A 72,089-nucleotide genomic window follows, 5' to 3' on the forward strand; every position below is an offset into this window, starting at 1 on the left:
TTATTAAAGATTTTATATTGCAAAGTAGACTAATAAACATAAGAATGCATAACATAACAGGTTATGCACAACATGTATAAAGTTGTAAACAATGTATACATAACATAACAATGTATAAACAATTCAATACGAAAGTTCTATGTACTGCAGAATATAAACTACAGTCTGTTCTTATGTTACAAAAATAAACGTTTTTACAGTATAAACAATATTATATCCCTCATTTTTGGTCTTTGTCTTTTCGCACACATATATTAACAATATAAATACGAAACAGACCCAACCAAAAAGAAAAAGAAAAGAAATTAACGAAATTGTATTCCATAGTCATATATAAACTACCACAATTTGGACTTCCTGTTAATTATTTTACCCATGAATGTACTCTAATTATTCTATACTTCTTTACCTAATTATCTAATACATTCCTACATCAGTTAGTATCCTTAATTCTATTATTCAAATCCTTCTCACTCCCAAGTCACTCAAACCCTAGCATAGAAGCGAACCTTCCTTTACTATATTTTTGAACGTATATCTTATACCTTTCCCATTCCTCCATGAATTACATTTAAAAACAATTTAAAGCAACCCCACTCCCCCAATAAAACAGCACCCACCCAAGTTTAAACCCCATCCCTATTGAAGCAATTTTAGCACAAGGGGGCTGTTCCATGCCCTCGTTCCACCCCCGAAGAGGCCACCCCGTGCCTCTGGGACCCACTATTGGTCTCGTCTTCCCAATCTGCCAGAGACTGTCTTCGCATGCAGGGGAAGTCCCTAACTCGCTGAGGGTTTGAGACCCATCGGCTACCTTCACTTCGTTTAGCTGGGGTGTGGCCCCTGTTGCATGCTAGAAGCCACAGGGGAGAGCTGAGTGGAGTGTGGGGACCAGCGGTGGACAAACTACCCCAGAAGGAGCACGGCGTGTCCCCCACCAGAGGAATAACCCCTCCCCTAACATCCCAGACACCTGGTCCACAATTATGCATCACAAGGCAGTACAGGACAGAAGACTGTTACTGATGCTCCTGCTTTATACAGATATGCCAATCTAGTTCCCATCGTTGCTAAAGGATATGTTTGCCAATAACACGAATCCATGGTGTAGTACTGGGGGCCTGAGCAGGAAGCAGCCATTGTCCTCTTTGAGCTCACCCATTCCCCGCTGCTGAGAGAGAAGGACATGGACCCGGTTGAAGGACATGAGAAGACATGAGAATAACCCATCTAAGTCCGGCATCCTTTTCTCACGGTGGCCAACCAGATGACCATGGGAAACCTGCAAGCAGCACATGAGCACATGAGCACAAGAGCCCTCTCCCCTCTCGTGGCAACTGGTACAGTGGTGCCTCGCTAGACGAATTTAATTCGTTCCACGGGTCTTTTCTTATAACGAAAAATTCGTCTAGCGAATCCCATAGGAATGCATTGAAAAAATTTTGATTTTTTTTTTTTTTTGCCCATAGGAACGCATTAATTGAATTTCAATGCATTCCTATGGGAAACCGCGATTCACTAGACGAATTTTTCATAAAACGAATTCGTCTAGCGAGGCAACCTCCGCTCGAAAAATCCTTTCGTTAAGCGGAAATTTCGTTAAGCAGGGCATTCGTTAAGCAAGGCACCACTGTACTCTGAAGCATGCTGCCTCTGATTGTGGAGGCAGAGCTTGGCCATGCGTAGCCTTGCCCTCCATTAATTTGTCCTGCAAAGCCATACAAGTCAATGAAGAAAAGTCCATAGTCTGACTATGCACTGGGCGAATCTTTCACCATTCATCTTCATTGGATGCCCACAAGTTCCAGCGTTACGAGGGAGAAATACTTTATCTGCTCTCTCCACGCTATGTGCAATTTTACAAAATTCCAATGTGTCGCCTCTTGCTCTCCTTTTCTCTGTACAGTTGTACCTTGGAAGTCAAACGGAATCCATTTCAGAAGTCCGTTTGACTTCCAAAACGTTTGAAAACCAAAGTGCGGCTTCCAATTGGCTGCAGGAAGCTCCTGCAGCCAATCGGAAGCCCCGTCGGAAGTTCAGCTTCCAAAAATAGTTTGCAAACAGTCACTTCTGGGTTTGCGGCATTCGGGAGCGGTTTTAGATAGGGTTTTTTTTCAACTTACGAATTTTTAGATGGTGTTGCTTCGGCTTACGAATTTTTCCGTTTCCAATGCATACCTATGGGAAATCGCGTTTCCAATGGCGCTTTTCAACTTACAATTTTTTTTACCTACAAAGGTGCCTTCGGAACGGATTAAATTCGTAAGTTGAGGCACCACTGTAATTATTAAATTAAAAATCCCCCCAGGCAGCCATGTTAGCCCCCGCCTCCTGGGCATAACCGGAATTCTCCAATTGGTGTGGTGACCCTAGGCTAGCTTCCTGTGTCATGGTTTGAAGACGGCTTTCGGAAATGACCAGGGAACAATCTCTGGTTCCTGCATAGCGGCAAGCCTGGTTTTATGGAAAGCGAAGCTAAACACTACTGAAGGCTTCCTCTCTGCTTCAGGGGAGCAGGAGAGTGTGTGAGCCCAAGGCTTGCACCTGCTGCTTTCTGCTGATGCCAGGAGAGAATCTCCTGCCTGCTCATCCACTTAGTGCTAAGCCACGGGATACATGAGGTGAAGCAGAGGGAGGATATGTTATCCAATTGAACAACTGGTAGCATTTCTAGTCATGCAGCAGCTGTAGAAGTGTTCAAACAAAAGGGTCAATTTCAAGTTATGTACATATATGTAAGTCAGATGTTTCCCTTTGTTGTGCACAGTGTTTCTAAGATCTGGTGCTTTCGTTTCATTTAGTTTTGATAATATCTCTGCTTTAGCTATGACTCTTCTTAAACTACAGTCATACCTCGGTTTAAGTACGCCTCAGTTTGAGTATTTTCAGTTTAAGTACTCCGCGGACCTGTCTGGAACGGATTAATCCACTTTCCATTACTTTCAATGGGAAAGTTCACTTCAGGTGAAGTACACTTCAGGTTAAGTACAGACTTCCGGAACCAATTGTGTACTTAAACCGAGGTACCACTGTATTGTTTACTGTCAGCAGCTCTCTGGGGTTTCCAAGTAGAATCTTTCCTACCCCTGATTGGAGAGGCCAAAGATTGCACCAAATGTTCATAATAAACCGAGGTACCACTGTACAGGCATTTTTGCAAGCAGCATCAAAACCCGGATTTGACGTTTTCCCATTCTTTGGACTCCCAGGGAAACTCAACAAACCTGCTCACCTAGAACAGGGTGTGGAGGTTGCAGATGAACAGGACACAGCTGTGGTCAGCCAGAGGAAGAGCCATCCATCTTGGGCCTGCCCATACAAAGCAGAGCGAGAAACTCAGGTGCCGGGTCCTAGAATTCTTCTCATTGTGAGACTTTCTTGGGTGACCTGAGAGTAAATCCAGGACTTGGAAAATAGGGACACTTTTCAGGGTCTGTCCTCAGGGCAGGGTTTGGGCCTACATGTCAATGAAAAGAGTAAGGCAGGCTGATCTCGGACTGCACACTTCCATCTTTTAACATGGCTCTTTCCTGCTTTCTGTATCCTGTTAACGTTCAGCAGGAAAACTATAAAAAGCACCCTCCACGTCGCTCGCTGAAAACGCCTTCAGAGCAGTGGAACGCTGGCAGGTGGTCTAAAAAGAGCAAGGGATCATTAGGAGGGCAGACCATGCGAGCTTCAGTTCCCAAGTTGTGCCTGCACCATCACCGGATAGAACTGAAGAAGTCAGCTTTAGAATATACTGCTACTAGGAGCGAAGCCACACAGCCTGATGCAGCTCAAGTACAAAAACACAGCGAATCGGCTGCTCAGTGTGACAGGCCGGCACGAACGTAACCCCTCAGAATTCTTCTCTTTTCCGCTCAGCTCAGAACACAAGAGCGCAAGCTCAAAGGTTCTGCCCTGATGTTCAAAGCTCTCCATGAGATCGGCTCTACCAATCAAAGCAACCACTTCTCACTCCCAGGAACACGGTCTCTCGTGTACCAACTGTGATTCACTGGAGGGGGAAAAATGCAATAGCCTCCAAGCAGGAACGCACTGCAAGGGCGAGGGGGCAACGCTGTCGAAAACGGCCAGACTTTAAGTCGAACGCAAGGCCTTTTCAGACAACAAATGAATGGCTTGAGCTGCCTTCCTCAGTCCGGCTGCCTTCTCTTGGAGGATTTTGACCATGTGTCCAGATAATAAAAGCATTGTCAATGTACTGCAGGTACAAGAGAGGTTTGAGTGGGTAGTTTAGGAAGCGTTGTTCCAAATCTGCCATGAAGATGTTGGCATACTGTGGGGCCATACGGGAGCCCATAGCTGTACCACTGATTTGGAGGAACAGGTCATCTCCAAATTTGAAGTGGTTGTGGGTGAGAACAAAATGGCAGTTTGGTAGCAAAGTCCACTGTGATTTTATCTGAAATGGTGTTCCTTATAGCTTGTTTTAATATTCGGTTGGAAGCCGCCCAGAGTGGCTGGGGAAACCCAGCCAGATGGGCGGGGTATAAATAAATTATTATTATTAATTATTATTATTGTTGTTGTTGTTGTTGCGTGGGTGTTGGTGTAAAGGGATTCCACATCCATAGTGGCTATACATAGTATAGTATTGTTGGGTAGATTGTTCAAAGATTGTTTTTTCCTCAGAATTCTCAATGGATGCCTTGCAGGCTCCAGGTAACATGAAACTTATTGTTTTATAATACGACACATATTTTGTGTACCTGGAGTCTGTTTGGCCTTTGTTATCAGACTACTACTCCAATGCTTTTGACTAGGAGAGGGCTATGCTTAAAATCTCAATATTTATAAATCCCCTCAAACAGATGTTATTATGACCCATAACCAAACCCATTTTCTTTTTCTTTTCTTTTCTTTTTTTAAAAAAGCTTAATTGTGTGTAGAACAGTAGCAGTGGCATTTCTACCATTCACTCAGTGTTGAATGCATTCATCAGAGAACGGAATGGATTCAATCACACTATTTATGTTATTCTTCATTCAATTTATATTTCAACTTCCCAGGGTGGCAAACATCATGGCTTGGACCACCCCAAACCTCATCGCCCAGACTAGCAGAATTGTGTCGCAAGGCAATTTATAAGACAAAATTGCAGAACAATTTTAAGTACATTAATGACAGGAACACGCCCCATGGAGCAAGAAAACGTATTTGCTCAGCTCAATATTTGCCCATCACACTGCTAAAGGCGCCGAGACAAACAGTTTCCTTTTCCATTTTGTTTTAATAGCAGAGATTTAAAATGCACACTGCACCCAAATACAAAGCAGACCATTTTCTGGCTAACAACTGTAAATATCTTAACAGTAATTTCAAATACATTTTCACATTTGTTTGTGTAAAAGAACTACAGTGAAATTACTACGGTGAGGTCGTTGTCGTCGTCAACAGCACCACAAGATCTAGTAGCAAAGAGAGACTTGCTCAGCCCAGTAATACAAAAACATTTCAGAGATTTTACTGGCACAAAAAGGTTGGAAGCACACTTGCCTGCTGGTGTTTGTCTCAAGTACTTTTCAGCTGCCCCCCCCCCCAATGAATTTCAGTATAATGGTAGATGGGTACTTGAAACAACAGTACCTTTTCTTTATATGCCAATGAATTACACTGTCCCAGAACAAAACCACTTTAAGAGAGAAGTTTAGCTCTACGTTTTTAAAGGGCAGGGGAATTAAACCTTTAAAAAAAGCCTTCCTGAATTTATTTTTCAATGTAAAGTTACTTGTAAAATCGTATGTTTATGTCATGAAATATTTCGCTACTGAAGTCCATTGATTTATGTAGGCCTACTCTATGACTTGAGGCAGATCCACATGATAACTTTATAGCACATCCAATACACATTTAAAGCACACAGCTTCCACCAAAGAATCCTGGGAACTGTAGTTTGTTAAGGATGCTGGAAACGGTAGCTCTATTGGGGGGGAACTACAGTTCCCATGAGCCTTTGGGGAAAGTTGTTTTAAATGTGCACTAAATATGCTTTAAAGGTATATTGTGGATTTGCCCCTAGTTGGCTATCATCCGGCAAAGGTTAAATTGTAAAACAGGGCAATACAGCTTCTGACCTATGAAGGCACGCACAGACCATAAACCATGTATTCTGGTCAAGCAAGTGATTTGGGGAAAAGGATGGAGACCTCGCAGAAATTGGCCCCTCTCTATTTGTATTTCCTGCCAGGTGATTGGCAACATCACACAGGTGTTTTGGTACCAGGCAAACATTTGAAACGTGGTTCAATGTGCAAGTTTGTGTCTACAGCTAGCTAGCATTAGATAGGCTGAGATACCAAATTATATAGGGAAAACCTGTCTAGTATGCAATATCTGTTTCAATAAATAAAAGTGTGTATGTATTGAAGAGGGGTCTGTTCTTACCACACTTAGTCTCTGGCTGATTAAGTGGAATTGTTTGTAAAATCCAAAAAGAAACCCAACACTTGGGCTTCTTTGTCTCATAAACCCAGCAAGGAAGAAGGAAGCTCATGCTTACAAATAATTTAATATCTAAGTGGTTCCAGTGAGTAAACGTACAAAGATTTGAAAACCCTGTATGAAAAATTTGTGAAAAAAGCTACAAGATTGCTTGTGACTCAAGCCAAGTGTGAAATCTTACAAACTTGGCCCTCAAGCACTGTTATATATATATAAAATTGTTAGAATATTAAACTGGTTTAAATTTGATCACTGAAATTACTGCTTCTTTCAGTCACTGAATATATTACATTTTTACAAATATGTTCACATTTCTCAACTAGATTAAAATCATGTATTAAAATATTGGGAGAGTAACCTCCGGTATTAAAGAATGAAAACACCAGGACACAATTCTGCCAAAAAATTAAGCTCTTTCAAGTCCTAAATGCTCATGCTTAAAGCTCACCCATCAGATTTCAAGGTGCTCAGGTCTGCTGGATCATCTCCCGAATAAGTTATAATCAACATAAATAGTCAGTTCTGACAATCACATTTCACTGGTGCCAGAAAATATTTCATCAAGCTTTTTAAAAGTTAGTATTTTGTTTTCTGAAGTAGAAAAACTATTTTAAGAGCACAATAAAAATTCTTCATACAAGTAAAATCACAATATAATCTCTTCTTTTATCAAGTCACATTAGATAGAAAGAAACCCAACATGATACATCTTGTCCAAGTATGAATTCTAGCTTACAAAAAAAAATACATTTTTAGAGGCTACATAGAGCCACGTGGCAGTTGCAATAGTAGTTGTCAGTAGTGCAGAAAGTTCGTGGGCAATATAGCCTGAGCGAGCTTCACTGAAATGGGGGTTTGCACAGGAAACTTTGCACTATGCTTCTGGAAGCCATTTGCTACGTGAATTTCCTTATACACAATTGTCCTTTCACATTATTAGGAAAAAGAAAAACATGGCTTGTTTTTATGGGCATGTACAAAGAAGCCACGTTTGGCCACCCCACATCACATTCTAAGCTTTTTATTCTGCTTTCTTGGCATGTCTTCTCTTAACACTGTCGCTCGTCTCTCCAGCTGTCGTGCGGTCGTAGTCTGAGGAGGCGCCATTGTAAGGGACTTTGGCCTCGCTGTTACAAGGGTCAGGGCAAGGCGGGTGCAGACCAAAGAGGAGGCCAACCAGCACCTTCTCAAACGGAGCCAAGGGAGTGAAAGCATTATCCGTCAGCATCATGATTACCTGAAACAAGAAGCAGAGCAAGGGACATCAGCTCTCCAACAAGATTTACAGGTGTGTGTACTTCTGCATACCTAGGGAATACCCAGGTAGAAACCACTCACTTAGTTTGGGTGGTCCTGTTTTGCTTCCAAACAGATAATCATGTAATCACCCAAGCTCACAATTAGAAGGAATGATTATGGGCTATCTGATGTGCTATTCCTTGCACTTATACACGTTATATCACAATGTCATAAGCAACAACCCATACATAAGAATTCATCTAATTCCACATTTTTCCCCCATTTTTAGGTACAAACCAGGACCCACGTTAAGGGAAGAATATAAAACACAATACATATTTCTCCTTAGATCATACAAGCAAACAAACACTACTTATTAAAATTGCAGTTATACTTTTTAAAACTGACATTAATAATTCAATTCATATCAATAGAGAAATCACTAGTGTGTGTGTGTGTACACACACACACACACACACCCCTAGCATGCAATTTTGACATGGCTGAAGCGAAGGCAAAGTTCCTACTGATTTCACAGACATAAGGTCACGGGTTGAATCCCCATATGGGCCACCTGCATATTCCTGAATTGCAGGGGGCTGGTCTAGATGCCCCTTGGGGTCACTTCCAACTCTACAATTCTATGATTCTATGGAACTAAAATTAGGTAGATATTTTCTATACACAGAACAATTAATGTGACCATTTGCACGTTTAAAATTGTTGCTTTACCTGGCAGGCTCAAGGTAGTTTGCATTAGTTAAAAACAAACAAACAAATGCAGAATATAAATAATGCAACCCCAGGGTGACATCTAGGGATGCCTACCTGCTTGTGTGGTACAACTTTCAGGTTCTCTTCTCCCTCTTCCAGCATCCTGCGTGCTTCCAAAATCTACCTGGGGGTCCTGTAACCCCCAAGAGCAGCTTTTGATAGGAAAAACTAGCGTATTTCTAAATATCGTGAGCTTAAGTGAATCCTCAGTAGACCATGCCACTGGAATCCTAAGATGGCTAGTAAATAGCACACCTAGACAGGATATGAACACTGCAGTGGTCCTCAGCATGAGAAATCACAGCCAGGGTTGGCAGAGGATAGCAGCAGTCATGCGAACTGGTCCATGAAATTAAGTATCTCATCGGTTTTTCAGAAGTGAAGTTCCCCCAAACATTCCTAGAGGGCTCCCTTCTGTTCGTTTAGCCTTTCTAGAGGACATATGCAAATTATAGTCGTACCTTGGTTCTCGAACAGAATGCATTCCGGGAGTCCGTTCAACTTCCGGAACTGTTCAAAAACCAAGTCGCAGCTTCCGATTCGCTGCAGGAGCAGCTTGCAGCCAATCAGAAGCCACGGAAGCTGAGCCGGATGCTTGGCTTCTGAAAATCATTCGAAAACTGGAACACTCACTTCCGGTTTTCGATTGTTTGGGAGCCAAAATGTACGAGCTCCAAGAGCATTCGACAACCAAAGTACGACTAAATTAGTTACCGCCACCATCCAAAATTTTCACCACTGATTTTTCCCCCAAATGCTTTAAACGGGAGGAGGCGGTTATCCTTCTACAGCCCAAGGGACACATTTTCTCTTGGTCAACCATGAAAGGGTGTGGCCAAGGCAAACATGGGCGTGGCTACCCCACACAGACCACAATGCAAGCACCGTCTGCAAGGACCTGACCACATTGCATGCCTCCCTGATTTACTGCCTCCCCACCCTCTCCCTCCTACTGCAAGGTGCCCTGCTGCAATCCTTCCACAGTGCCGCATTTTATGTTAATTAAAGCAATTAAATCTAATATATGAAGCATTAGATGCATTACTGGAACCATCAGTACAAAAGCATTCACAAGTTTATTTAGAGTGCCTGTAGTTACTCATGTCAGCACAACATCAAGCACCAAGAAGCCCCAAAATTCTTACCTTTGTGGTTACCAAGAAGGCGGTGTAATACAGCATGAGGTTGGGCTTTGCTACTGGAAGAAAAGAGATGTGCTGCATTGTGAAGAGTACGGCCCCTATCAAGCTTATTTTCACAGGGCTGGGGGGGAAAGACACAAAACACGTCAGGCATTATTTCTCAATTCCCCTCTCCACCCTCAAAGAAGAGTTCGTAAATCTCTCAACATTGCTGTTAGTTTTCGTTAATTTGTCAAGATTCCCACCATCACCATCCCAGAGGCATTTGGGTTCTATAATAGGGCTGCAAAACTTCTAATCAGTAAATGAAACAGAGGAAGCTTTAGCTATGTAGCTGGCAGGCAAAGAGCCACGTCAATTGACTGGCTGGAAGTTAGGGACACAGGTGTTCAACCTCCAAGGCTCTTTTGGCTTTGGTGAATGAGGAACAAAAGGGAAATGTTAAATATGACCACCCCTTCTCAGAACATGTGGTAGACTCCCTTTATTAAGTTGTTGTTTTAACTTTTTAACTCAGTAATTTTTTTTTATAATCACCTGTTTAGGTAATATATATACATTACTGGTGTGATTTCTATCCCTCTCATCAAGTAATGTATGTAAAATAAAACATAACATAACAATTAAAGAAAAACTGAAATAGCAAGCAGCAGAAAAATAAAGGCAAACTCCCCAAAAGACAACAAAACCTAGTTCTCTTAGTGGGATAGGAGAGCTGAAAATAATTTCACATCGGGCAACCAATGTGCCTTTTTGGTTTCAGATAGTACATGGGTAAAGGTAAAGGGACCCCTGACCATTAGGTCCAGTTGTGACCGACTCTAGGGTTGCGGCGCTCGTCTCGCATTATTGGCAGAGGGAGCCGGCGTATAGCTTCCAGGTCATGTGGCCAGCATGACAAAGCCACTTCTGGCGAACCAGAGCAGCGCACGAAAATGCCGTTTACCTTCCCGCTGTAGCGGTCCCTATTTATCTACTTGCATTTTGACGTGATTTCGAACTGCTAGGTTGGCAGGAGCTGGGACCAAGCAACGGGAGCTCACCCCGTCGCAGGGATTCGAACCGCCGACCTTCTGATCAGCAAGCCCTAGGCTCAGTGGTTTGACCCACAGCGCCACCTGGGTCCTTAGTACATGGGTAGAAGAGTCTAAAAAGCCCGGAACACAAATTATCATGGCCCTCTAATGGCTATGGTGGCTTATTTACCAGCAATCGTGTATTTATCATTAACTCTGGAAGTGTACATTAGATTCTGACCCAACTAAGCTTCCTGATTTCTAGAATAGACTGCAAGCAGGTGATCCAAACCTCTGGAGCGGTAACAGAAAGGCAGCTTCTGCTTCTTATGAAAGCCTGGCTTGAAAGCATGTGAGAATTTGAAAACAGGGCTTGAAAACAGCTCTTAAGCCTCATATGGGAGGAGGCACTTGATAAGAATCCCAAGACTCAGAATTCAAAGGTCTTTATAAGCAGATAGCACAATGTTGGATTCCACCCACAGGTTTATTCAACACGTAACACAGCTCAATGAAACTTGTTGAGCAGAAAAAGGGCAAATGATTAACCAGCCGAGAAATCTATAATCGGGTTGAAAGCACTGCAACAACACGTTGGGAACTGTTTGCTAGTCTTGGTAAGAAATAGGTCTGGGTTTTATACAACAGAAATGAGAATTCCCCCGTTTTCTACCGCGATGCACTGTCTTTCTCGAATCTTTACCACTACTTCCACTTGACATTTTATAACAGGGCTTTGCTCAAAACATTTCACAAACATTCGCCCCGCTAATCCTGACACCATCTCTGTAAAGTAGCATGGCAGTGTTGCAAACTTACGGAATAAAAGCTTGCCCAAGTCAACCAGTGAATTGATGGCTGGAGATTGTAAAAGACCTCTGCAGAACATAAAAGGGGCTAATTGTTTAACATGCATTTGTCTTCCCCTTGGTTCACCTGGGAGATCTCTGCCAGCACCCTATGAAGCAGGCCCCTTGTTAAAGACACTTCGAAAATCCCCAAAACTCTGGCTTAGAGCGGGGGACGGACGGACCTCATGCCGGGGGGGGGGCAGAATTCCCCCGACCCATCTTATCTAGCCCTTTCTAGTGTCTCCCTGGCCTCTTCTTCCCAGGACAAGCCCTGCACTGCCTGTCCTCCCTGCCCTCAAGTGCTTTGCCTAGCTGGAAGGTGTCTCTGAAGACCCCTGACAGTTTAGTCCAGTCGCAAATGACTCTGGGGTTGCGACGCTCATCTTGCTTTACTGGGAGGGAGCCGACATTTGTCCGCAGACAGTTTTTCCGGGTCATGTGGCCAGCATGACTAAGCTGCTTCTGACAAAACCAGAGCAGCACACGGAAACGCCATTTACCTTCCCGCCAGAGCGGTACCTATTTACCTACTTGCACTTTGACGTGCTTTCAAACTGCTAGGTTGGCAGGAGCTGGGAACGAGCAATGGGAGCTCACCCTGTCGTGGGGATTCAAACTGCCGACCTTCTGATCGGCAAGCCCTAGGCTCAGTAGTTTAGACCACAGCACCACCCGCGCCCCTTAGTTCCTAAATTCTCCTTAGGAGCGATGTATAACCCAAAACTAAACTGCATCGTGCAGTAATAGAAAACTATTAATCTATGTACAGTATAGCCCTTTTTAAAATCCTGAAGTTCTCAACTCAGTGATATTGTCGCAAAAGGAGCTCCTGTGAAACATTTCTCCTTTCATGAGCTTCAAGTTTCCTCTTCTGAAAACATGCAATGCTCTGCCTTGCATCGACCAGCATATAGCTTTAAGAAAGGAAAAAATACACCTGTGGCACGTTAAACTGACAAAAATTGTATTTCTCTTCACAGCTGAAGGATTTAGGTCACCTACACACGCCCAACAACAACAAAAGACAGCTCATACCACAAACACACACAACACAAAGCTAAGCGGGGGAGTCAAGAGGGAGAAAAGACAACGCCGACTTTTGGCAACAGCTCTGCTTGTGTTGCTGTGTTTCTCTCCTGTCATTCTTTATTACCTAGGATAGTGGCTGGAAGCAGGGTGCCTAAGTGCTTTGGTACTCCTGCTGGTTTTATCACACTAGCAGTGGCAGCCGTCTTTTCAAAATAATCACTTCCGCAAAGGAAACCCTGCCAGGAAGTCAGAGAGGAAGGGCAAGGGCACTTTAAAATGCCCACCATGAGCTCGTTTCCCCCTCCGGAGGAGCGGCTGGGGCCTGACAGCCTGCTCCAGCTCTTTTTGTACTTCCCATGGCAGAAGTTAAATTGGGAGTGATTTAACATTCCCAATTTAGCTTCTGCAAACCTGAGCTGAAAGCTGTAACTCAAGCAGTATCCCCCCCATGCGCCAGAGGCACGCTCTGAACAGCATACTAATGCGGCTCGCCTTCGGAGCAGGCTCTCGCATCCCCACAAAACCTGAACTTTTCGTTCCCGATTAATTTCAGTTACTGCTTTGAAGCTGACGTTTTGTCAGGCGCTGGTGAAGTGCCCGTCACTGTGACTGGCAGGGTTGCTTTGGGGATGCATTCTGCAAGAGGCGGGGCTGGTGGCACACATTTCAAGGACCCCTGGCAAGATTTCCCTCCTGCGCAAGGCTAGGGATAAGGAAGGCACAAATTCGGGCGGTGGACGGCTACGACTCCCATCGTCCCTGATCACTAGCCATGCTGCGTGACACTGGTGGGAGACTAAAGTCCAACAGGGGCCACAGGATCCCCACCTGTGATGTAGACAATTCAGTGTCAGGATTGGGGTGGTAAACAGGTTTAGCCCTCGGCAGAGTTTAGTCCTTAAGAGCAGAGTTTTAACTTTTATTTTTCAACCAGGTGAGTGACTGATACTACCCTGTTTCCCCTATTTTAAGATGTAGTCATAAAATAAGCCACAGCAGGATTTTTAAGCATTCAAGGAATATAAGCCATACCCCGAAAATAAGACATAGTGATAGGCGCAGCAGCAGTGCCAGCCACGGCAGGAGGAAAAAAATAAGACATCCCCTGAAAATAAGCCATAGTGGGTTTTGGGGGTTTTTTTTTTGGAAAAATAAATATAAGACAGTGTCTTATTTTCGGAGAAACACGGGTATTTCCCTTACCTAACAAATCACACAAGGTTATTCCTGCTATTGAGGTTAGTTTGCCTGCCCTACTCCCACACACCCGGTAATCCCTTGCATCTGTAGGTGGCATAGCTGTCAAGTTCTCCCTTTTTTTAAGGGAACTCAATAGGCTTCCTCGCGAGAAAAGGGAAAACTTGACAGCTGTGGTAGGTGGGACAGGAAAAGGATTTACAGTTGCAATCAAAATGATTCAACCCCCCCCCCCCCCCGTTGCAAATCAGGTTTATAATAAAAAATTACAGACTTTCAGCTGTTTGCAACGAGCAAATCAAACAAAAGCAATTGAAATAGCTGAACACAAACGGATGCTTAGAGTGGCTCCCCCAATTCAGCTGAAATTGCAACTCATGCTCACTTCTCCAGTCTCACTATTATTCAACCACCCCTCATTGCAAACAGCTGGATGTCTGTAAAGTTTGATAATAAACCTGATTTGCAATGGGAGTTGAATTATTTCGATTGCAACTGGAGCTATGCCCCAGGCTCCTATGGGAGTTGTAGTCCAAAAACAGCTAAGCTTGGGAAACCCTGTACTATACTCTTACAGTCTGTTACTGAAAGGACCAGTTCCCGATGCAGCTATATTTGCTTCATCTATCTTGGTTTTCAAAGCACAGAATGAGTGTTAGACCCATGCTGTTGCCCCCATCCTGCACTCAACATGGCAGCTTCAGTGTTTCAGTCTTGGTTTGTTTCTACCCTGGTTTTCCAGGTACATCTGAATTCAGAAATTATGGCTTAAGGCTGCAATTCTATACTTTCTCGCCTACGAATAAGTTATATTGACTTCATGCCCCGAGTAGGGATGTATAGGACTGAGCTGTCAATCTCAGTTTACTAAGCAAGATACGAAACCATAAACAGGGGGGACGGGGTGGGGGATAGGGGGAGCTTCTATTTATTAGCCTGCATGCGACCCATCACCTCTTCCAGGCAACCGTTCAAGGGTTTCATCACCTCGCTGGGAATGGAAGAAGGGGGAAGAAGTCTGGGATAGCCCAGTCGGTACAGCATGAGATTCTTAATCTTAGGGTCATGGGTGGGGCAAAAAAAATTCCTGCATTGCAGGGGACTGGACAAAATAACCCTCTTGGCCCCTTCCAGCTCTACAATTCTCTGATCATATGACCCAGCTGGGTGTCGTCAGTATACGTCCAACCTCTGAATGAGCGCTTTGGGCAGCTTCATTTTAAATGCTAAGAGGCATGGGGCATAAAACGCAGCAGATCACAGGACAAGTCAACAGCCACGGTGATCCCCAGGGGAAGTCGCTGCTAGCGTCTTTACTTGAGAGGCCCGAGAGGCCTCTTCAATGAAGCTCTCTGCTGCCTTGTTACTCAGCTCCCCTTCCCTGTGGGCAATAGTGCAGACAGGTAATTTAAGATCATATGAAGCTGGGGTGCGGGTGGTGCTGTGGTCTAAACCACAGAGCCTAGGGCTTGCCGATCAGAAGGTTGGCGGTTTGAATCCCCATGTCGGGTGAGCTCCCGTTGTTCAGTCCCTGTTCCTGCCAACCTAGCAGTTATGAAAGCACGTCAAAGTGCAAGTAGATCAATAGGTTCTGCTCTGACAGGAAGGTAAACGGCGTTTCTGTGCACTGCTCTGGTTTCGCCAGAAGCGGCTTAGTCATGCTGGCCACATGAACCGGAGGCTGTCTGCGGACAAACCCCGGCTCCCTCGGCCAGTAAAGCGAGATGAGCGCCGCAACCCCAGAGTGGTCCGCAACTGGACTTAACGGTCAGTGGTCCCTTTACCTTTACCTTATGAAGTCAATAGTACTGAGGAACTGTGGCTTGCAGCCATAGACTCTTCATCATCTTTATGTGGTTATATGTGCCCTGCTTTGCTCACTTTTCCATGTGATAAACCACAAGAATACAGAGCACTCTAGCACTCTGTATTTGACCAGTCCTACCCAATTTATAGGGACCCAGGTGGCGCTGTGGTTAAACCGCTGAGCCTAGGGCTTGCTGATCAGAAGGTCGGCGGTTCGAATCCCTGTGACCGGGTGAGCTCCCGTTGCTTGGTCCCAGCTCCTGCCAACCTAGCAGTTCGAAAGCACGTCAAAATGCAAGTAGATAAATAGGAACTGCTACAGCGGGAAGGTAAACGGCGTTTCCATGTGCTGCTCTGGTTTGCCAGAAGCGGCTTTGTCATGCTGGCCACATGACCTGGAAGCTATACGCCGGCTCCCTCGGCCAATAATGCGAGATGAGCGCGCAACCCCCGAGTCAGTCACGACTAGACCTAATGGTCAGGGGTCCCTTTACCTTTACCTTACCCAATTCATATAGAACAAAACTAATAGGTTTTGTAGAAAGCACTACAATGTATTACAGTTTCATAGCAGATATTTTGGGGTTCCTCAGCAGCAAACTGGAATGGACAGTTCTCCCCTCAGGCAGAAAGTTTGAAGCACACTAATTTATTATAGAAGAGTCATGTTACTGAAGAGCTACTCATACAGTGCTACTTTCAATACAAAGAAAGAACATTCCCAGGACTGTGCCAATTGTTATGTGCTTTTCATTGACTTACTAAGACATCTTCAGCAGTTCATTAGTTTCTGGCTTCCACACACCTCTCACTAGCTGCTCAAAGTTAGATATTAGGCCGCTCCCAGCTCCTACAATTCAATAAGAAATTATTACATGCATAAAATTGCTTCCGAAGATCAGACGACACTCAATTCTGCTTCCAGTCAGGACAATTGCAAAGCCGCTCACGTCCCTTTCTAAAAGGAGCAGGATATGGCCCTCAAGTTATGGGCATGAATGGAATGACCTACTTTGCAGTTTTTGAAATTGGATCCTCAATTTGAGACTCATTTGAAAGCATCCTATTGTTAAGAGCAAGCACCTAATATTTCAGTGGGGAAATTAATTCAATGAGGATCTTAAATTTTGTCAAAGCTTGATGATGATGATGATGATGATGATGATGATGATGATGGAGGCAGCAGCCAACATCGCCTGGTACATTGGAGCTTAGAATTTGTGACTGTCCATTTAGTAAAGAAAAGCTTCAAGAGAGAGAGGGGGGGATCCTATATCTTACTGAAGTTAAGCACAAAATCTCTTCTTGCTTACAAAGCAATAACAACACAGAGATTATGCACCCAGTAAGGGCTCATAGAGAGAATGACTTCCACTCTTCCCTGTGACTACTCCAGAAGAAAGACATCAAACTCATGGGAGTAGTAGTCCAGGCCTATAAAAGTCTCACAAAAGTTATTAGTCTAAAAAACAACAACATTTGACTAGCCTACTGGGACCTGGTAGAGGGACAAACCAGTGTTGTTTTTAAACACCATGATTGCAACTCTTATGCCCTTTTTGAAACACCCATCACTTGTCAGCTCTCACCAAAAGAGCCTTTGGCAGGACACATATGCAAGAGGGTATGAACGCTAGCAGTTTAGTTATATGTAACTAAACCAAACTGGAGCTACTGTAGTATATTCCCTTTCCACCATTTCCAATATTTACATTTTTTAAACAGGACAAAAAAGCATAAAAACACTCCCCTGCCCTCACATCCACCTGCTGACCCCCCCATCTCCTACCTAAGGATTGCTGCCTTATAATTTGAGCTTTAGACAAACCTCTGTCGGAGCTGACATAGAAACATAAATGCCCCTGCTAGTGTTATACCTGGCAGAGGTGGAATTCAGTAATAAAATGAGAGCACCTATAAGCGGCTCCCATCCAAGAACAGCATTTGCCAGTAAAACTGAAAGCTAAACTAGGGACATCTTATTCAGAGGCCACATAAACAGCAACATGTGACGAAGGCTGAAACCTTAGGCACAAGCTCTTTTCCTCAGGAGGATGGAACTAAACTTGAGCAGGACTGAGCTCCATGGCTCTAAGGAGCAGCCAAGAAGGGGGTGGCAGTGGTGGGTGGGTGGGTGAGAGGGAGGGAGGGGTAAGAACACATTAACAGAATGGATTTAAATTGGTTTTTCTTCTAAGAGTGGCCCCAGATGCAATACCATTTCATAAAACAGTGGTGCCTAATCCACACAAGCCATGTACAGTCTGCACACACCCATTTTTGTGCCCCCAAAATGTCACCCAAAATGCCCATGATTTTTGTGAGTGTCCTTTAAAAAAAATGGCCATACTGATATTTTTTTTACAGAGGGTTCACTATGTGTCAGTGCAGCCCATAGTCCCCCAAAAGATTAGCAACCACTGTCCTTGATATTCCCCCTTAAAATTTGAAAGGTTTATATATATATATTGTTTTTATACATTACCTCTGGCCCAGCCAACTACTATCATGATTAACCAGACATTTTTGTAGTGCTGGTGTGCATGTGCAATCCCGCCAGTTATTTTCCACGTTCTAGTCACTTCCTTCATCCCTGCAAGCAGCAGTCGTATAGGTAGAAAACAGAAACAGCGGTAGGCTAGATCACGCGGACAATAAAATACAAGATACCTAAAAAATTGGGAAAAAGTTCGAACCTTAGCTACTTCACAATGTTTGCAATGGAAGCATGCCAACAAAATGAAACAAACTGATAAAGCTTTTTTTTTTTGAAAGCTAGATGTTAAGAAGTCATCGCTGTAGTATTACGGCTATCGGTCACTTTAGACCATAGTTAAACTAAACTACAGTGGTACCTCGGTTTATGAACACAATTGGTTCCGGAAGTCTGTTCATAAACTGAATCGTTCATAAACTGAAGCAAACTTTCCCATTGAAAGTAATGGAAAGTGAATTAATCCGTTCCAGATGGGTCCGCGGCGTTCGTAAACCGAAAATTCATAAACCGAGGTGTTCATAAATCAAGGTTCCACTGTATGGTTTAAATGTGAACATGCAGCGTGCTATTGAAATTGTGGGCACGTGGCTCCTTCCCTGCTCTTTGGTTAAAAACACACACAATTGCTGTGGAAAAAACCCCAACACCTCATTCTTTGTGGAATATCACGATGATGATGATGATGATGGTAATAATAATAATAATAATAATAATAATAATAATAATAATAATAATAATTTATTTATACCCCGCCCATCTGGCTGAGTTTCCCCAGCCACTCTGGGCGGCTCCCAATTGAGTGTTAAAAACAATACAGCATTAAATATTAAAAACTTCCCTAAACAGGGCTTCCTTCAGATGTCTTTTAAAAATAGGATAGCTGCTTATTTCCTTGACATCTGATGGGAGGGCGTTCCACACCAAGAAGGCCCTCTTGTCTGGTTCCCTGTGACCTCACTTCTCGCAATGAGGGAACCGCCAGAAGGCCCTCAGAGCTGGATCTCATAGAATTTATATACCACACTATACCCGGAGGTCTCAGGGCAGTTCACAGAAAAGATAATATATAAAATCAAAATACAGTAAGAATAACCCAGTAACACCACCCTCCCCCCGCAAAAAAGAGTCACATTTTAAAAGGGTATTTTAAAGAAGTATATAGCATTAAAAAACGCCACATCCATTGTGTCTAGTCCACACGTATCCCCTTAATAATCCACTTCTAATGTACAAATACAGCATTTTCCTAAAGCCCCCAAATTTGGGGGAAATAGGCTAGGAGCCCCAAACATGCATTCACCAATACTCCACATACCTATAGGAGCAGAGGCAATTACATGAGCATTTTGTCTAGCTCTGAACAATCTTTCCCTCCCTTTCACTTATTGAAAGATATATATTTCCCCTCACTGTTCCATCCCAGCACAAAAGGTTGAACAATTACAAATAAAGGCTGCGTGGGCAGCTTTTTACTCACTTCCTCCTAATCATCTATTTCTCTCCCCTTTTGCCTTTGCCTCTACAGGCTCCTTTAACATAGAGACATCATTTTCATTACCATCTCCCTCGCACAGCCAAATTTGATTGAAAATCAAGTATGTTGGCTGAGTGAATAGAGATGCTGCTGGTTTACTGTCAGGATCAGAGGAGATCTCTTCATCAGGTTTCACCAGCCTTCACCCATCTCTCTCCATCGGCGTGCCAAAGGAATAAGCCTTCCTCAGATGTCTGCTCGTGTGCCAATGGAAGCTCAGAGGGCCAAGCATCTCTGCCTTCTTCAATCCGCACAGATATGCTTTATTATTGCAAGCCAACAGTTTTGACTTCACCTTGCTTTCCCCCTTCTCAGAATCTACATACGTTTCTTAACATCTATATTTGATGATGATGATGATGATGATGATAATACTACGCAGGGCTTCAATCTGGCATGTGAGTTGTCTTAACCCAATAGAATCTCCCTAATCTCCATCAGGTGCATTGGGTGTAAATCTTTTTTAAAAATAAACTTACATTTGGAAACATTGTACAATACAGTATGGGTATTTTTTCAGACAGGGCAAATTATCTTTGCTTATGAAGCAGATCTTTCCCTAGCACCCTAGTGCAAAAGCCTTCAACAGGAATTTGCAATGCCAAACCTGCCCTCCTAGGAAATACCAGTGGATCCAGCTGCCCACCTAGAAGCAATAGGAGCCAGTGTTTGAAATTCTGCACTTTGTACCTGACTATTGGCCATTTGCAACCAGGTGAAGGTGCCTGATGTTTCCACCACCTGGAGGTGCATGCCTGAGGACCCTTGGATCTTGCCTGTTTCTACACACTAGCAACACACCCTGCAGAATTTTATCCATTATATTTTATCTGCACAATCAGGACGAATTTCAGGAACCAAAAAGTTGCATTGAAAAATGGCAACTTGACATTTAAGAAGCCATTTGGCACAAAGGCTCACATATCTGAGTGTTTAACTCTGATAGGAGCAGGTGGAAGAAGTGGTTTCTCTGTGGGTCTGTTTGACAGCACAGTCTGGCAAACCATACAGGGTAGTCTGAACCGCCGCTCTTCATCCTCTCAAATTTGCCTGTAAAACTAGTCGCTGGCCAGTGATCTATACTAAATTAGGAGACTGCTCAATGGTGATTTTGATCTCATTAGAGAAATGGTATTACACAATATTTTCTCATTACCGTACACCTGTGAAATCCCATTTTTTTCAAGGGAGAGGGGACACAAGAAGAAAAATTGGAGGGGAACAGCTAGCTTTTGTTTTTCCAGTTTTCTTCTGGGCCTTCACATCTCTAGAGGCACATTCCTTTCATGCAGTCATAGCAATGCATGTACACAATTGCCTCTGCTGTATAGGAAGAACAGCAGATTCCTCATTATGTCCTAGTCAGAGGGGGAAATAGTATATTCAAATCAGGCACTTATACCGGTAATAAATAAGACTGGCGCTTGTAGAATGCAGAGAGATGTTTCCAATAGGAGCCAGTAGATGTCACTAGTTGACAGCCATAACAGAATCTCTATTCGCTTGGCTTGTTCAGTGAATGGAAAAAGGTTTTTTATTCTTTTTTTAAATTTTTATTTTTATTGCTTGTTACAATAACAAAAAAACATGAAACAAACAGGACAGACAACATCAAAGTAACATAAAAAGAGAAACAGCAAACAAAAAGATATCAACCTAAAATACAAAAATAATAATAATAAATAAATCTTGACTTCCCTCCACCTGTGTATGACTTCCTTCTTTCTCTTTTATTTTAATTGTTGTGTTATCAATAATATTTTGCCTTTATACCTCTTATACCCAATTTCTCCTTGTCTTTACCCTGTAAACTTTATGCATTGCATATCAATATGTTTATGCCAGAACAATGTTTTTTCATGTACTCCTTTACACAATCCCACTCTTCTATCAGTTTTTGATCTGATTGTCCTCTTATCGCTTCCGTAAGTCTTGCCAGAATTATATATATTCACTAATTTTAATTTGCCAATCTCTTATTGATTGAATTTTTTCTCCCAGTGAAGGGGAAAAGTATCATTTCAGATTTTATGCAATACGGAGGCATCATTCTACACAATTCTAAAGTCGGCTGTATTTTTATATGCAATAACATTCCTAAAGGGTCAGCTGCTGAAGTCGATAGGGCTCATACTTCAATGTGTAAATGTAAACAAGGCTTGAGTGAAAACGATGCATTTCAAACTTGTCACTTGGCTTCTTGGTTTGTTCTGTGATGCATCAGACAGCAATCTTCAGAACTTTCCTTCTATTTCGAAGGAGGCATCCACACACCACTTCACACATCAAGGGGCTGCACCTTCTCCAATCCAATTCTTTGTGCAGCATTTTCAGAGGATGAGAGGGGAAAGGTTTAAACACCTGCTTCTCAAAAACAGTGGTACCTCTACTTACGAATTTAATGCGTTCCGAACACACATTTGTAAGTCAAAAAAAATTGTAAGTCGAATCCTATAGGAATGCATTGGGAGAAAAAATTCGTAAGTAGAAGCAACCCTATCTAAAAATTCGTAAGTAGAAAAAATCCTCTCTAAACCGCATCCAAGATGGCGGACGGAGCTCCATTCGTAAGTAGAGTTATTCGTAAGTAGAGGTACCACTGTATATTAAAAGATTCAACTGCAGAAAACAGGACCCTGGTGGTGCATTTGCCATGCTTACTTTTAATAATAATACCAGTGTTATTAACCAAGGTCATATAGAATCCCTTGCACCAGAGGTAGCTAGCACTCAGCTTGGGTCCTGATGGGGCCCCAGAAACAACTGCTGGGGGGGCCCACAAAACCCCAGGTTTTTTTGCATGGGTACAATCTATATGTAAGAAAAAACAGTTCATCATGATGTATATAGCACAAAATCAGTACAGTCAAACCTCGGTTTACGCCTATCTCTGTTTGCAACCGCTTCGGCGAGCGACCGTCGCGGACCCGGAAGTGTTTACATCCAAGTTCCGCGGTGTCGGATGCGCAGACGCGACCTGCGCAGCTCGCGCATGCACAGAAGCGCTCTATCGGCACTTTGCGCACGCGCAGAAGCGTGCCCTAGGGCAGTGTTTCTCAACCTTTTTTGGGCCACGGCACACTTGTTCCGTGAAAAAAATCACGAGGCACACCACCATTAAAAAAGTTAAAAAATTTAACTCTGTGCCGCCCTATACTGTATTATAATTATGACTGTAAGAAACACTTGCCAAATATTGCTTTCCGGCGGGTTAGTGGTGTGTATTGGCGGCCGCCAGGCTCGTTTGCACTGAGCTTTGGGAAAGAGGAGGAGAAATATTGGTTTCTGGCGGGTTAGAGTTGAGCATTGGCGGCCGCCAGGCACGTGACAATGCAAATCGCCCTTCTCGTCGCCGCACGTCGCGGCACACCAGCCAGCGTCTCGCGGCACACTAGTGTGCCGCGGAACAGTGGTTGAGAAACGCTGCCCTAGGGGAGCGACCGCCTCCGCAGAACGGATTGTGGTCGCAAACCAAGGTACCACTGTAGGTTGTACATCCCAAATACATCAGCATGGCAGGCAGGGGGTTTTTTTTTTGCTGGGGGAGGGAGGGCACAGCTTCCCTAAACACTTTAGGAAAAGTGCTTCTTATACTAATAGATGCACCTTGAAGTAGAGATGATGATGCATGAATATACATTCAAGCTACCCTATTAAGGATGGTGGCATCCTTTAAGAGAGATAGCAAGAAACAAGGCAATGAAGTTATTTTTTCCTTGGCCATAATTTGCCTGAATAACTGGGGTGTTTATCAATCAGTTAATTTTAATAAGACACCGTTTAAGTCTCTGCATATTGAAAAGCAGCTTCGACTATACCTCACTATAGCTTCTTGGTATGTCAAGCAATGGAGACGGCTCAGAACGGCATCTCATAGAGATTTTTGGATTCTAGGGCAAGTATAGGATGATGGTAAACACATGGACTTGAATCCCGAGGAGGGGTTACATTGTCACCCAACTACCTTATTCATTAACAGGACCCCCAACTTACAGGGTAATGCGTTTGGGGGGGGGGTGCAGCAGGCTGCAGAGTGAAATGAAAGGCCATTCCATGAACACAAACTCTGTTCTGTTTATGGAAGAAAAGTTAGGGTCTGAGCCAGAAAATGCATGCTTTGTTTTTCAGGCCACGAGACCCAATTATTCTGATTAATGGCGACCAAAATCAAAGCACATTCTCATACCGATGAACTTCTAATAAGATGTTAGTACTGCTTAAACTGAGAAACTACTATAGTGAAGGAAAAACACTCCCCCCCCCAAAAAAAGACCCCACAAGCATTCACACCACCCCACCCAAATGTGGGTTAAGAGACAGTGGAAGAGAGTTGCATCCATTCCACAGCTCATGTCACAGCAGCTAAAGAAGGGCTGAGATTCATAAATTCAACCCCAACTCAAAATTGTTAATGAGCTTCACTAATTAGGAAAAAGTCCTAAAAGGAACAACATGTACTTTATGCACGCATAAAAAGATACTGTTCTGTGCCAGTTACGAAAACTGCTAAGTCCTACCGGTATTACTGGGCCTCTCAGCTAGTTGGGAATTCACATGGAGGGCAAATCTAGCTCATAGTAATTACTAGTTTGCATGCACCAATTTTCTGTCTTTCTCCTAACTCCAATGTTCTGAAAGACTAGAAGTGTAGTGTTCAGAGCGTTGGACTAGGAACTTGGAAGACCAGGGATCAATTCCCCCAACTGAACCTACTTCACAGGATTGTTGCGAGGATAAAATGGGTAGGGGGAGAATCATATATGTCACCTTGAGCTCCTTGGAGGAAAGGTGGCTCTAACAGTCACAAAAAAAGCAAATCTTAATGCGGTAAATTGAATGACTGGCTTCCATTTACGCCACAAGATACCAAAGTGAGCAGCCCAATCTGATGTATAATTACTAGAAGCCGAGGCCCACTGAGTTTCAGGTAAGTAACCCCGACTGCTGAGAAAGGTATCAATGACGGCATTCAAAATGAAGCTGAAAACAGTAACTGCTTGCTTTTACTCCGAGCAGGGCAAGCCCCATTTCCACTTGAAAGACAGATGTACCTGCCAGTGTTCTGAAGTAATAGGTCTTACCCCCAACTTTGAGACAGGATGGATTATTGCCTTTTAAAGTTTTTTTTTATAGTGCAACATTTTATTTTAGTCAATCTAACATACACCCAGTGCTCTTTTGTTAAAAATAAAAACCACGATCCAGTTTTTATATACATGTAAAACAGCACGGGGGGGGGGGGGGGGACAAGAAAAGAGGGTTCTTGATGTCACAGGGATCAGCCAGTCAGGACTGTGAACAGCACACTCTATAGGAAAACCTGCAGATTATTCACCTTCCCCAAGCTAGACCATGAACCAAAATAACTATATGAACATAATGTGGCAAGTGCACCAATTCCCCTTTTTATGCATGTCTATATAAACACCCAATTTTTAGCATTTGAACAGTTTCTAATTACAGGTGCAACACTTAACTATTTGATTAAATTGAATAAAACATTTTTCAATGAGGTGCCCAGACAACAATTTGTATTAAAAAGCATATTTAAAACCCACCAATTACAGACACCCAATTCTCTTGGGCCCTGAATATTTTTATTTATTCATTCATATGCAAAACTATGTAGATTTAATCTATTAAAACTCACACAATTAACTGACCTAGATTCTTTGAATCAGATGGCAGCTCTAAAATTCTGAAGCTGCATTCCATGACTTTGAGCACAGATTTAAGTTCATGATAAAAGCTGCTTACCAGACTGACGAGGCAAGTAAGATATTTGTGGTGTTGGCAAGAAATCCAACTGGAGGTTCTGCAAGCATCAGCGAAGATAAAATGGAGCCACCAAAACAGTAAAGCATTGCGCTAAACCAGCATGCAATTGGGCTGCGGTATGATACATCAACTACTCCTGGAACAGTAGAAAAGACAAAGTGTAAGTAGTTCAAAAGTCTCACCTTTAATCTCTACAGAAAGAGCAAAAACCTGATCACGGGTCAACACCAACCACCACCCTCAGCAATTTTCAGGTCATCCAGTGGGGTGCAACTTTGGGAACCACTGTTCCTATCAATGTAGTTCATTAATTTGCTTCACACACCCAAGAAATACCAAAATGGGTTTAAGCATTATTTATGAAAACAGTATATAAAGTGTGATCTCCAATGTTAGCCATACTCTGAGCAAACCCACTGAAAAAAATGGATTTTTATTTAGTTCAGTGTGTTTCTTATTACTGAATAAAGTGAATAATGTTGGATGCTGCCCAAACTGTTTGAAATGGCACCAAGAGTGTGAAGGGTCATTGTGTCTTTCCTGATATAACACCCCCCAAACTTCCTAAAGATGACCCTAAGGATCAAGTGACTCTTTGAAAGAACAAGAGTTGGAGCACAGGGGTCTCTGGGACAGGATAAGGAAATGAGAAGAATTTCGTTGGGGGTGCCTTGCAAAAGCAAAAGGGCCTGACCATTCACCCTTGGATCCAACCAATAAACCCACTGCCCATCTAGACCTAAAGCATACAGAATAAACTGTCTCTGGTCACAATCCTAAGAACTCTTTGAGAGAGCAAATCCCACTGAACTTTGAGCTTACTTCTGAGTAAACATACTTAAAATTGCATTGTCAACCCCATTGATGTCATTTAAGATTTCTCCTTAACTGGCCTCCCTGTTGGGTTCCAAGCCAACCTTAGAAGAAGACTTTTGTTTGGTTGTTTGTGGCATGAAGGACCAACTCCAGGCCACAAGGCAGAAAAGGTTTTCCACCTTCTTTTAGGCCACAAAAGAACAGTACAGGGGGGCTTTGCAGTCAACTAGTAAAAAGGTGTTATTACCTTTGTTTGCATGGTCCACATTCAATATGTACTTATCGAGCATGATGAAATACTGTGCAAAGCATAGAGACTCCTCAACAATCAGCTACTACGTGAATGTCGAAAAAGATACATTAACAATGGTCCAAATTATAACAGCACTGAATGCAACCATCACAGCACCAGAACAGGTGCAAGGCTTCATTCAAAAGGACCAACCCAGCTCCAGCTCTCTACAAAAGATTCTACTACTGCAAATACAATACAATTTTTTTAAAAAAAAAACTTGCTTTCTTTCCAATAGTATGAGCACAAGAAAGCAACTAAGTTAAGAAACTGGTATTATATGGAAAAGCAAATTTTAACGGGAGAAAACAGAAATGATCAAGTGGTTTGCTTTCAGTAATCCATAAGTAATTAGATGTAGCCACTAATGACCTTTCCTTTAAACTGCCTTTCATTCATACCAAAAAATGAGGATCCAGTTATATCTGTAGGTGCACATGCAACTTAATTCTTTGGAATTACTTTTGTTAAGCCAAATTAAACATAGTGCGTAACACCAATATCCAAATATAGATTGCTATGCTTTAATATCTGCACTGCATGATGTCACAATGAATATTAGTGCTGAGGATTCAGTTCACCTGTAACCCATCAATATTCTTTCTAGCATTAAAGCTGCAGTTAATTAAGCTTAATTGTGTGCTTAACAAGGGAGATAATTATCTGGATGAACTATCAGATTTACCTAATTACAAGTCTGGGGCACTAGATATTAAGCCCAAATGCCCTATTCACAAGTATATATTTACAAGGATTTGTGAGGAGGTCAGAAGACTGGCACATATTTCATAAGTTAATTTCCACTACCCCCAAAAAATAAAATCAGGCATTGAGAAAGATGTATTGATATATATCAGGAAGATGCTGCAGTTTCAGAGGAACAGGGACTAGTGGATTAGTTGCAGGTTTTCTCTACAAACAAGAACAACAACAAGTGAAGACTTCACCTTCCCAGAGATACCAGGAAACTCAGACTTCCAGAACGATGCCTTAATGTCCAAAATCATACATGTGCAAGCAATGGTAACTTCTCCCTGCTGCTACTCCTCCTATGCTCAGTTCATGGTTGAGATGCTGCTGCATCATTAAGCCATAGGCAATCCTGTTCCAAGGGGTCAAGTGAGCAGCACCACCTGTGCTTCCAGCTCCTTCTGCTCCTGGTCCTCTGGTCTGCCACTTTCAGCTGGGAAGTGTTGCCGAGCTGGCCCCCTTCAGGTTCTGGTGCTCCTCCCTGGCCCCCTATGCCTCTTGTGGTACGTCCTTCTTTATACCAGCCTTGCCCAACTAGATCTTTGAGCCAAGCATTGCATTTTGGGCAACTTAAGATGGCAGATGTTCACCATGAATGAGAACTGAGCTTAGCTCCCATTCAAAAGCACCACCACCATTCACCACTGCAGCATGTCCAGGGACCCGGTGGAGATCAGCACTGCCACGAAAGCAGTGGTAGTGCAACAGCCACTATGCCATTTTCACCACAAGCAGGACTGGGCCATGACCTGGTGGGGTTTTTTTTGGGGGGGGGTGTCATTAGCACCATTCCCAGGTCTCTCCAAAGTCTGGTGCCAGCCCTACACTCCAGCTTTGATTCCCAGGATTCTTTGAGGAAGCCACAACATGTAAAAGCCAGTGTAAGACTGTGCTGCAAATACGTCCCTGGAGTCCAAGGCATCAATTTGTTTTTCTTAGGAGGAAAGGAACGCTGCACATTATTTGTGGGTCCAAAAATTCAAGTTAATGATTATAGCATGGGCATGTTGCTGTTATACTGTTACGCTGCTTCAATGGCTTGCCATTTAAAGTTGCCATTTATAGTTATATTGTGGGTAGAATGATGAACTAAATTTAGTGTTTTGTATCATCAATCTGAACATGGTCTTGTCAGTAGGGTTTACCCCACTAATGATGAGACATCAAGAAGGCATGCAGTGTGCGCTCCGGCCAAGTGGTGAAGATAAGGTTGCTAAGGGGCCAACTTCATGTCACACACAGCTCTGTGTTTTTCAAAATGAGAGAAAGCAGCTGAAGGATTCTGAGCAGAGAAGCCGCACGTAAGTGTGCCTGTACCGTAGAAGCATATCCCTTTCACTGTTTCCTCCATTCAGAATTGCCTATACCAGCTCCACTCCTGCAAAATGCAGGCAAATGCGGTGCATTTTCAACACTACCAAAGGAAAGTCACATAGTACTTCCTTTTGTTTGCCTAAACACACCTGTTTGAGACTGAGGTGCCACAATAGTACTTGTTAAGAGTCAAGGTCATGGTGAACAGTTGCCCAAGATGAAAACAGTGCTAACAGAGTGTGTCGTGAGAAGGGATCTTTTTGTATACAAGTATACAACCATGATTGTATATAACCGTCAGGGTTATTACGGGCCAAGGAGAAGACTGGTGTGTGTGTGACATGACATGCTCAGCTATCCCCAGTATAGACCCATATTTTTAATTTCCAAAGAGAGATTTCAAACACTCTTAAAGGTTCTGAAATGGTCCATGGCAGACATTGTGAGACTCTACAGTGCATGGTTAGAGAACCTGCAGGCTTCCAGATCTTGTGGGACTCCAGTTCCCATCAGCATCAACCAGAAATAGTGGGAGTTGTAGCCCAACACCTGGAGAGCCACAGATTCCCCACCCTGTTGCACTACAGAGTTTCACAACTCTGTTGCCCTGAACCAGTTCAAACCCTTAAGCCACATGATGCAGCAACAACCTAGCTGAAGCCAAGCAGGTCTGGACTAGCCAGTACCTGAACAGATTACCAGACACCCAACAAGTGCTACCTGGAATTTCATCAAAGAAAGCACAGCAAACAAAATAAGAGTCATCACTTTAATCCATTCATTGATATGTGATGTTCGTCAAATCTGCTCCATACACACTCCAAATCCACTCTGCATATTGCTTTTATGCCAAAGCACTAAGCCAGTCGTATTTGTGTCATTTCATCAACAGGCTTTTGCCAGCCTTTTAAAAAACCCTGAACGTTTTTTTGTGTGCGGCTTGGCATTTGCTTTAATTCTGCCAGCTGCTTTTAAATTGTGGTATTTCAATGTTCTTGTTCCCATTGGTTTTCTTTTATCTTTTGTAAGCCACCCTAAGAACCTGCTAATGCTAAATAAATAAGTTTTTAGGACAGTCTGAACCTCACCACAAATTTAACCTCTGGCAACCGCTCTTCTTGATACATGAGCTGATTATAGCCTCAAAGTGCAGGGTACCATTCCTCAAGCTGGTGCCCTCCAGGTCTTTGACTACAACCCCCACCAGCCCCAGCCAGTATGACCAACAGTTGCAGATGATGGGAGCTGGGAGTCCCAACTTCCAACAATACCTGGAGAGTCACAGGTTCACCATCCTTGGTGCAAGGGGGGAAAGTAACTCTGCACATGATCAGAAGGACCGTTGTTACTTCCAATTACCTGGAACAAAAGCCCTGCTGGATGTGACCAACCAGATAACTACAGGAAGCATACAGGCATTGTTGTGTATTAGCTTTGAGTATGGACTGCCATATAACACAGCTAATAGTCATTGATAGAATTGTAGGGTTGGAAGGGACCCCAAGGGCCATCTAGCCCAACCCCCTGTAGTGCTGGAATCTCAGCTAAAGCACCCAAGACAGATGGCCAAACCAATCTCTGCTTAGAGACCTCAAATGAAGGAAAGTCGATCAACTTCCAAGGGAGACTATTCCACTGTCGAACAGCTTTTACTGTCAGGAAGTTTTTCCTAATGTTTAGTTGGAATCTCCTTGTCACTTGAATCTATTGGTTCAGGTCTGACGCTGTGGAGCTGGAGAAAACAAGCTTGTTCTATCCTCCACGTGACAATCCAACACTTTAGATATCTCAAGATGGCTATCATGTCTCCTTTTTAGCAGGCTAAACATGCCCAGCTCCCTCAACCTTGGTTTCCAGAGTTCAGACCCTCAACCATCTTAGTCCAGGGGTGCCAATATTGAAATATTGGGTGAGCCAGGTAAGCCCCACCCCACGTAATTGATCACATGGTGTTGCACACATACACCATTTGAAAGGCAATGCCCATTAACTCAAATATTTTATGGGGGGACTGAAGACTTCTTTGCCCCTAGGAGTCAGCTCCTATGTCTTTAGTTGCCCTCCTCTGCATAACATCCCTTCTTAAACTGTGGTGCCCAGAACTGGATGCAGTACTCCAGGAAACAATGATAAGTCTTATATCCTCTATGAATTTACCTAATCCGGCTACCTTTCAAAGCCATCCAATGAACCAAATCCTATGGATTCAAATTTCATAAACTAATAATAATAATAATAATTTTATTATTTATACCTCACACATCTGGCTGGGTTTCCCCAGCCACTCAGGGCAGCTATGCAGCAGGCAAAAGTAACAAGTTTTGATGAATGTAGTAATGGAATACTGAATAGTTTAGTTTATGTGAAATTTGCATGGATTTATGGTATGCAAAACGAACCACGGAAAGAGAAGAAGGGAAGTCATTTGTGTTTTAAGGTTGTTTAAATGAATATTCTAAAATGTAAAACAGAAAATTTAATAAAAATTATAGGGAAAAATAAACAAAAAATGCTTACTTTTGTTTTTCCCAAAAATAAGCCCCCAAAAATTTGAAAACAAGGGTGTTTCTGTTTCTTTAGAAAACGTGCAGGCATGCAGCATACTGTACAATTAAAAAAAGAGAAAAGCGGCGTGGAGCTGAGCTGAGCGAGCTCGACCACAAGCGCCAAGGGGAAGACACTCTGCACATGCCCAGGAGGCACGGTCAGACGCGAGGCCGGGCTCCTCCCGCGCCGCCATCTCCCCTGCCCGCCCGCCTTCCCCCTCACTCACCCGGCTGCTCCTTCAGCGACAGGACGGAGGCCGCGTAATGCGCCAGGTCGAAGAAAGGGAACATGGGCAGGCGGGAGAAGCTAATCGCCACCTGCCCCAGGAGCGACTCCATCGCGGCGGACTCCGCCGCGCATGCGCCGGCGACGGATTTAAAGAGGGAACGACGTGAGGGGGGCGGGGGAGGGCGAGAAGAGCCAAACGAGCGAGGGGCGGAGCTTAGAAGAGCCCCTCCGCCCCCTCTCTCTTCATCGCCTCAGGCCAAGAAGGGGCGCGAACGGTCCCAGTCGAATCCCGCGCATAGTTTTTTGTCCCGTACAAACCGCCGTCGGGCGGGAAGAGCGTTCGCGCCGCGGGGGCGGGGCGGAGGCTGGCGCCGCCCCCTCCCTCCCCCACCACGTTGCGCTTGAAAGAAAGGCGATTGGCCAGGCTGCCTCGCGGTGGGCGGGGACAGGAGGGTGGCCGCGCGATCAGGCTCAGAGGGGGAGGCAGTGAGGACCGGTCCTCCCATTGAAGAAGATGAGGCAACTGCCTCAGGCAGCAGAACAGACAGGGGTAGCAAATCCTAATGCAGATCATTATTAATTTCCCCTCCCCCTCTGTACCTGACGTAGATTTCCAGTCTAGGGTTGCTTGCCACCTTTGTTCTGACATAATGCACAGATTGGTTGCAAATATATTTTCACCCCCTCTGGTGCTGAAGTGACAACTGTGTACAGCTGAAAATGCAGGCAGCATTAAGATAAATTCAACAGTGTAAATAAGTTCTGATGGATGGAATACTAAACGGTATAGTTTTTGTAAAATATGCAGGGATTTTATATATGTTTGGAAAGAGAAGAAGGGAAGTCGTTGATATGTTAAGGATGTAAAAATGAGTACTTTAAACGGTAAAACAGAAAATGTGTATATATATATATATATATATATATATATATATATATATATATGAGAGAGAGAGAGAGAAGATTTATATATATGAGAGAGAGAGGTGATATTGATATGTATATATATATTTATATATACAGGTGAAACTCGGAAAATTAGAATATCGTCCAAAAGTGCATTTATTTCAGTAACGCAACTTAAAAGGTGAAACCAATATATGAGATAGATGCATGACATGCAAAGCAAGATATGTCAAGCCTTTATTTGTTGTAACTGTAATTATTTGTCATTAGGCGGGTCAATTATAAATGGAATGTAATTAATGAAATGTAATAGCGGTGTTCATTTTTGTATTATTGTAACTACTTGTTTTATTACTGTGGAATTTCCAAAAGAAAGCATTTGTAAAAATTAAAAGAAAAATAAAAAATAAAAAGTTGCATTACTGAAATAAATGCACTTTTCGACGATATTCTAATTTTCCGAGTTTCACCTGTATATATGAAGTGACTTCAAAACAATCCATTGCAATCTATTGTAGCCTCACAGGATGGCCCCTCTGGAATTTGTCCATACACAAGAATTTGCAAATCTGTTTGTGCTTGGCTACCCAGAGCTTAAATACATGACGTTTCACAGACCCTTTCAAACACATGCATTTGGAGAAGATCCCTAACTTGGGAGATAAAGGGAGAGAGACGGCCTGAAATACAGGACAAACTGTATCAATACAGGATGTAGCATTTTACGTTGAAATACGGGACAATCCTGTACAGTACAGCCGTGCCTCAGCTCCTGAACGCCTTGGGAGTCGAACATTCTGGCTCCCAAACAATCGAAAACCAGAAGTGATTGTTCCGGTTTTCGAACATTCTTTTGGAAGCCAAACGTCCAACGGGGCTTCCGCAGCTTCTGATCGGCTGCAAGAGCTTCCTGTAGCCAATCAGAAGCTGCACTTTGAAAGTCGAACTGACTTCTGGAACGGATTCTGTTTGACCTCCAAGGTACGACTGTATTGTACAGGACAGGCGGCAACCCTCTTCCACAGAGGGGAGCTGTGGGGGGCACCATCTTGTGATTCACCTCTGTTCACCTGTCTTGGGCTGGCCCTGCTTGGGTGACTTTAAAAGAGGATTGGACAAGTTCATGGAGGATAAGGCTGCTTGCCATGATGGCCATAAAGTGATGCTTTATGAGTGCCAGTTGCTGGGAATCGCAACTGGGGAGAGGTGCTCTTATGCTCAGTTCCTGCTTGGGAGCTTCCTACAGGGGCATCTGCTTGTCCAGTGTGAGTACAGCTCCTGCCAACCTAGCAGTTCAAAAGCACGCCAGTGCAAGTAGATACTGTAAATAGGCATTGCTGTGGCAGGAAGGTAAATGGTGTTTCCGTGCGCTCTGGCTTCCCTCATGGTGTCCCGTTGTGCCAGAAGTGGTTTAGTCATGCAGGCCACATGCCCCGGGAAGCTGTCTGTGGTCAAACGCTGGCTCCCTCGGCCTGAAAGTGAGATGAGCGCCGCACCCCATAGTCGCCTTTGACTGGACTTAACCTTCCAGGGGTCCTTTACCTTTTCCTTTACTAGGATGCTAGACTAGACAGGCCATTGCCCTCATATAGTGAGGCTCCTCACAGGTTCGTTTTCTCTCTCTCTTGCTGATTTTTAAGGTTAATAGTTAACAGCACAATCATGGCGAAGGAGGTGAGGGCAAGAAAGTGTGAAAACTGAGAAGGATGTTCGGCCAAGCCAGAATTCTGCCTACTTTTGTAAAGTGTGTGTGTGTGTGAACTGCCCTGCCTGTGAATAGATCGTGATCCTTCTGTTCAGTTCCTGTAAGGCATTGTGATTTATAGTGGTACCTCGGTTTGCGACCGCCTCGGGGAGCGACCGCCATGGACCCGGAAGTGTTTACATCCGGGTTCCACAGCACTTGGATGCGCAGAAGCGATCTGCGCAGCGCGCGCATGCATACACAGAAACGCTCTATCGGCGCTTCGCGCACGTGCAGAAGCATGCCTCAGGGAGCGATCAATCGGGGAGCTACCAGCTCCCCAGAACCAATTGTGGTCGCAAACCGAGGTACCACTGTACTGTACTTATAAAAGGCGATAGTGGTTAAAATTCCCACCCATGCCGTTTTCTGAATGTTCTAGCATTTTATCTGACCTTTGGATCTTAAATCAGGCCATACCGACGGTTAATGCAAACAGCAAATTTCTAAGTTCCAATGGCCATAAGTCACAAGCATTGTATTAAGGGAAGCTGTTTAATCAGGGGCACCAAAGGCAATGAGCATGGTTTACTGAGGATTTGCTCATATTAGTAAACTAGTCTTGACGGAGTGTCCTATAGGATAGTTCTTGAAAGCAGATGGCAAATCAAACAGTTCTGTGGGATCCTGAGATATGAACACACACTAACGTGAAGGAAAATCTTTTGCTCTAGTATTTGCGAATAATTTAAAGAACTTTCCTTCCTAAAAGAAAACTCTAGATTCACATCAAGGAATAGCTTCACCTACATGCATGCCCTTAAAATTACATTTGTCACATTGTCACAAAGTTCATCAGGTTTGCAGTGGCATGGAAAATGGGGGTTGTTTCATAAATTGTCCGTGTGCAGAAGTGGTTACACAGCTGCTATATGAACTCAGCCTGGATTGATACAGCTCACAGACTCCGCCAACCAGCTAGTTGTGTGAATTGGCTGGCCCTGTAAGACCACAATCTTAAAAATGCATGGGGATTTCTCATGGAATTACTGTCAGTCCCATAATTGCGTCCTCAATTGAAGAAGGACAAGAATAGTTGCTGTAGCTATTATAGTTTTCAAGAAAATGTACAGTACTTCAAAGGTTGCCTTGCCAGCAGCAGACACTAACTCACCTACCTTCCAAAAAGTTGACTGACATGATTGTGACATCACCATTTGCCGTCTACTTGTTGGTCAGTCTACAAGTATTAAACTGGGTTTTTACAGTATACGGTGTGGGAACTTGGCAGGCTACAGAGCTGTCAAGTAGCAGCTTGACATTAAGAGGAGCTTGACATTAAGATGAGCAACTTGAAGTCTTTGGGGTAGGTCAAGGATGGGGGTTATGTTCCTCCAGTAGCTGTTCCTGAACTGCACTCTTTGCTACATTTTTCTATCAGTCTATTACTATCCCTCTTTACCTGTTCAGCATTAGTGTTTAACCTAACACAAGAGTAGTGAATAGCTCCACACACACCCATGGCTGCTGCCTTTTCCCACCAGGTGGAAGGTGGTCTTCTGAAGTGGGGAGCTTCCTGTACCTATGGAGGCTTCCTGCACATTTTAGAAAACCAATTTTCAGGGGGAATTGGAGTGGAAGAGGAGGGGAGGGAAGTTGGCACACTCATCCCGTAATGCTTCCTCACGTATTATATTACCATGAATATTGACTTCATGAAGAGGACTATTTCATAGGCCACAAACTTCTTGCTTTGACCCAGCAAACATTTGGGGGTGATAAATACGCACATCCTTATTTGAGTGAGAGATTGGGGGAGCGCAAGGAATTGCCCCCTTTCCCATCCTCGTCGTTTCTTCATTGAAGAAACTGCAACCTTTGCCTACTGACAGGACAAAAAGGCAGGAGAGAGAGAATGAGACAGACAACCCAGCTAAATACCTGCAGAATGATCAGGAAAAAATGGAAGACCTGAACTATTACATGTAACCCCAGGAGGCATTTTCAGACTGGCTCCCCAGGACTGGAGATTTCCAACAAGGTTAAGGGCTTACCGATCGAAAGGTCGGCGGTTCGAATCCCTGTGACGGGGTGAGCTCCCGTTGTTTGGTCCCAGCTCCTGCCAGCCTAGCAGTTCGAAAGCACGTCAAAATGCAAGTAGATAAATCTGGCGGGAAGGTAAACGGCGTTTCCTGAGCTGGTCTGGTTTCGCCAGAAGCAGCTCAGTCATGCTGGCCACATGACCCGGAAAAAACTGTCTACGGACAAACGTCAGCTCCCTCGGCCAGTAAAGTGAGATGAGCGCCAGAACCCCAGAGTCATTCGCGACTGAACTTAACTGTCAGGGGTCCTTTACCTTTACAATAATTAATACAGTAGCTATAGAAACTGAGTTCTAAAATTTAGGGGAAATGCCCGTTCTAATTATTATGCTCCAATAATTTGTTTACTCTTTATGGTGCCACAACATTCATAATTAATATTAAGAATGCTTACCAAGGTCAGATATATAACAATATCTGACATACTCATATGGGAAGCGTGAAAGCAGATCACTGTGCTCTTTGCAATACTGCTTTTTACCCACTGAGTGGCATCCCATTCATGTCTAAGAAATATAAATATACGGTAGTTCTGCCTGATTTCCTAAATTGAGGAAGTGCAGGGAAGAGGAAGGAGTTAGTTTAGGATGGAAGTGGATACCTGGCAGCCTAGGGCCCAAGCTGGATGGCAAATAAATTATATCTGGTCTTTGCTAATCCTACCAAAGTTGATTCAAGCTACTGTAAACAGTTTGTTCACAATTTTACTCCTAAGGAAAATAACTGTGGAAAATATCTGCTTCCTAGAACATGAACCTGCAAGCATACGCTGCTGCAAATAGCATATTTTTTGGCTTCCACAGTAATGGGAATTGTATTATGACCATTCACCGGGGGGAGGGTTATTTGTGTGTTTGAAATAGACAAGTGCATTAAAAGAACTTGCATTTCAAAAACTTTGGGTCCATATTAATAGCAACCTTTCCCTTTCCTAATCCATCCAACACACTCTCATAAAACTTGATTTCAAAAATTCCTTCAAGTAGCACCTTAGAGACTAAGTAAGTTTGTCATTGGTATGAGCTTTTGTGTGCATGCACACTTCTTCAGATACACTGAAACAGAAGTCACCAGACCCTTATATATAGTAAGAGGGTGGGGAGGGGTATTACTCAGAAGGGTGGTGGGAATGGGTGATTGGCTGATAGGTGTGGTAAACCTGTTGACGACTGTTAACGGCTGATTGGTCTTACAGGAAAAAGCAAGGGGTCAGATGGCTAAAAATAGATTTATCATGTATAATGAGATAAGAACCCAATGTCTCTATTCACACCAGGTCTCTCCATGGTTTTAAGTTTGATAAGTTGCAATTCAACAACTTCTCTTTCCAGTCTATTTCTAAAAAAATTCCTTCAGTAGCACCTTAAAGACCAACTAAGTTTTTATTTTGGTATGAGCTTTCGTGTGCATGCACACTTCTTCAGATACAGTGAAATGGAAGTTTCCAGGCACTTATGTAGAGAAGGGGTGGGGAGGGGTGGGGATGGGGAGGGGGGATCACTCAGAAGGGTGGTGGAAATGGGTGATTGACTGACTGATAGCTGTTGATGACCGCAAACGACTGCAAATGGTTTTGCATGAAAAAGCAAGGGTTGAGATGGCTGAAGATCGCTTATCATGTATAATGAGATAAGAACCCGATATCTCTGTTCAAACCAGGTCCCTCCATGGTTTTGAGCTTGGTGATAAGTTGCAATTCAGCAACTTCTCTTTCCAGTCTATTTCTGAAATTCTTTTGTAGTAAGACAGCTACTTTGAGATCTTGTATAGAATGTCCTGGGAGATTGAAGTGTTCTCCTACTGGTTTTTCTGTCTTCTGGTTCCTGATGTCAGATTTATGTCCATTTATCCTTTGGCGTAGGGTTTGGCCTGTTTGTCCAATATAGAGAGCTGAAGGGCACTGTTGGCATTTGATGGCATACACAATGTTAGAGGATGAGCAATTAAATAGTCCTGAGATGGTATGTTGGATGTTGTTGGGGCCAGTAATGGTGTTGTCTGGGTGTATGTGGCAGCAAAGTTGGCATCTGGGTTTATTGCAGGCTCTGGTACCAGTGTCCATGTTAAGTCTGGTGGTTGTATTATTGTGGGTGAGGAGTTGTTTAAGATTGGGTGGCTGTCTGTAGGCAATGAAAGGTCTTCCTCCCAGAGCTTGAGAAAGGGAGCGGTCATTGTCCAGGAGAGGCTGTAGATCTCTGATGATGCGTTGTACTGTTTTAGCTTGGGAGCTGTATGTGATGACTAGTGGTGTTCTGTTATTTTCTTTTTTGGGTCTGTCTTGCAGCAGGTTCTCTCTAGGTATCTGTCTGGCTCTGTTGATCTGTTGTTTAACTTCATCAGGTGGATATTTTAGTTCTAAAAAGGTTTGCTGTAGATCTCTTAGGTGAGATTCTCTGTCTGTAGAGTTGGAACAGATGCGGTTGTAACGTAAGGCCTGGCTGTATACGATGGATTGTTTGGTATGTTTGGGATGGTAGCTAGAAGCATGTAGATATGTTTGTCGGTCAGTTGGTTTTCTGTATAAGGTGGTGTCTATACGTCCATCCTGTATTTTTATAGTAGTGTCCAAAAAATGTATTTCTTGCATAGATTGGTTCATTGTTAGGTTGATGGTGGGGTGAAAGTCATTGAATGTCTGGTGGAAGGTTTCCAGGGTCTGTTGTCCATGTGTCCAGATAATAAAAATATCGTCAATGTATCGCAGGTACAGGAGAGGTTTGAGTGGGTAGGAGTTAAGGAAACGTTGTTCTAAATCTACCTGTAACCAGTCTATTTCTGAAATTCTTTTGTAATAAGACAACTACTTTGAGATCTTGTATAGAATGTCCTGGGAGATTGAAGTGTTCTCCTACTGGTTTCTCTGTCTTGTGATTCCTGATGTCAGATTTATGCCCATTTATCCTTTGGCGTAGGGTTTGGCCTGTTTGTCCAATATAGAGAGCTGAAGAGAACTGTTTTCACCACATCTATCAGCCAATCACCCATTCCCACCACCCTTCTGAGTAATACCCCTCCCCACCCTCTCACTTTATATAAGGGTCTATTTTGTTTCGACTACGTCAGACCAACACGGCTACCTACCTGAACTAGAATCATAGAACTTGAGACACTCTTCAGATGTCTATCCACCCTTCACAAGATACTCAAGTCACATAACTAAATTAACAAATACTGAATGTAAAAAGAATTGAATGGACAGGAGGAAGAACTGAAGAAAGGAAGGAGGCTTTTTTGTCTGAGATTCCAGCTGCCCCAAGAAATCAGAGATGTTCCTGCACTCTCTCTCTCAGTCCCCAGGCAGGTTGGAAAAGCCTTACAAAGATGTCTTCAAACTTATCCAGATTCTCCTTTTTCATAAATGTGACTTTCTCCTTGGTTGCAGTCTTTTAGAAGTAAATTTGCTGTTCATCCCAGCTGTTTCCAGCTGTTGCTTTCTTCTTGGACACAGATTTGTGATTATGGAAGTCATGCAAGGCAATTGCCCTGGCATCCTGTGCAACCGATGTAAGATTTTTCTGACAGTCTCTTCAATATTAGGTAAAACTGTCTTCCCAAAGTAGCTAGACCACAGTTTGTCCCACGTTTTGTCTTCAGTTACACATGGGATCTTTTCCCACATATTTTATTTCTCCACAGCTGGAAGGGGGCCCATTTGGATTTTTAATTTTATAAAAGTTGAAAAAATCCCATTGCCCTTGTAACGGGTTAACACTATTTGTGATGTTGTTGTTTTTTTGTTTTACCTGACCTGTCAAGGGTTAACCCACACTCAAGGCTGGCTGACTGAACATTCTATTAGGGAGGAATACTGGAGCAGCCGTTTGTCAGTTAGTAGAGGGTTTGGGGGAATGGGAGTGCGTGTGGTTAATAGAAAAAGAAGATGGTCTTATAGTTAGGATAGGTTTAGGTAAAGGTTGGAAAAGATACAGTGGTACCTCTACTTACGAATAACTCTACTTACGAATGTTTCTACTTACGAACGGAGCTCCGTCCGCCATCTTGGATGCGGTTTAGATAGGATTTTTTTCTACTTACGAATTTTAAGATAGGGTTGCTTCGACTTATGAATTTTTTCTCCCCATGCATTCCTATGGGATTCGACTTACAATTTTTTTTCGACTTATGAATGTGCGTTCGGAACGCATTAAATTCGTAAGTAGAGGTACTACTGTATATACATTGAATGTTTGACAAAGGTGAAATAACAAAAACCAAGCTTGTACACATGAAACCATAAAGTATTCGTTATGACTTGTTGTTGTTTAGTCGTTTAGTCGTGTCCGACTCTTCGTGACCCCATGGAGCATAGCACGCCAGGCACTCCTGTCTTGCACTGCCTCCCGCAGTTTGGTCAAACTCATGTTTGTAGCTTCGAGAACACTGTCCAACCATCTTGTCCTCTGTCGTCCCCTTCTCCTAGTGCCCTCAATCTTTCCCAACATCAGGGTCTTTTCCAAGGATTCTTCTCTTCTCATGAGGTGGCCAAAGTATTGGAGCCTCAGCTTCATGATCTGTCCTTCCAGGGAGCACTCAGGGCTGATTTCCTTAAGAATGGATAGGTTTGATCTTCTAGCAGTCCATGGGACTCTCAAGAGTCTCCTCAAGCACCATAATTCAAAAGCATCAATTCTTCGGCGATCAGCCTTCTTTATGGTCCAGCTCTCACTTCCATACATCACTACTGGGAAAACCATAGCTTTAACTATACGGACCTTTGTCGGCAAGGTGATGTCTCTGCTTTTTAAGATGCTGTCTAGGTTTGTCATTGCTTTTCTCCCAAGAAGCAGGCGTCTTTTAATTTCGTGACTGCTGTCACCATCTGCAGTGATCAAGGAGCCCAAGAAAGTAAAATCTCTCACTGCCTCCATTTCTTCCCCTTCTATTTGCCAGGAGGTGATGGGACCAGTGGCCATGATCTTGGTTTTTTTGATGTTGAGCTTCAGACCATATTTTGCGCTCTCCTCTTTCACCCTCATTAAAAGGTTCTTTAATTCCTCCTCACTTTCTGCCATCAAGGTTGTGTCATCTGCATATCTGAGGTTGTTGATATTTCTTCCGGCAATCTTCATTCCGGCTTGGGATTCATCTAGTCCAGCCTTTCGCATGATGAATTCTGCATATAAGTTAAATAAGCAGGGAGACAATATACAACCTTGTCGTACTCCTTTCCCAATTTTGAACCAATCAGTTGTTCCATATCCAGTTCTAACTGTAGCTTCTTGTCCCACATAGAGATTTCTCAGGAGACAGATGAGGTGATCAGGCACTCCCATTTCTTTAAGAACTTGCCATAGTTTGCTGTGGTCGACACAGTCAAAGGCTTTTGCATAGTCAATGAAGCAGAAGTAGACGTTTTAGAAGCAAATAAATATTCATCGTTTAAGTGCCAAGTAAACAGTCATCTGTATTATTTTCCAGCAAGGTATCAACACTTGTTTAGGTGGAGACACCGCAAAGGATAAAACTTCCTACAAGAGAAGAATGGATAGTTTGTGTCTTTGATTCTCACTGAGGGGGCTGAATGGGAGCACAAACCTAAAATGTCACAGTGTTGCCTCAGTGGAGAGGTAATCTTTTGCAGTGGGGGAAGTTCTGGGAGAGTGAACCCCTTTGCTGTGGACAAAAGGGAAAGTCTCATGAATAGTCCCAAAGGTGCAAATGATACCTGGCCGCGTGTGCTGGAAGAAAAACCTCATTACTATCAAGCCCACGGGGTAGAAGGGTTTACAGCAAGGCGAAAGGGAGAGAGGGAGGTTAGTTTTACCTCAGGTTTCCCTAGTAGCACTTTAAGTAATATAGAGGTTGAAGTGAAAAAGACGAAAGAAAAGGATTTTGTTGCAGCCCTCTGCACCAATCCAAATTAACAGAGTCACAATGTATCTGAAGAAGTGTGCATGCACATGAAAGCTCATACCAAAATATAAACTTAGTTGGTCTTTAAGGTGCTACTGAAGGAATTTTTTTATTTTGTTTAGAGTCACAACTGACACATATGAGATACTTGGGGCATATTGAAGGTGCCAGGGGTATGTATGGTTCGGTGAGCTCAATTTACTGCTCAGGGATGTGAGATGCAATTGGAACCAGTGCCTGACCCACTGTTGTTTAGTCATTTAGTCGTGTCCGACTCTTCGTGACCCCATGGACCATAGCACGCCAGGCACTCCTGTCTTCCACTGCCTCCCGCAGTTTGGTCAGACTCATGTTCGTAGCTTCGAGAACACTGTCCAACCATCTCATCCTCTGTCGTCCCCTTCTCCTTGTGCCCTCCATCTTTCCCAACATCAGGGTCTTTCCAGGGAGTCTTCTCTTCTCATGAGGTGGCCAAAGTATTGGAGCCTCAGCTTCACGATCTGTCCTTTCAGTGAGCGCTCAGGGCCAGTTAGGAAGCCAGTTAGGAAGCACATCACAGCCTTTCCAATGCTGTTGCTTGACAGCAGATGGAAAGGTTCTGCACCATTCCCTTTGGTGATAGTTAAGAGAGATTTCTGTTGGTGGATCCCAAAGCCCTAGATTGTAGGCACATGAGTGGGGTGTTCCCTCCTTACATATAAACATATAAATAAGTAACTCTTAATAATGTGGCGCACATCCAATCGACTAACCTGCCCTGTAGTTTGTAAATCATCACCTATCCCCTATCATCTATGTAAAAGGTAAAGGTAAATGACCTAGACAGTTAAGTCCAGTCAAAGGTGACTATGGGGTTGTGACACTCATCTCACTTTCAGGCCAAGGGAGCTGACGTTTGTTCACAAGCAGCTTTCTGGGTCATGTGGCTAGCATGACTAAACAGCTTCTGGCGCAATGGAACACCGTGATGGAAACCAAAGTGCCTGGAAATGCTGTTTACCTTCCTGTCACAGTGGTACCTATTTATCTACTGTACTTGCACTGGTGTGCTTTTGAACTGCTAGGTTTGGCAGGAGCTGGGACAGAGCAATGAACAGAGCTCACCCCATCATGCGGATTCGAACCGCCGACCTTCTGACTGGCAAACCCAAGAGGCTCAGTGGTTTAGACCACAACGCCACCTGCTCCCTTCTTCATCTGTGTTACATCATTTATGTAACAACCTTTGTCTCTGACATTTGCTCAAAACACCTGTTTCTTGTTAAGGTTATGCAGTCTGACTGTTCATCTAGAACTCCCAATTCTATTTTCTCTCCCTTTGGGGGGGGGGGTAACCTGTAGAGAGATTGGTCAAATGGCCATGTAGCTACCAAGGGAGGAAAGCTGAAGTTCTCCTTTTCATTTGAAATAACTGGTCACACTTTTGACTACCAGCCTGTAATTTGTGGGATACATCCAATGCTGCCATCGTGCTCATGCAACAGACTTCTACTTATGCAATGGAACCCTTTCTGCTCTTCTCTCCAGAAGCCACCCCCATGCACACCCTTAAAGGGGGGGGGGGTAGGAAGAGGAAGAAGAAGTCCCATTGCACTAGTGTAGTGCCACTTTCTTCTTCTTCTTCTTCTTCTTCTTCTTCTTCTTCTTCTTCTTCTTCTTCTTCTTCTTCTTCTTCTTCTTCTCCTCCTCCTCCTCCTCCTCCTCCTCCTCCTCCTCCTCCTCCTCCTCCTCCTCCTCCTCCTTGAGAGCCAGCGTGGTGTAGTGGCTAAGAGCGGTAGACTCGTAATCTGGGGAACCGGGTCCGCGTCTCCGCTCCTCCACATGCAGCTGCTGGGTGACCTTGGGCTAGTCAGGGGCATAGGAAGATGGGGCGGTGGGGGCGGCGCGCCCCCCGAGCGACGTGATCCCAGGGGTGCCATCCCCGCTGCCCACACCGCCCCCAAAATGCCCGCCCCGCCCCTGTGCACGGCGCGCCCCGCCCCAAAACGCGTGCCCCGCCTCCAGAGCGCATGCCACGTCACTGGGGGCAGCGCGCCTGCTCTCCGCCCCCGGTAGCGGAGCATGAAGCTCCGCCACTGGGGCTAGTCACACTTCTCTGAAGTCTCTCAGCCCCACCCACCTCACAGGGTGTCTGTTGTGGGGGAGGAAGGGAAAGGAGATTGTTAGCCACTTTGAGACACCTTCGGGTAGTGATAAAGCGGGATATCAAATCCAAACTCCTCCTCCTCCTCCTCCTCCTCCTTCTTTGGCGATCACTCATGGCCGAGTAAGATTGTCTTCCATAAACACGGTTTTAAAAGTGAGTCCATAAGTGACTATGCAGGCCAATTCTGGATCCACACATCCTTCACCATGGGGACATTGGTTTCTGGGCAGCAGTTGATCATGGTGAGGGTTTGCCAAGCATGCCTTCTTAGCACATTTCTCCCTTTCTCCCTGAGTTCGAGCGTCTTCAGAACCCACGACACCTTTGGTAAAGGCTGTTCTCCAATTGGAGCGCTTGCAGGCCAGTGTTTCCCAGTTGTCGGTGTTCATATTACATTTTTTTAGATTTACCTTGAGAGAGTCTTTGAACCTCTTTTTTTTTTTTGACCACCAGCATTACGCTTACCATTTTTAAGTTCGGAGTAGAGTAGTTGCTTTGGAAGACAATAATCAGGCATCCACACAACATGACCACTCACACACAGCGATGGATACAACACAATGTGTGTATTTTACAGTCCCGGGCACATGGGGATGCCACATTGCAGAACCTAAACAGGTCTGGTCCTTTTCTTGTTGAGTTACTACTTGAGAACCACAGGTAAGTCACTTTGGGTTACATGCTGAGAGAAGGCACAGTATTAAGAAAATAAGCAGTCACAAGATGACTACTGCCAGGGCCGTCTTAAGCGTATCTGATGCCCTGGCGCCGTGGTGTGAAGATCCCTCCGGCGTGCCCCCCCGCCCCGTTTCCTGGCGCGGCTGTCTGGTGGGCGCAGCAGCGCGATGCCCCCCTGGTGCCCAGGTGCCCTGGTGCATTGCGCCACCCAGCCTTGCCTTAGAGCCGGCCCTGATGACTGCTCTATACACTTGCCCATTTTTCCATTGAATGTTGTTGGATACCTGCTTAAGGAAGTATAACATGCTGTCTGCTGCAGAAGCAGCTATCAGCTGTGGAATGCTGTGCACAGTGGCAAGGGTTGGACTTTTTCTATTATTGTTTGACGTAAGCAAAAGAACTTGCAACAGGAAACAAACACCACCAACTGACGGTTCCACCTTTCCTACCCAATTTAACAGCGGCCTGCTTGCAACACTCTAAATTCTCAAGAGCTTCGCAGGCTTCCCAGAGTGAGCTTTGTCTTCCAAGACAGAAGATGTTTTATTGTTAACTGACTCGCAGGCGCATTGTCCTCCATTGTTGCTGCTGCTGCTGCCACCGTCGTCCCCACAGCCCCTGCGTGGGGCACCCTCCCTGGACCCTGTTTGGGATCATGAAGTACAAATTAGCATAATCAGATTAGCTGCATGGTGCTGTACGTCTGAAAAGGACGAGGGGAAGGGGGTGGAAATGACAAAGGGAGAAAGTATTTCGACAAAGGGAAGCCCTGAGGAGGGCAGAAAGGGTTTATTGGTGTTAGGCTGCGGAGCTGAAGGCTTTGCACCTGCAATGCGAACAAGCCCTCTTCTAACTAAGGACTCTTAGATGGTATTAAAACACGGGTGGGAGGGAGGAGGGTGGGCAAGGCAGCGAAAGAAAGGCACACTGAATGAAAGAGGGATGGAATGAATCAGCCTGCATCCCATTAATTGATTTATCGGGATAGGGAATGTGCAAATTGCTGACAGTGGTAAAACAGGCCGTTTGATTTCTACTCAGCATGGAGAGGAGATCAGCCAAATAATCTGGTCTATCGAGATAAGAGTTTTAGAGCCTCTGCAGGAGAGTGATAAGAAATGCCAAAACCACATTGGTGGCTATAGTTGTGTTGGGGGCTTTGCTTTCCCCCTTCTTCTTCTTTCAAATCCTGCTGGAATTCTTCTTCATTATTATTATTTATTCCATTTCCAAATATGTAGCCTCTCCCTTGTCCAACTGGGACAAGGTGCTGTTGTCATGCTGATTCTACAGAACGATGCACACAATATGTTAACACCAGCCCTCTGTGAGGAAAAGTTCGGGTTGCTTAAACATTTTCTGCCCAGCATTTTCAAGATCCTTTATTGGCTAGTCTGACAGCTCAACCAATTTCTGTATGGAAAGCCCGTTTGCTTACTGGGCATGGAAAGCTGCAGAGGTGCTGAAGAAGATCTCCAGATTGTTGCAATATGATGAAGTAGGCTAATCATGTGGGCAGGGGAGAGGGGCATGACTAGCACCAGAACTTGGTATGGTTGAGGTGTTGCGAAAGCCCCAATCTTTTATAGGTCCTTCCTGCTAAAAGCCTGTCCTTGGAAATTAGGTTGCAAATGAAGTCAGAAAGCCTTACGATGAATAGGCATGCATCATAAATTCATCACAAATAATAATAGCCACACAGACTGAAATATTATGAACATTTGGTGCAATCTTTGGCCTCTCCAATCAGGGGTAGGAAAGATTCTACTTGGAAACCCCAGAGAGCTGCTGACAGTAAACAATACAGTGGTACCTCGGTTTAAGTACACAATTGGTTCCAGAAATCTGTACTTAACCTGAGGCGTCCTTAACCTGAAGCAAACTTTCCCATTGAAAGTAATGGAAAGTGGATTAATCCGTTCCAGACGAGTCCGCGGAGTACTCAACCTGAAGCGTACTTAACCCGAAGTATGAGTGTAATTGGTTCTGGAAGTCCGTACTTAACCTGAAGTGTACTTAACCTGAAGCGAACTTTCCCATTGAAAGTAATGGAAAGTGGATTAATCCGTTCCAGACTGGTCCGCGGAGTACTTAAACTGAAAGTACTCAAACAGAAGCGTACTTAAACCGAGGTATGACTGTACTGAGCTAGATCAGGGTTTCCCAAACTTGGGTCTCCAGCTCTTTTTGGACTACAGTCCCCATCCATCCCTGACCATGACCGGGGATGGCAAGCCTGCTAGCTAGGGATGTTGGGAGTTGTAGTCCAACAACAGCTGGACACCCAAGTTTGGGAAACCCTGAGCTAGATGAACCAATGGTCCTGTCTGACATCTTGGAGGGCCACTGCCAATCCATGGAGGCAATATGCTGGTCTGATTCAGTATAAGGCACCTTCCTGTGTTCCAATGTACTGTAGACTGCCCGATGCTGATGGTCTACAACTCCCATAATTCTCGACCGTTGACCATGCTGTCTGGGGCTGGTGGGAGTTGGAGTCAAATGACACCTGAAGGACCAGAAGTTCCCCAAGGCCAGACTTAAAGCATAGCAGCGGCCTTTAGCAGGGACCGATGGTACATTGGTCGGGGTCTTATTATTACTCAAGACTTGGGACGGATCTGCCCAACTTGCGACCCACTGTGATGAATGGAGGCCACAAGCCATGAATCAAGACCTGCCAAACAACTTCCCTTGTTTTGCAGTCACAGGTCAACAGCAAGAATAGATTTATCAGTTCTCTGGTGGGTTGTGCTACATGGGTTTTTTTTGCAGTGTGGCGCCGAGTCACAATTTTGCAGAGCGTCGAGAGAGAGAGAGAGAGAGAGAGAGAGAGAGAGAGGGAGGGAGGGAGGGAGAGGGAGAGAGAGAGAGCAGATGAAAAGGAGAACAGGGCTCTTGAACCCTTAATCACGATGAAAGGTATTTCTGCAACGGAGAAAAAGATGCGTTTTCCTGGATCCTCTTTTGCATTTGGTCATTCCATCAGAAATAAATGATCATGTCCAACAGCAACAGAGCTGCTCAGAAGTAAGCCATTTGGAATTCAGAGGGCTTACTCACAGGTAAGTGGGGTTAGGTTTGCAGCCTAAATCTTTTATTTTTTCACTCACCTTCCTCCATCCCTTTAGTTTCCCTCTTGGCACCTGCTGTTTTAAAAGTACAATCATGGCTATGGAGGGGGGGGGGAAGGATGAATTTAAAATCACTTTATCTCTCTGGCCTTTGGTTTTAACTATGTGACTTTTAGGTGATCTCTGACCTCACAGGTCAGCAGTTAAGCTGGCCATTCTCTCACTTTCCTTTTATGGTTGAAGGATGAAAGAACCCATCAGATGTGAACTGTTTACCCTGTATCTTCACTTGGTCGCCTCAGGCAATTCCCTTACGGGTAAAATAAAAATAATGCGAAAGAATAATGTGAAGTGTGTGGAGTTGATGTGCCACTGCAGTATTTGAACAGCAAGTCTTGGGTACATTACTGACTGGCATAGATCTCTTGATTTCACGATGCTGGGTTTCTAATTGCAGGAAACCCCACAGATGGTTAATTTCATTGCAACCCCTCTTTTCTTTACGAATATTTAGAGTATACATGCACAGTGAAATACCAGGAGCTGATTTACATGTACTTTGATAGGAAATATAAGGCAGCTTCATATGTTCAGAGTCACTCTTTGTTTATCTAGCTACTCTTGATAGTGACGTCTCATGTTGTGTGAGGCACAAAGTGTTTATCGGTTCTGAACTGAGATCCCATTTTAATCCTGAAATGCCAGAAAGTGAACTGAAGACATTATGTATGCAATGCGTATACCTCCCCCTTCCTGTAACTCTAGCAAAGGCTTGAGGCCTAAACTGCTGTGACAACTTGAGAGAAATGCTACCTCAAAAACCCAATGCTTTTCAATAGCATCCGTTCAGGTGCTCAGCAAGGCATGTGTTTTTAGGACTCATGTAGCGTTGAGGATTGCATTATAGCATAAGGCCAAGCCAGCAGGGAAATCTTAGCTTATAAAAAAAGTCTAACTATTAACGTCAAAGCTTTTTTCAGTCATAACTCATTTCTGGCACCTCTCATGTGGGCGCTATTGCCATCATAAAAAAGCAAGGGAAGCATTCATTGTGAGTTCCAGCACCTCTTTTTCTATAAATATAGCTCTGATGTATTCTCCTAAACTTTCTCTTTGCACGTTGTCAAAGCACAAGTAGCTAAAAGTAACATCTGAAGCAGACATAATCCATCAGAGGTATTATAGCTGTACCATGGTTAGAACCGTTGGTTTAAATTCTAGCTTGGCCCCTTCTAGAATTTAGAATTCTAATCCGGTAAAACATAACAATGTGTACAGGATTATATCCAGTGTTTGTCATACTCACCCACCGAAATTAATGAACACATTTAGGCTAATCAATTTCAGTGAGTCTGCTCGGAATAGAACTTGGTTAGATGATACACCCCATATCGTTGGCTCAAAGAACGGGCTGAGGAATCAGGATGCTTAATTTAAGAAGGTTTGGCTTTGTAAACTTGACCGGACAAGAGACGTTGACTAGGGGGACACTAAAAGCTACCCACCTGGCTTTCCATAATGCCTAGATCTGGTAGAACTTACCTGTGCCCTAACATCATTGTGCTCTTCATCTCACAGCCCCGTTCACTGTTCTCTTTATCTTCCAATTTATGGAAGGTAACTTCTGCAGCAGAAAGCCTTTGAGATTAACGGAGGCTCACCATGCATTTCAGATCCCCGAATGTTCTCCAAATCCTTATCTGTGGATTTACTCAAACTACTTGGGAAATAGTGAATTTTATACACTGTAATTTTAGTGCTGATACCTAGATACTGTATGTCATGAGCACGTTTTTTGACAATGCAAAATGTCTCTCTCTAGATCTGGCCTGTTGTTGTTTATTGAATTTATATACCGCTTTACACCCAGAAGTGTCAGGGTGGACACTCGAACGGATTTTGATGGTTGGTGGCTATTTCCACCCACTCTGAGTGCATGCTCACCTCCCTAGATGGAAGTGAACAGACTTCTTTTCTCGGAGTCTTGAATTGGGCTGTATTCTGGTAAACCTACTTTGGAGTTTGGAGAAAAGGTTGCTATAGGTTTTGGGTGGGCAGAAGCAATTCCAAGAAATTGGGCTACAAGACTGATTGCCCACGGGTCAGCATTACCTGTGTGCAGCGGCAGAGCATATGCCCACGCTGCTCAGGGGGGGGGCGTGCTCCCGAGGGGGGGCGTGGCGCAGAGGGTGCCCTCCCGGGCGAGGGATAGTCGCTCGGGTGCCCAGAGCGGCGTGCACACCCTACATCCAAGGTAGAGCAAGTCGCCCACGGGGGCGGAGCAAGCCGCCCATGGCGGACATTCAGCGTGCCGCCCGTCCGCGACTCCCAAGCCTTCCCCAAGCTGTCAAAACCAGCCATCCCCAAACTGTGGCCCTCCAGATGTTTTGGCCTACAACTCCCATGATCCCTAGCTAGCAGGACCAGTGGTCTGGGATGATGGGAATTGTAGTCCAAAACATCTGGAGGGCCGAAGTTTGGGGGTGCCTGGTCAAAACGAAGGGGGAAGGGGGGAATGCCACCGGCAAAGCAGCGCAGCTCCCCCCTTACCCCGACAGCTTGGGGGAGGTTTGGGAGTCGTGGGCGCGTGGCACGCCAAATGTCACCCCCCCTCAGTGATGCCCCCACCGACCCCCTATCTATGCCCCTGCCTGTGTGCTTGTTTGCCATCTGTTCAACCTGTACATTTGTGAATCATTTATTACAAAAGTGACTGTGATCTCCAGTGCACTTTCTTCGCAAAGTAACTGAGCATATAGAGCTGTTCCTGCTTCTTCCTACTGCTAAAAGAAGTGGTAAGACCAGTGACTTCCTCGTGTATACAATGACAATTTTTTCCCCAGTTGGAACAATTTCATTTTTAATAGAAGAAACAAAGTGACCACTTTTGTAAATAATTTATTTCTTAATATATTAGCCATTAAATAGCATAGTATACAGGAAAAGGTATCAGTTACACCATATTTGTTCATAGCTATACAGAAGGAAATCACAAAACATAAAAAGTGCTGACAAAATAAATCTTTGGTAGATAAGTCTAGTTAAAAACGCAAATTGTACATCAATAGTAGATACTATTCCCCCCCCCTTTCCTATAAAATTAGGCAGGACATTTTAGAAATATTACTACATGGAAACTTTCACCACCCTAACATTAAGTGCCTGCCTTTTTCTTTTGTATCAGCACGGTGTTCTACTCAAGGAATGAATAAATCTTAATCTGTTTGGGGTATTTGGGAAAGCTTATACATGCTAGGAATAATTGCCAAAAATGAACAGTCCCAGCGCAAAATATAGATTAGTTTGGTATCTAATTAAAAATCATTTTAAGCCATGAACGTGGGTAGATTCATCATGTAGTAGCATCAGAACTACTCCATCACTTATTCACATTTTAAGTGGCTTTCCTGAAAAAGAATGAGACTATCAAATATAATAGTATGTTTTCATACATAAAGTCTTCATACTTAAAATGCTATGGCAGATTGTGGATAACTGTTTTCTACCATAATGCAAAAGATGTTTCAGGCTCATTTCAATCCCCAAGGATTGCATCCTCAGTTCCTAAGCAAAGTTATCAAGGTCTTAAACAGAACTTCTCACCCCCCCCCACTTACCAGGGAATAAGTCCCATTGAATTCAACAGAACTTGCTTGTAGACATGGTTAGGATTTCAGCCTTAGTTTGATGCCCGGAATTTCCCAGACATAGTCAGAATACTGCAGCCGGAACACTAAACCCAGTGGGGCTTACTTCCAAGTAAATCTGTACGTTGTTTAAAAGGGCCAATCAATGGGTTCCCAGGCAAGTCAGAATCATGTCGTAGCTTATCTAAGGTCTTGCAAGAACTGAGTGGCTGAGTGCTTCTTAAGATTTCCTAACTCTCTAGTCTTTCCACTGGCAGTCCAGGTCCCTCGAAGTGTGGGGTTGTTGTTTTTTTAAGTAACTGCTACTGTTTCTTATTGAATTCTAATAATTTTATTCCCACCTGCAATTATTTAAAACGTACCATTTTAAAACGTTTGGAGCTAGTGGGGAAAAGGCAGACCTAAAGCAGTATAATTACCACAGCGCTATCATTTAATTTAATCTCACAGCAGGCCTGTGATATCGGTTAAAACGAGTCATTTGCTGGAAGCCAAATATGATTTAATGGCTGAGCCGAAATGGGGGCTTTGATGTCCAAAACGCAGCAGCTTCGCTGCTTTGCGGTTGCAGCAAAGTATTTATTGGTCTGTTCCTCGAAGCTCACTTAGAAGGCAGAATTTCAGTCAACAGACTAAGTGCAGTTTAACCCAGGCAAATAGAAAGCAATGACCATAGGACTCCATCTTGTCTCCCATGCTTTTTAACGTTTGCATGAAACATTTGCTGGGAGAAGCCGTGTATAGCAGGCATCCCCAAACTCGGCCCTCCAGATGTTTTGGGGCTACAATTCCCATCATCCCTGACCACTGGTATTGTTAGCTAGGGATGATGGGAGTTGTAGTCCCAAAACATCTGGAGGACCGAGTTTGGGGGTGCTTGGTGTAGAGGTTTTGGGCTACAGTGTCACTGGTATGCAGATGCCACCCAGCTCTACCCTTCTTTTCCACCTACCGAGACCATATAACACCGATCCTGAAAGACCTACATTGGCTCTAAGTACATTTCCGAGCACAATTCAAAGTGTTGGTGCTGACCTTGAAAGCCCCAAACGGCCTTGGCCCAGCATACCTGAAGGAGCATCTCCACTCCCATCGTTCTGCTCAGACACTGAGGTCCAGCTCTGAGGGCCTTCTGGCGGTTCCCTCCCTGCGAGAAGTGAGGTTACAGGGAACCAGGCAGAGGGCCTTCTCAGTAGTGGCGCCCGCTCTGTGGAACGCCCTCCCATCAGAAGTCAAGGAAATAAATAACTACCTCACTTTAAAAAGACATCTGAAGGCAGCCCTGTTTAGGGAAGTTTTTAATGTTTGATGTTTTATTCTGTTTTTAATATTCTGTTGGGAGCTGCCTAGAGTGGCTGGGGAAACCCAGCCGGATGGGCGGGGTATAAATAAATACAGTGGTACCTCTGTTTGCCAACACTTCTGGTTGCACATCCTTTGGGTAACAAGCTCTGCTAACTCAGAAGTACATGCTCCTGGAAGCGAGCGGAAATCGCCCACGTGCCTGAGGTTGAGAACGGTTTCCAGTTACAAACGGACCTCCGGAACGGATTGAGTTTGTAACCGGAGGTGCCACTATAAATTATTATAATTATAATTATCATCATCATCATCCACAAGGAGCCATTTGAACATCTGAAGGCAGCCCTTTTTAGGGAAGTTTTTAATGTTTGAAGTTTTATTCTGTTTTTAGTGTTCTGTTAGGAGCCGCCCAGAGTGGCTGGGGAAACCCAACCAGATGGGCGGGGTATAAATAATAAAATTATCATTATTACTACTGATCCCAGGGGGACTAGAAGTCCTCAGAGGGTATCTGCAAATGGTTTTGAGGTGGAGGAACACGAAGAAGCTGAGGCTTCAACCACCTACGGCAGAGGAAGCCAGCCAATCTGGATGGAGAGTTGCAACTGGTTTTGGATGGGTTTCCTTGAAAGAGCAATTTTGCAGCTTGGGGGGCGGGGGAGGTTTCCTCCTACAAACAGAGCTATCTATGGAGGCCCAGATGACACAGTCAAGCTGCTCTGCCAGCTGCGAACCTCCAGAGGAAAAAAATATCTTCCCTCACTTGTTCATGTCCTGGTTACAGACTAGTCCACTGTAATGCACTCTATATGAGGTTGCCTTTCGAAATGGTTTGGAAACTTCAACGCAGAGAATGCAATTGCCTGTTGAGGGGCAAGTGTTTGGAACACGTAGCAATTAGACTGGTCTTTAATTATATAAGGTCTTTAATTACATTTAAACTGTTTCTGTTTATGATCATAATCTGATCTGAATTGCCGTGCTGAGCCGTTATCCTGTTTTTAAACTGCTTTTCTTTTTCTTTTGTAATGAAAGGGTTTTATGTCTTATGATTTTGAATGATTTTGTAAACCACCTCAGGAGAGCTTTGCTCTTGAAATGCAGTGTATGAATACTGGAAACAAATGAATGAGGTAATGTCTTGATTTTCCCCTAATAAGCTTTAAAACTTTGCAAATGTTTGTTAAGAAGGTGAGCATCTTCCTAAAGATGAACAGTTTTTTTTAAAAAAAACCACAATAAAAATAAACCTGGATAATAGATAAATAAATAGATTTAAAAGGCTGACAACAGCCACATTTATAATCAATAGTCCCCAGAACACTTTGCAGTGTGCAAAGTGCTTTACATGAGGTATGTACACAGGGAGAGCGTGTGAAGGCATTGCAGCAGCCGGTGAAAGGTAGGAAAGAGGAGAATTATTTATTTATCAAAAAGATTTATGAAAATAATATAATAGTATGATACTGTGTAAAATATAACAAGTGTAATTCAGGTTGCTTTTTTATTTAAGAACATTAGGAAGTCTATTTTAGGTCCTTTTAAATTTATTGTATTCATTTGTAATTTTTTTGTTGTTGTATGGGATGGGATATAAATTGTAATATAGTATATTGCTGTAAAATTTTTAAAAAGGAAGGAAAGAGGAGAAACATCCCAAAGCCTCAACTTATCTAGAAGCAGGCAGGTGTAACAAAATAAGCATTTTTTTAAAAAAAAAATTAAAAAAATTATAATAATAAGGAACCACTATTGGTGGCTAGTGGGTTTTTTTTCCAAGTGGCAGATCCTCTTTGATAGTATCTTCAAGATAATTAAGAGCTGAGTGGCAACTTTTAATAAAATAATGAAAGATGCAATTAAAATTAAATGAAATACTTCTATTTCATTGACTTTGCTGGAGGAGTTAACACTTTAGTCCAATCATTCTCGAAGTGTGCATCGGGACACACACAAGTATGCCGCCCGAAATCACACAATTACCTCCTCAGAGGTTTCTGTGTGGGCTCAAAATGCTCTCACACAGAGAAGGCTGCTAGTTGTGTCTCTTGCATGATTTACCGCTCCCAGCTTTGCCTCCTTCTGATCTGCCTCCTGGGGAAGGGGGATATTAACTCCACTGTGCCCCTTCTGCAGATGGGATTGGATCATCCAGCCCATTCTTCTCAGCGCAGGCATACACTCTCAGAAGGGGCTGCCCGTTGCAACTGAAAAGACGATCGATAGGGTGGCTGCTCAAATTAGCTACTCATGCAGAAACACTGAGGGCAGGGGAAATCCACCATAGGCAGGCAATTGAAACTCCTGCTCTGAAAAGTTAACCTTTTTCGGTGTAAGAGTGAAGCCAGTTTAGATGTTATGTGATGTTATTCACATGATTACTGCTTTTGTATTTATTTGTATACAGTGTTACCTTGGTTCTCAAACGCCTTGGAACTCAAACAATTTGGAACCCAAACACTGCAAACCTGGAAGTGTTCCGGTTTGTGAACTTTTTTCGGAAGCCGAACGTGCCCTGTTTTGTTTATTATGCTTCTGGCTTGAGTGTTACACTGAGGTCTGTCTGTTTTTGCTATTTATTTTGCGTTTTGTTTTTGCAGCTCTTTTTGTGTGTGACTGTGTGGAACCTAGTCCAGCTACTGATTGATTGATTGACTGATTGACTGATTGTGTGACTGCAGTAAATTGTTTATTGCTTTCATTTTGTGGATCAATGGTCTCTGTAGAATAGATAGCAAAATTCATGTTTAATTGCTGTTTTAGGGGTTGTTTTTAAAAGTCTAGAACGGATTAATCCATTTTGCATTACTTTCTAAGGGAAAGCACGCTTTGGTTTTGGAACGCTTTGGTTTTGGAACGGACTTCTGGAATGGATTAAGTTTGAGAACCAAGGCACCACTGTACAAGTAAGAACCACAGTGGGATGCAGTGGGTTGCTGGCATTAACCCTTTGCTGCCACTGCTGTCTCAGTCCAGACTGGGGAGGTGGCACCCCTAAAGCTGCTATTTGCCCCCATAAGGCAACCTGCCACTGGTGCCAATGAGAGCCTTCTTCCTGATTTAAGAGCTCTTCCCCAACACACTGTTCTGATCTAGCTCAGGGTATCCATTGCTGCTGTTTTAGTAAATAAAACAGAAAGCACTCATCATATAAATAATGTCACATCTAGTCTGACCCTGAATTGTACAACCAGTTTTAATTCATAAAAAGGGGTGCCTTAGGCTGCAATCCTAACCATACAAGCCCGGGAGTAAGCCCCATTGAATTCAGTAGGACTTACTTCTAGGGTTGCCAGACTCAATAGAGGACAGGACTTCTGTGCCTTTAATTGCCCTGCTCTCTTTTGAGTCTGGAAACCTTAAAGAGAAACCAGCAGACCCTTTGCTTGGAAATTATACAAAGGGTCTGCTGGTTTCTCTTTAAGGTTTCCAGACTCAAAAGAGAGCAAGGCAATTAAAGGCACAGAAGTCCTGTCCTCTGAGTCTGGGAACCCTACTTACTTCTGAGTAGACATGCTTAGTATTGTTCTGTAAATCAACAAAAGTTTGGGGAATAGTGCCTTTGATGAATGTCTGAGAAGTAGGAGAAATACAATGTAGTCTTATTTCTGTTTCATTGTAAATATGGATTACAAAAAGCAACCAGTGCTGCCTTATAAAAAAACAGGGGAACGGGTGTCTTTCAATTAAACTGTGCTTCTCATTAGGAAACACTTCTTGAGTAATTTGATTAGTTGCACTTGTTAAATTTAAATTGTGCGTGTTTAAAAGTCCACGCCACCTTCCTACTGAATATAGCCAAATTTTAAAATCTCCCCACCCCCAAAATCTACAAAACCAGAGTAAACAGTTGTGGTTCCTGAAAAAAATAATCAAATTTGAATGTATGTCTTTTAAAATTCAAATGTTTGAAAAACGAAATAAGCAACCCTAGCTTATTTCTTTTGGCAATTTTGAATAAAACTGCAGCAGGTGTTACTGGCTATGATTCATCCTCTCTTGGCTCATGTGTTTTCACTCTGAAGATGTACCAAATATTTTTTGGTTTGATTTTCTAGTTCTGACATAAGCTGCAAAGCAAAATTTAAAAAAAAGAAAAGCTGGAAATGAGATGGAGACATAAGAGAAATGACGATGGTTCCATAACTTGCATGGCTGATGAAGGCAACGGAAATGAGTTAGCAGGGCCAGGCTTAGGTACTGTTTTCACCTGAGGCAAAAGGATTCCTGAAAATATGACAACCTCTGCTCCAGGGCTCAGTTTTCAGACCAAGACTGAAGGCAGGGGTGTGGTGCTCTTTCTGGAGTCTGCTGTTGAAAGCAACTACCTTTTGTTGTTTCAGAGTTAGGATGGCCTTGACTTTTAAAACAAATTAACCTGAAGATAATTTGAGTCCTCAGTATACATTACTCAGAAGTGGAGAAGTGGGCTTGCAACCCTTCCTTCCACAAGCCTCCAAAAATGTGTGACATGAAGATTTTCCTCATACAGCTGTTTCTGTGGTGGCCCAACTGAAGCGTTTCTTTCCTTTTAGGAAAGGTAAGAGGAGATCACATACAGCCCTCGTGCCACACATTGCAGGACACAAGGTAGAGAGGACTTCACCATGGAAAAGGACTCCACAGCCCAATAATTGTATGAACTGGTTCTAGAAGTTATGTTGCTGCTCAGTCACAGCTATTGGCTCCAATACCTCTCGCCAATGCGTCATGGGTAGTATTCTGTGGGCCGTATCAAAGATCCTTGGCCTTGAGATCAAAGCACTTTGTGGCAAGTAGAGTTGTTGGAATCCTGATCAGCTTCCAGAGATTTGATATCCCTCTTTTTAAGTACTGAAAATTAGCATCTCCCAAGAAACCATTACACAAAATACATTCGTTCAAAGAGCAAAAGATATATATATAAATACTGTACATAGGCAGACAACCCACAACTTGTATAAAGAAGGGAAACTATCAAATTACTACCAGGAGGGCTACAGGCCCGACAAACAGCACGTCACGGGGACGATGCCTCTGACCAGCACTCTGGAGCATTGCTGCTTGTGTTGGGAGAAGGGACCTCAGAGTCTTCAATGAGAGTCAAGTCTTCCATGCTTTCCAAACTTGGACTTGGCTGGAACAGTCCCAGTATCCTTCCCCGTGGATTCATCCCTGGCTGCTGCAGGCCTTGTTCCCCGAGCACCTTGACAAGGAAGTTGATGTACCTCATGGCTAAGCGGAGGGTCTCGTTCTTGCTGAGCTTTTTGTCCGGAGGGTGGGTGGGAATGAGCTTCCTCAGCTTGGCAAATGCGCTGTTGACATTCTGCTGCCTCCACCTCTCCCTGCTGTTGGTGAAGATCTTTCTGGTCATTCTCAAGAACCGGCAGAACTAGAGGAAGAGAAAAGCTTAAAGGTCATCATGAAAGGACTAGCTGAACTGCAGCCAGAGGATAGAAGTAAACATTAAAAAAACAAAAACCCTTCAATAAGATAGCTCAAACCTAGAGTGCAACTGCAAACTCTATTTCACTTCTGTTTTGTACAGGCCTGAAATGTTCCAGTAGACCAAAGGTCACTAGCGCCCCATTAGCAGATCACTCCAAGGGGAGCAGCAATATTTGTGAAAGGATAGCCAGAGTTCCCCTCTTCCTTTCTTTGGCTCTCCGCTTTTGTCAGCACAAGCCCTGTGAGCAAATAGCGACCTTTGTGGGTTTCTCCTTTAGATGGCATGCTTCAAAATGTATCCTTGTCTCTCTGACATTTGTACAAGATCAGCAAACAGAAGCCCCCATCCATCCAAGGAATCCTTTTCAAATAGCTGACAGACTCCCGGTTTGTAGGTAAGACGTTTATTTATTTATGGCCTCCCAACATGGCAGCCCAATCCTAAGCGTGTTTACTCAGAAATTCCACCATGTTCAGTTGTGGTTAAGCGTCATGGGATGATTGCTCTCGTCTATTTGCGTTCGAAAGCACGTCAAAGTGCAAGTAGATAAATAGGTACCACTACAGCGGGAAGGTAAACAGCGTTTCCGTGCGCTGCTCTGGTTCGTCAGAAGTGTCTTAGTCATGCTGGCCACTTGACCTGGAAGCTGTACGCCGGCTCCCTCGGCCAATAAAGCAAGATGAGCACCACAACCCCAGAGCCGGTCACGACTGGACCTAATGGTCAGGGGTCCCTTTACCTTTACCCTTTACCTATTTGCTTCACCTTAAAATGTCTTCTTAGCCCTACCTCAGGGAGCTGTATTTTGAATCCTATTGCCTCAGACCCTCCTAGTGTTCCTATTTTCCAGGGACAGTCCCAGATTTACAGAAGCTGTCCCAGTTTCTGATCTGATCCTGGAATGTCCTGCTTTTCCTCAGGACATCCCTATTTTCATCAGAGAAATGTCGGAGGGTATGGAGTTATGTGGCCTCCGAGCCAAGGAGATAAGTAACTATACAACCTTTAGAAGACATCTAAAGGCAGCCCTTCTGAAGGTACCTCTGGATACGAACGCTTCTGGTTGCGCATGTGTCGGGTTATGAGCTAGGCTAACCCGGAAGTAGTTTCTCCCAGATGCGAACTTTGCCCCAGGATGCAAGCGGAAATCGCACACCAGAGGCGTGCGCGCAACAGGAGGTGCACTTTCGCTAATGGCGCCTCATGTTAAGAACAGTTTCAGGATAAGAACGGACCTCCAGAACGAATTAAGTTCGTAACCAGAGGTACCACTGTATAGGGAATTTTTTAATAAAAAGTTTCACGTTTTATTATGTTTTTATATATGTTGGAAGCCACCCAGTGTGGCTGGGGCATCCAAGGCAGATGGACAGGGTATAAAAAATGTTGTTGTTACTACTACTGTACAGGTATTGAATAGGATGTCCCTATTTTTAGCGGAGAAATGTTGGAGGGTCTGTTGCCCAGATTAGCTTTGCAAACAGAAATCTCTTGAGTAAATATTCCGTAATAATGCAACAAAACTAGATCCAAATTCGGGATCCAAAGTGGCCTGATTCAGATTGCCTGCTCGGAGTCTTATTTGAAGCTGCTCTGTTACATATGGGCACTTTACCACTTTTAAATGTCCAAACATCCTGAAATGTGGGGTTTAGGGTTTTCTTGTCTGTTAGGTGCAAGGATGGCCCCTTCAGACAAAAAAAGCTTTCGTGTTTATGAATGAAATTGCTTCACGAGCCATTATTTGAATGGTGCAAGAGGATGAACCCCAAAGAAAGGATCTGATATATATTTGTGCAAGTAAGTCTGGCATTATATAATGTCTTCTCAGCCAGTAGGGTTTATTGGCGTAGTACAAAATGTGAATAAAAATTATTCTGACCACCCCGGAATATAGAAATTGTACAGTAGATGCATTGTTGTCCAGGGTGCGTATACTTATATCACTGTTGTATGCGGTCAAACATATTTCATAGTGCTTCAAAGACCTGTAAGACCTATTTGGCCAAAGTCAACAACAGGACAAAGATGTTAATGTGTACGTATTATTACCTTCACCTCTTTGAAACTACCAGCAACACAGAATGAAGTCCAAGCAAACAAGTTAGAATCCAGAACAGCACCTCAGAAGCCCCACCAAATACCCAAATGAACATGATTTAACAAAGCTCACCCAAAGGTTAAAAAAGGTAAAGGGACCCCTGACCATTAGGTCCAGTCGTGACCGACTCTGGGGTTGCGGTGCTCATCTCGCATTATTGGCCAAGGGAGCCGGCGTACAGCTTCAAGGTCATGTGGCCAGCATGACTAAGCTGCTTCTGGCGAACCAGAGCAGCACACGGAAACGCCGTTTACCTTCCCGCTGTAGTGGTCCCTATTTGTCTACTTGCACTTTGACGTGCTTTCGAACTGCTAGGTTGGCAGGAGCAGGGACCGAGCAATGGGAGCTCACCCCGTCGCAGGGATTCAAACCGCCGACCTTCTGATCAGCAAGCCCTAGGCTCTGTGGTTTAACCCCACTCACCCAAAGGCTACTACCATACAAAAGATTAACCAATGATGGGAGCTACCAATGAAGAACTGTTTCTCAATAGCCAAGGCTTTGGGCAGCATCCCTTAGTGAATCTATTCAGCAGTTCCTCACACAAAAGCTGCATTTCTGCTGCATTTATTCCGCAATAAATGGCCGCTCAAGCAGCAGTAACCCTTGTAGGCTGGCAAAGAACTTCTGTATAATCCAGTGGGAATAAGGGCTTATGAACAAGTAAAATTTAAAGCGATTCAGACCTCCAGGGTATATAAATAGCTTAGATTTGTATCCGGCCTGTATCGTGCACATGTCTGCTCACCATGTTATGATGGCAGAATCTAGGGCTGCATGGATGAATAAGCCATAGCAGGTCAACTGTCCAGACAGACCTTCCATATCACCCCCAACAATAGGCTTCTCAGTACATTGAGTGCAGCAGCTATTGAGTGTACGGTCTAATCAAGGGCAGATAAATCCAGTTGACGTACATACATCTGTCAACTTGCCTTTAGCATCCCCACCGTTGAACTTCGAAAAGAGTTAAGAAAATATTAGGGCCCCGATCCAGCTCTATAGCTAGTGGCTATAGAGTTAGAATCATAGAATTGTTGAGTTCGAAGGGACCCCAAGGGTCATCTCCCAAAAGAGAGTTCAGTTCCCAAAACAACAACAACAAAGATGGGCCAAGATACTTTATGTCCAAGTGTATTTACTTTATTTAACAGAATTTGTATCCCACTTAATTATAAATAAATCTCTAAGAATATGATGAACAGAGGACTGTGTAAAGTGATCTCTCTCTCTCTCTCTCTCTCTCTCTCTCTCACACACACACACACACACACACACACACACAACATTGCATATATATTAGGAAATAGAAGATATCCACCTCCGAGGGCCTTCTGGCGGTTCCCTTACTGTGAGTTGTGAGGTTACAGGGAACCAGGCAGAGGGCCTTCTCAGTAGTGGCGCCCGCTCTGTGGAACGCCCTCCCATCAGAAGTCAAGGAAATAAATAACTACCTTACTTTAAAAAGACATCTGAAGGCAGCCCTGTTTAGGGAAGTTTTTAATGTTTGAAGTTTTATTCTGTTTTTAATATTCTGTTGGGAGCTCCCTAGAGTGGCTGGGGAAACCCAGCTGGATGGGCGGGGTATAAATAAATACAGTGGTACCTCTGTTTGCCAACACTTCTGGTTGCGCATCCTTTGGGTAACAAGCTCCGCTAACCCAGAAGTATGTGCTCCTGGACGCAAACTTTGCCCCTGGATGTGAGCCCACGCGCCTGAGGTTGAGAATGCTTTCCGGTTACAAACGGACCTCCAGAATGGATTGAATTTGTAACCGGAGGTGCCACTGTAAATTATTATTATTATTATTATTATTATTATTATTATTATTATTATTATCTTCATCATAATCCACAAGGAGCCATTTAGACAAGGGTCTAGTAGGGAGACAAGGGACAGGGGAGAAGTAGCCCCATTTAAGATCTCATGGGAGATGAAGATTCCCAATGGATGCTGTGCTCTTGCTGCCGAGATCTTGCAACAGAAAGCAGTACAGTATATAGACATGAGCCCTCCCTGGGGCAGGGAGCTTGACTCCCTGAAAGGAAGCAAGTAGCCTGCCCTAAGCTGCTGGTTTTCCCCTGGTGGGTTGGACACACCACTGGTTGCAGCAGCAGCAGAAGCACTACCAACATACAAATATAAAGGAAATTGTTCTGAACTGCACGTTTGGTTAAAGGGGGTGGTGGATCACAGGTCGGAAAATGTTTATGCTCTTTCTCAGAGTCCAAATCTCCACCGCTTCAGAAATATTCACTAGTTCCAACCTGCCTTTGCTATTCAAAAGTAACACAGAAACGTAGGCTCCAAAATAAATGGCCAGCGGCTGCCCGGGATATTTTGCTGCCTGAAGCAGAGCTCAAATGGCTGCCCTCCCTCCCCAACTAGGCAAACAAAGCAATAAGGAATATGGTTCGTTCCAAGTGCAATGCGTTTCGAGGTTGTGCGAAACTTCGTCCTCAGTGGTACTACAAATATAGAAGCACCATACAGTGGGACCTCGACTTACGAGCTACTCGACATCTGACGTTTTCGACTTACGAGCGGAAAAAGTGGCCGCGCGCTTACGATTTTTTTCAACATCCGAACGGAAAAACCGGTCGCGGCTAGATGCAGTTTCCTCGACTTACGAGTTTTTAGATGCAGTTTCCTCGACTTAACGAATTTTTTTCCATTTCCAATGCATTCCTATGGGAAACCGCTTTTTCCTATGGGAAACTTGACTTACGAAGTTTTCGACCTACGAGTGTGCATTTGGAACGGATTAAATTCATAAGTTAAGGTCCCACTGAAAACTGGAAATGGGATAGTGAGTTTAAAATATAATAAAGTTTGGTTCCCTCTCACAATCTCATATTAAGTGAATAAAAGTTAGCTTGTGGTGGGAAATTACAAGAACTTCGAATGTGTAGATATATGTATGTATTAGTATAGCCAACAAAATTCAAATTAAAAACAGATTCCCAAAAAACGAGATAACCCCTCAGAATGGAAAAATGCCCAAACGCCTAATTAGTAAGGCTCAAAATGTATCCTAAAGGTCTCTTTTAAAAAGTCTCTAGCTACAATTCTCTAAGTGGATACTCCCAGGCATGGCCAAACTTGGCCTTCCAGCTGTTTTGGGACTACAACTCCCATCATCCCTAGCTAACAGGACCAGTGGTCCGGGATGATGGAAATTGTAGTCCCAAAACAGCTGGAGAGCCAAGTTTGGCCATGCCTGCTAGTCATAGCCTTCCCCCACCTGGTTCTCTCCAAATGTTTTTGACTACAATTCCCGTCAGCCCCTGCTTCATGCTGTCTGGGGCTGACGAATGCTGCTAAGCATCCAAAATGAAACTTTGAATATCAACTGGGGCTAATTGCCTACCCTAAGCAGCCCAGTATTATCAAGGAAGCAGAATTTGGGAGGCCTTTAACAACTGCAATGATTAAGACTGATAGAGTGGGCTCTTAAACCCCTTAACAACATACAAGTTCCTGGTTCTAAATAAATTGGGAGTGGGTTGGAAAATCTCAAGCTGTTTCCCTCCCTCCTCATTGTGATGGGTAAAGGAAAATGGAATAATCCCATCTGCGCCACTCTGAGCTCCCCCTGGACAAACAGCACAATACAGATGTAATAATAAATAAATACTATCTCATTTTTAAAATAAGCAAAACCCTGTGTGGTGCACACAACTGCATTTATTCTTTTCCGCAGCAGAAAGACATTAAATCCACTAGCAGCAAGGCATGGATGTACTATTATGAGTTGTATGTTCCTTAGTCAAGGGATAAATGAAGCGGACTTCCCCACTACAGCTACAGACCCAGCAATACAGCTGATATGGTTCTAGCATTATCAGGGCGCCATTTTGAGCAAGGGAGCCTGAGTGAGATTTTCCAAGCACGAAGGGGTAAACTGCCCAACTTCTTTTGTTCTGTGTACTCACGCCAAACCTACAGCCGTGCAACCAAACGGACCACAAAAAAAATGGTTTCAGCAGAGAATCTATGGCATATGGATTTGCTCAACAATGGACATGTGGGTCCATGGTGGGAATGGAGGCGTGTGAGAAAATATTTCTCTCCCTGCTTCTCCTTCATTTTCAAAGCAGCCCACAACAGCAACAGCTAAACCAGTTTAAACGATTAAAACGGCCCCAAAACAACAATTGAAACAGCAATTTAAAATGGATTGCCTAACTAAAGCAAAAAGCAAAAAAAGCATTCCGCCACATACAGTCAGCGCTCCTAAACAGCACCCTCACAGAAAATGGATGCAGTTTCCGAAGGTAGCGCTTGACTTCTAGGTGCTCCAGGCTTGTTCACCTAGCCAAACACTCGCTTTTTAAAGCCATGCTCTCAAATCTCAGATGCCTGCAGACTGATTGCAATTTTTCAGCAGCGCACACGGAAAGGCACACTGCGTATGGTCAGAGGCCCTTTTCTGTTAATTTCCTTTTCCACTGTTGTCAATTTGGAAAAGAGGTTATGGGCTGGACAGGAATTAAGGGTTGTATCCAGTGGTAGATTTCCTCAGAGTAAACCCATTGAAGTAAATAGCTATGACTACCTCGGGCCCATGGCTAACTTAATTTCAGTGAATCTACTCAAACAGCAGAGCTGGACAGAACCCAAAGCTTTTCATGAGCTTTCGCAGTCCAATAAGCAGCAGCATTTCAATATTATTGCTGGTTTAGGGGGTCCTTTTAAAGAATTATAATAAAAATGTTTTTTTCCCCCAAGCAGACTGAAGTTTCTGGCCACTTGAACAACAAAATAAGTTGTTGGTGTGGTTTTTTTTTACTGAATCTGCATGTATTGGATCAATATAATTAATATATGCAAGCCCAAAAATATAAAAATTTTACACTATTTTGCTTCTTTTTTAAAAACAACAACTATCAAATGCGGTTTTCAAATGTTCATTTTAATTTGAGTGGAGGGAAACGAAAATACTGAGATGCAATTTTTCAGTATTGGTGCATACAATTCCTAGACGCATTGGTCCCAGCTCAGAGGCTTCGATAACCATGCAAATACTGCGCTTCTTCACATGGAGTTCCCTTATGAGCAGAGGGTACCTCATTCACTTCAGTCGGTTGTGTGTAAGGACCCTTGTGGAATTTGGAATCAGGGTGATTATGCAGCAATTAAGCGCCACGGAAATTAATGGGGCTGCATTCTAAGTAATACATCGGTTTCGCTAATGAAGTCTGCTTTTATGTAAGAATTACCCCAAACACAGCAATTAGAAAGGGGGCCAAATAAACAACCTAAGATTAGTACCCCCAATTAAAAGCGCATTTAGGAAAAGGCATTGCCAAGAGTCATTTTTTTTTCCAAAATAAAGGTTGTCCCCTGTTTTAATTCAATTTTAAAATATTCTCTCTCTCTCTCTCTCTCTCTCTCTCTCTCTCTCTCTCTCTCTCTCTCTCTCTCTCTCTCTCTCTCTCTCTCTCTGTGTGTGTGTGTGTGTGTGTGTAAAATCTAAGAGAGAACTAGCCAGAGAACATAAGGAAGGACAGACAGACAGAAAGCAGTTTTTTAAGCATCTAGATCAGAACCAGAGAACCCTTTCCCATCTCATGTTTTTGCTAATCTGAAAGGCCCCCAGAAGCTGCTGTTAAGTTCAGGAGGCAAATAAAATTGTGCCAGGAAGGACTACCGGTAAGCATACCTTCACAGCACCTGTCTCAGACCCCATGGCTGCATTTGGCCTTTAAAAAAAGTACAGTAATAATGATTTCCCACCATCCAGTTTAGGGTGAAATGAAATGAGACAACGGGAATGCGCAAAGAGCTCTTTGGTCTCTGTGAACTTAAACAAACAGCTGTGGCGGTGTGTGTGTGTGCATCCAGATATGGGGCCACAACGGGGCAGAGACTGGGGGGGGAGGGTGTTCATTGCTCCCCCTCCACTGCATGGAAGCTGCCTTTCCTATCGAGCTGCTATTTGCCCTGCAAGGAAAAGGCACACATTTTCCAAACCGGCCAAATAACAGCTTGGGAGGCGGTGGTTATAAGGAACAGGGCAAGCTAACCCCCTCGCTCTCCGCAATGCCACATTCTCAGATTGCCCAACCCGCCTTGCTGCCAATATTTGCAAAGGTTTGCAGCTCTGTTTTTCGTTGTTCTTATTTTATCACCGAAAAAGATAACCACCTAAAATTCGGGAGCCATCCAAATCCAGAATTAAATAACCACCCCAAAAAAAATAATCAAAGGAAAATCATATCTAAATCACATGGGATGCTTGCGATATAGTGCTAATTATATTTAATATTTATAGGCTGGTTTTCTATGTGTATGCACACACAGGCTCGAGTATAAAGAGTTTTCTTTCTGCCCATATCCAGTTTGGCCTTTCTGATGAGAGGGGGCCAATTTCTGAGATTTTTCAGCCAAAAGGTGTTGGCAAATTCTAGCCATAACAAAGTACCTTTTAAAGGCACTTTGCTTTCATTGGAAGAAATAAGTATGTGCTTAAATCTCTCCTGCTGATGTCAATAGTATTCAAAGGTGTTTCTCCTTGTCTGGATCTTGCCCCACATCATGCAAACGTACATATATTATGGAACTGAAATCTGTATATAATAAGGTACTGCCTGTGCTTTTTTTTTTTTTGCTAAAAAACAAAATAAAAAATGAGGTGCCTGTATTTGTTTTAAGTGGGATGGAAGTCCGAGGACTCTGTTGTTGTTGTTGCTGTTATTATCTTTTAAAAGGTGTTTAGGAAAAAATCAACAAAGATAGCTAAATAGTTCATATGTATGCACATGCAAAGAACTTGCAACCTAGGCAAGGAATGCATAGCTGTCGCTGTCATATACACTCAAAGGGGAGGAAATTCAACATGACCTGCAACCTGTTCCTAAACACTTTATACGGAAATGCCAACGAAAGTCTTTTCAATGGAAACATACCCACAGATTTCAGTAGGATAGTTTCACGTACTGGTAGTATATGCTTAAGACAAGGAATGCAAAGCTACAGATCTACCTCTTGGGGCACTGAGTGAATCTGTATTAATTAAACACTATAAAAATATTCCACAAGACACATAATGAGCTAGCTACCTTGCATGCTAAAGCATGAGAATCTGTTGCTTGAATATTTCAAAAATAAATACGACAGAAACTGTTCAGGCTGCTGCGGTTTAAGAAAGTGGCCCTATCATGTTGTATACATCACATGTAATGGCATGCAGAATGTAAAGGATGTCTCAAAGTGTCCAGTTTAGTGGCATTTTCACCTAGGGGTATACACGATTTTAACACACCACGTGGTTTTAAATGCTAAACTCTTGAAAGCTTCCAGAATTTCACTCGGTTGTTGATATTCCCTGTTTTTCACAATTGTCATTGTTATTACCGTATTATGCATTAAATTTGTATACTGTCCTATACCAGCAGGTCTCAGGGCGGATCACAACACAAAACCACAATATAAAAACACAAAATGCAACATAAAAATAAAAACGAGAACAACCCAATAAAACCCCCCCTCCCCGCCCAATTCCATGCAGACTCAGCTGTGGAATGTTATTCAGACGGACAAAATGGGAACAGCTCCACCGCCGGTCTCTTAACCGCAATGCTTATGCCACAATGTCAGCAGCAATGTGTGAAAGAGCAGAGAGGGTACAACCGTCACACTCCAGGTCTGAATTTAGTCACCTGTGAAGGAGCAGCCCTTTCCAGGCATAGCCGGAGCCATGTGCCACCTTACGAGTGTCAAAATGAGGCTGCCAAGATTCTTCCTCCTTCCCCCGCACAAAATTCAGCGCAGATGTCAAAAAAGCCATTCCAGGAAAACCACCCAGCAATGCCCACAAAGCCTTTTGGTATTGGGGAAAGTGGGAGTGTGTGCACATTTGGGAAAGTTGCATAAAAGACTAAAATGCTTTCTTTTTAAAAAAAATCTAAGAAGGAAAAACCCACGCACACATAATAAGCAAAGTAACTTACCTTTTCCAAAGCTGGCACAAGCTGATCTTGCAGAAGTGTTCGCCTGCAACCCAAGTTCGCTCTGGCTGCTCTCGGTACAGTACTTTGCTTTCCCAGCTCTGAGACGCAAGAGCTGCTCTCTCTCCTGGCAATCCAGCCAATTGTCGGTCCCTGCCTGCTGCCTCTTTTATAGAATGGCAGATCCTTTGTCTGGCGCGTGTCACCACTAGTGCTAGCGATCCGGGGAGCTTATTCCGTATCTCCTGGGAGATCCTTTTCATGCTGCAGCTTCTTGCTGTCCTAGAATTCTAGCCCATGCTGGAATAGGTGGACAAGAAAGCTTTGGAGCTTTGTTCTGAAATGCCAAGATGTTTGGTTTCAAATGCTAAGGGGGGGGGGGGAACCAGCCTGACTATTTTTGCAAAAGGCCGTAAGTGGCTGGTGGTTGGCAATGTGATGCTTTCTATGTGCTGTTGGACTCCCATCAGCCCCAAGGCAGCATGGTCAATGGTCAGGGAATATGGAAGTTGGGGGGCACCATCTTGCCTACCCCAGCCATAGCCTAATGAACTCAGCAGGGCTTTATAGGAGCTGAGCTTCGTTTAAGTCTGGGCTTAGGAATCAGGCGGGATGGGGGGCGGCTCAACCCTGGAATTGATTTCCAAGTGCCTGGAGTGTTAGAATTGCAAAGGAAACGCCTCTGAACATGTGCAGAGTGTCCAGCAACCGCCAAACATAATTGTACGCCTGGCTTTTTGAGCGGGGAGAAGCTTGGAGATCAGTAAGGGCAGCTTCGAGTCACGCTCAAAAACTTGGCAATGCTCTTTTTTCGAAACTAATCTCCGGAATACAACACTTGTGGGAAAACACCGGTGTGGAAAATGCCTCGTGGGATGTAATTTTTAAAAAGGCAACAGGAATGGTTGCTGAAGAAAGCAAAACAAAGGAGACACACGCTACTCTGGAGACCCACGGAGGATGTTTGTAATCACAGTGTTATTGCGCGTATCATTCTGTGATGCGTGCACCAAATATTTCACATAACTGCAGCCCGGGGACACACGTACACAGGTATGCAGCTTCAAACAGGGGGAGGGCTGTAGCTCTGTTCAAGCTCAGGCCTTGTGTGGGGTAACCCCAGTTTCAAACCCTGGTACCCACATTTAAATGGGTTGGGGGGTGTAGGTATTGCCTTTGGTCACAAACCCTCAAGAGCTTCTGCCACCTAGACCGTAACTGAACGAGATGCATCGATTCTCTGACCTCCGGCTTATAGTATGGCAACTTCAAAATGTTCAGTCACTAACAACCGTCACACAACTCAGGCAATAGCCAGCCCCATCCTTGGTGACTGGTCTTTAGTCTACAGCAGGGATCAGCAAACTTTTTCAGCAGGGGGCCGGTCCACTGTCCCTCAGACCTTGTGGGGGGCCGGACTATATTGGGGGGGGGGATACGAATGAATTCCTATGCCCCACAAATAAACCAGAGATGCATTTTAAATAAAAGGACACGTTCTACTCATGCAAAAACACGGTGATTCCTGGACCGTCCATGGGCCAGATTTAGAAGACGATTGGGCCAGATCCGGCCTCTGGGCCTTGGTTTGCCAACCCATGGTCTACTCTACAGGGTTTAGATGTTGGTTGCAGCACAGCATGAGAGAGGAGAAAGAGCTTCCCTCCTCTCAGCCATCCTCTGTATTGTATTACTATGCTGTGGTGTTCAATGCTTGTAAAGGTAAAGGTAAAGGAACCCCTGACGGTTAGGTCCAGTCGCGGACGACTCTGGGGTTGCGGTGCTCATCTCACTTTACTGGCTGAGGGAGCCGGCGTACAGCTTCCGGGTCATGTGGCCAGCATGACTAAGCTTGTAGAAGTGTGCTAATAGTTTTGTAAATAAGTCCAATAGGTAGACTGATAACTTGGATAAGATGTGTTCTGAAGTGCTTTGGGGCAGACCTTCTCAACTGGCACTCTGAGTTGAGTGAGCTTTGTCCTGTTGCAATAGCTATAAAATTAACACTGGGTCCCTAAGTCTGGATGCTGGTTCTGTGGTTTATTCAACAGGTAGTTGTTCCTCACCTGGCTAATGAACAAGGTGGTGAATTTCTTACCACAATTGGTGGCCCGATAGTGGAGGCCGGCCGGCTCATGAGGGCAAACCTCACCAACCTCTCTGCTCTCAGGCAGCCCCCACCTGCCGGTCTTCTTACTTAAATTCAGACAAGGGGAAGTCGCTGGTTGTCAGTCTCAGTATTTCGCTGTACAAAAGCATACCCTCCAACACGCCTCAGATGAAAATACGAAGATTTCTCACCCTCCCCAACTGCCCCTCCTCAAGCCCCCATTATTGGTCTTTCCCCCAGAGCATTTCCTATCAGAAACAGGGCAAGTGCCACCACCGCTTCACCAAAAAACCCTGGGCAGTTACATCCAGTCAAAGGCGACTATGGGGTTGCGGCGCTTATATTGCTTTCAGGCCGAGGGAGCCGGCATTTGTCCACAGACAGCTTTGCAGGTCATGTGGCCAGCATGACTAAGCCGCTTCTGGCACAATGGAACACTGTGACAGAAACCAGAGCGCACAGAAAAGCCGTTTACCTTCCCGCCACAATGGTACCTATTTCTCTACTTGCACTGGTGTGCTTTCAAACTGCTAGGTTGGCAGGAGCTGGGACAGAGCAATGGGAGCTCACTCCGTTGCAGGGATTCGAACTGCCAACCTTCTGATCGGCAAGCCCAAGAGGCTCAGTGGTGTAGACCACAGCGCCACCTGCGTCCCTACAGCGCTTCACCAACGAGACAACAGCACACATGCCTTCCATCATCATGAGAAAACCCCTTAACCTCAATTTTATTATTCTTTGGTAGGTTTACAAAAAGAAAAACACACAGACACACAAATAAATTTTAGAAAGGGGCAAGTTTAGACACAGATGCACGAAAATATTTTTTTTAAAAAAATAAAAAACTTCCCCCTTTCTTCTCGTCCAGGATGGTCCTGCCCTCTGCCTGCTTCCCAGAGGTGGCAGGTCACATGGGGCTGAGCTTCAGGGCCAGCAGCCTCTTGTCTGTTTCGCCTGCTCTCCAGGAGTTGCTACAAGCTGCCCAAGGAAGGAGGCCAACAGCAGTCTACATGGAGAGGCCTTGAAAATGATGCTCCCTTGCCACCACAGCTACTTGGGACAAGCGCCAGCTCATCTTCCTTCCCAAGCTCAACAGCAGCAACACTGGCAAGGAGGGGAGGGGACATTCCAGGATCAAATCAGAAGCCAGGATGGCTTTCGTAATTCCAGGACTGTCCCTGGGAAATGGGGGCAGTTGGAGGGAGGAGAGCAAAGCTAGAATTAGTTGGCTCTGCCTGTCATTGCCTCCTGGCTCTAACCTGCTGTCGGTCTCCCAGTCTTAGCAGCTACCAGTCTCAAAGGGCACCACCCACCACTGCAGTTCCGGGTGCATTGCAAACTTCACTGCTTCTGCTGCTTGCAACCCCCTGGGCTTTTATGACATGGGGCGGGAGGGGTGGAAATGAACTGTCTCCCTCCTCTTGCGCCTTGAGCTGGTGCTCATTGTGCAGAAACCAGCATGGAGATAAATAGCTAAATAAATAGATGTGATTGAACATGTTTGTATGCCTCTCTTCAGAAGAGGGGCGGAAAAGGGAGCCCGACATGGCTTATAATAAGAAAACAGTCCCTGCTTTCAGGCTTATAACCCATAAGACTTGGCGCAGAAGGAAAGAGGATGGGGAGGGAGGGGATAAAGCAAAGTCAGGCCCCGGATCTGAGTTACGGAGTTATTGTAACTCCAGCTGGAATGGAAGGAGCTCAAGGAGAAGTGGAGCTGGAGGTTGCTGGTCTCTCTGCTGAACTGATGGGGAGGCCCTGCATGCAGCCCAATCTCCTTCTTCTTCTGCAGCCTGACAGAGTGGCTGCTGTTGCCTCTCCCTGCCGAACGGCTGCAAATGAAGCTGC

General features: G+C 44.0%; 2 protein-coding genes across 3 annotated transcripts; both read right to left on the bottom strand.

Moving 5' to 3' along the window:
• Positions 1-4,607: 4,607 nt before the first annotated feature.
• On the bottom strand, positions 4,608-31,607 carry TMEM38B (transmembrane protein 38B). Of its 2 annotated transcripts, XM_035141148.2 has the most exons (7): positions 31,256-31,607; positions 25,290-25,446; positions 17,987-18,171; positions 16,264-16,351; positions 9,606-9,723; positions 8,515-8,563; positions 7,510-7,684 (listed from the first exon to the last, which is right to left on the bottom strand). In XM_035141148.2, exons 1-7 carry the CDS (start codon positions 31,365-31,367, stop codon positions 7,662-7,664), a joined length of 732 nt encoding a protein of 243 aa, XP_034997039.1. In that variant the 5' UTR covers positions 31,368-31,607; the 3' UTR covers positions 7,510-7,661. The 2 variants fall into 2 exon arrangements, with proteins under 2 accessions (XP_034997038.1, XP_034997039.1); XM_035141147.2 differs by lacking the exon at positions 8,515-8,563 and having other exon boundaries at positions 4,608-7,684; positions 31,256-31,604.
• A 24,491-nt stretch (positions 31,608-56,098) lies between these two features.
• TAL2 (TAL bHLH transcription factor 2) lies at positions 56,099-58,002 on the bottom strand. Its single transcript, XM_035097121.2, has one exon. It carries the CDS (start codon positions 58,000-58,002, stop codon positions 57,649-57,651), a length of 354 nt encoding a protein of 117 aa, XP_034953012.1. The 3' UTR covers positions 56,099-57,648.
• Between the last annotated feature and the right edge of the window lie 14,087 nt (positions 58,003-72,089).

This window comes from Zootoca vivipara, chromosome 16 (genome assembly GCF_963506605.1).
Source record: "Zootoca vivipara chromosome 16, rZooViv1.1, whole genome shotgun sequence".
NCBI classification, from domain to species: domain Eukaryota; kingdom Metazoa; phylum Chordata; class Lepidosauria; order Squamata; family Lacertidae; genus Zootoca; species Zootoca vivipara.

Bases quoted from the DNA above. Each gene is read 5' to 3' on its own strand.
- TAL2 (XM_035097121.2), bottom strand. From the start codon at position 58,002: ATGACCAGAAAGATCTTCACCAACAGCAGGGAGAGGTGGAGGCAGCAG.
- TMEM38B (XM_035141147.2), bottom strand. From the start codon at position 31,367: ATGGAGTCGCTCCTGGGGCAGGTGGCGATTAGCTTCTCCCGCCTGCCC. The intron at 25,447-31,255 runs GTGAGTGAGGGG...CTACTGTTCCAG, and splicing joins GTCGCTGAAGGAGCAGCCGG to GAGTAGTTGATGTATCATAC. The intron at 9,724-16,263 runs GTAAGTCAATGA...TTTCCCCCCCAG, and splicing joins GAACTGCTGAAGATGTCTTA to CCCTGTGAAAATAAGCTTGA.